This window comes from Cucumis melo, chromosome 5, assembly GCF_025177605.1.
Source record: "Cucumis melo cultivar AY chromosome 5, USDA_Cmelo_AY_1.0, whole genome shotgun sequence".
In the NCBI taxonomy this organism is placed as follows: Eukaryota; Viridiplantae; Streptophyta; class Magnoliopsida; order Cucurbitales; family Cucurbitaceae; genus Cucumis; species Cucumis melo.
In genome coordinates this window covers 4,341,591-4,413,252 of record NC_066861.1, presented here as the reverse complement: position 1 = coordinate 4,413,252, position 71,662 = coordinate 4,341,591, and the positions used below count along the sequence as shown (strand labels likewise).

At 31.6% G+C, this 71,662-nt stretch overlaps 6 protein-coding genes, 2 long non-coding RNA genes and 1 other non-coding gene across 13 annotated transcripts; 2 read left to right on the top strand and 7 right to left on the bottom strand.

Moving 5' to 3' along the window:
- Window positions 1-505: 505 nt before the first annotated feature.
- Window positions 506-1,327, bottom strand: LOC127149393 (threonine synthase, chloroplastic-like). The gene has a single exon (XM_051084605.1). It carries the CDS (start codon window positions 1,325-1,327, stop codon window positions 506-508), a length of 822 nt encoding a protein of 273 aa, XP_050940562.1.
- A 7,073-nt stretch (window positions 1,328-8,400) lies between these two features.
- LOC103491224 (calmodulin-2/4-like) lies at window positions 8,401-9,627 on the top strand. Its single transcript, XM_051085251.1, has 4 exons — window positions 8,401-8,619; window positions 8,713-8,870; window positions 8,978-9,055; window positions 9,172-9,627. Exons 1-4 carry the CDS (start codon window positions 8,538-8,540, stop codon window positions 9,346-9,348), a joined length of 495 nt encoding a protein of 164 aa, XP_050941208.1. The 5' UTR covers window positions 8,401-8,537; the 3' UTR covers window positions 9,349-9,627.
- Window positions 9,628-10,220: 593 nt separating this feature from the next.
- On the bottom strand, window positions 10,221-14,925 carry LOC103491225 (ATP sulfurylase 1, chloroplastic). Its single transcript, XM_008451088.3, has 5 exons — window positions 14,336-14,925; window positions 11,346-11,751; window positions 10,994-11,254; window positions 10,811-10,897; window positions 10,221-10,657 (listed from the first exon to the last, which is right to left on the bottom strand). Exons 1-5 carry the CDS (start codon window positions 14,839-14,841, stop codon window positions 10,514-10,516), a joined length of 1,404 nt encoding a protein of 467 aa, XP_008449310.1. The 5' UTR covers window positions 14,842-14,925; the 3' UTR covers window positions 10,221-10,513.
- Window positions 14,926-24,386: 9,461 nt separating this feature from the next.
- Window positions 24,387-25,511, bottom strand: LOC127149501 (uncharacterized). The gene is made up of 2 exons (XR_007821181.1): window positions 25,077-25,511; window positions 24,387-24,573 (listed from the first exon to the last, which is right to left on the bottom strand). It is a non-coding gene; the product is annotated as an uncharacterized LOC127149501 (long non-coding RNA).
- Window positions 25,196-25,312, bottom strand: MIR167E (microRNA MIR167e). The gene has a single exon (NR_120793.1). It is a non-coding gene; the product is annotated as a microRNA MIR167e (primary transcript).
- Window positions 25,512-45,979: 20,468 nt separating the features above from the next.
- Window positions 45,980-48,657, bottom strand: LOC127149500 (uncharacterized). Its single transcript, XR_007821180.1, has 2 exons — window positions 48,512-48,657; window positions 45,980-47,870 (listed from the first exon to the last, which is right to left on the bottom strand). It is a non-coding gene; the product is annotated as an uncharacterized LOC127149500 (long non-coding RNA).
- Window positions 46,210-48,917, top strand: LOC103491226 (perakine reductase-like). The gene is made up of 7 exons (XM_008451089.3): window positions 46,210-46,358; window positions 46,472-46,642; window positions 46,773-46,976; window positions 47,163-47,335; window positions 47,501-47,597; window positions 47,689-47,842; window positions 48,376-48,917. Exons 1-7 carry the CDS (start codon window positions 46,293-46,295, stop codon window positions 48,552-48,554), a joined length of 1,044 nt encoding a protein of 347 aa, XP_008449311.2. The 5' UTR covers window positions 46,210-46,292; the 3' UTR covers window positions 48,555-48,917.
- A 2,325-nt stretch (window positions 48,918-51,242) lies between these two features.
- Window positions 51,243-52,495, bottom strand: LOC103491227 (acireductone dioxygenase 4). Of its 3 annotated transcripts, none has more exons than XM_008451090.3 (5): window positions 52,331-52,495; window positions 52,159-52,246; window positions 51,982-52,076; window positions 51,652-51,891; window positions 51,243-51,576 (listed from the first exon to the last, which is right to left on the bottom strand). In XM_008451090.3, exons 1-5 carry the CDS (start codon window positions 52,340-52,342, stop codon window positions 51,448-51,450), a joined length of 564 nt encoding a protein of 187 aa, XP_008449312.1. In that variant the 5' UTR covers window positions 52,343-52,495; the 3' UTR covers window positions 51,243-51,447. The 3 variants fall into 3 exon arrangements, with proteins under 3 accessions (XP_008449312.1, XP_050941207.1, XP_050941206.1); XM_051085250.1 differs by having other exon boundaries at window positions 51,985-52,076; XM_051085249.1 differs by having other exon boundaries at window positions 51,243-51,891.
- Window positions 52,496-53,770: 1,275 nt separating this feature from the next.
- Window positions 53,771-58,726, bottom strand: LOC103491229 (protein TIFY 4B). Of its 3 annotated transcripts, XM_008451091.3 has the most exons (9): window positions 58,365-58,726; window positions 57,995-58,119; window positions 57,614-57,768; window positions 56,653-56,743; window positions 56,382-56,547; window positions 55,649-55,711; window positions 55,099-55,162; window positions 54,748-54,962; window positions 53,771-54,269 (listed from the first exon to the last, which is right to left on the bottom strand). In XM_008451091.3, exons 1-9 carry the CDS (start codon window positions 58,480-58,482, stop codon window positions 54,253-54,255), a joined length of 1,014 nt encoding a protein of 337 aa, XP_008449313.1. In that variant the 5' UTR covers window positions 58,483-58,726; the 3' UTR covers window positions 53,771-54,252. The 3 variants fall into 3 exon arrangements, with proteins under 3 accessions (XP_008449313.1, XP_008449314.1, XP_050941205.1); XM_008451092.3 differs by lacking the exon at window positions 55,099-55,162 and having other exon boundaries at window positions 54,748-54,933; XM_051085248.1 differs by lacking the exon at window positions 53,771-54,269 and having other exon boundaries at window positions 54,782-54,933.
- Between the last annotated feature and the right edge of the window lie 12,936 nt (window positions 58,727-71,662).

Below are 71,662 nucleotides of genomic sequence, written 5' to 3'. Positions count from 1 at the left end.
ATCAGTTTCAAAACCAAAATCGCATTCCCCAAATATTTGAAACAAACAAAAAATAAAGATGAAGACAAGATTTGAGCATAAACATAGAAAAGAAGGGAAGTTTAAAGCATTGTATACTTATCATTTTCTCTTGTATAGTTTATATATTCAAAGTCGTTCTATTGTTGCTCACATGAGCTAGCTCTTAAATTCAAATTCAACTAGGCTCTTTATCAGTGGTTGAGAGAGGGGTAGGAGAAGAATCTTTTACCTTTCTGTTTGTCTTAACCTTCACATAAATCCTTTTTTTTTAACAAGGTTGAAAATTCTTGGTCCACTTCACCATGTATATTGTATACATTGGAATAAACTGTAGACAACTATTCGTATAGGGTTGTATCCTTTTAACTCCATGAGTAGCATGTTCCTTTATGAATAGACACCATTTCAAATTTTAACCAACTTGAGGAATAGACTATCCAAATGGTCATGAATCTATAAATATGTTTTTTCTTCGAATTGGTTTTTAACCTTTCTCATAAACATTTTTCTTCCATAAAACTTTCTTCCTATTATAAATTTGTTGAAGTTTTCTTTGTTCCACAAACTTGGGTTCGTTAGATTTTGTGAACACTGTACAAGGTGTTCCTCTCACAAGAAAGTGTTTGCCAAAACAGTCATACCTTAACCGATTCACTTGGCTAACCAAAACAGTCATACCCAAATCCTTGAAACTCCCAGTATGGCTAATCCCACAATGTTTAACCCATAAATCATTCATACCCAGAAACTGTTTGCCAAAACGCTCAGCCCAAAACAAGTTTGAGTTACCTTTGAAAGCGCCTACAATATCGTCAGGATCGATCTCCGGCAACACCCATTCCTTCTTACTCCAAACGCCGGAACCATAAGGCCACGTAGTTTTCCCCACGCGCGAATCGAAGAGGTTTCGCCAATAGGCGCCGTCATATTTCTTCAATGCCTCCATGTCGTGTTGAATGTCGAGTAACCCACCAGATCGACTTCGGTAAACGATCTCGTCGAGAGAGTAGCACTCAGTGGAGTCGAGGCTAGCGTTAAAAGGGACGTACTTGGCCGAGAATTTGCTCCGATCTTCTCCGGAGGCTGCACAGTGGCGACGGGCTTCATCTTTGATGTTCTCGTCGGCAGAACGACGGTTCTTGAGAGTGGACAATGGGGGAGAGCCGTCAGTTGGTGGAGAGGGGGAGGAATCAGAGGTAGCTTTAGGGATTCTGAGAATGGGGTTGCGGAATTTTGGGGTGGATTGAAGCTTGGGGTTGCGAGAAGGGAAAGAAATGGTGGGGTTGAAGAGGGAGGAGGTAGCCATTGTTGGGAGTGAAGGTTTTTGGGTGAAGATGGAGGAGGCAGCGGCGGCGGTGATTTGGGGTTTGAAACCCTAAATATATCTTTTATATATGAAACTCCAAAAAAACTTAAAATTATTATGTTTGATATCTATAATGTCGGTTAGAAAAAAAATAGATCTTTAATGTCGGTTTAAAACCGACATTAATCCTTCATCTTTGATGTCGGTTTAAAACCGACATTAAACATCCGCATTTTAAAAAGCGACATTAAAGATCCGTTTTCATTTTTTACAACCGACATTAAAGGTCATATTTCTTCTAGTGATTGCATGATCAGGAGTATTGGTATTACTTTTGTTAGTATCTAGAATGGATTCGTCGTCCTCCATTTCTATGTCATCATCCCCTCGAATTCGACTCTCCATGAAAGCTTTCTCTTGGGTTGATAGCTTCAGTTTAGGTTTAACAATAGTCTGCAATGTTACAATTAAAGAATTTTTAATATAAACAATCGTTTATAAAATAATATGATACTACATATGGTATTGAATATAAACGATATTGCATTAAGCTAAACGATCGTATATGTTAAAATGTAAACAATTGTGTAATTGTATTAAACGATCGCTGACAAGTTTTACTTACATTTTTGTTGTCGAATATGTTCTTCTGCAACATTTTGTAAGATGGAGCTTGTGTACAATTTCATCTCAATATCCTAGGGATCAATCCCTTACTGTTTTTTGTGGCCAAGTGCTCACTTGCAGTTGAGAGTACTTCATAAGCCCATACCTAAAACATTTAAACAAATATGCCAAACTTTGATGTTTAATTTGTATTTAATTAAAGTAAATAAACAAATAAAAATTATCTGAAAAGTAAGCACGTAGCCTTTGATGTTGTAGTATGCCATTGCTTTGGAACTTTTTATCTTCTTTAACTCGTATGCTTCTTTTTTCCTTGTAAATTTGTCTTTAAATCGTTGAGCAGATGAGTGTAGAAGAAAGTTAACCAATCAAAGCTCTTAAATAATTCTTCATCATCAACTCTTCCAAAAATATCCATGTCAAACTGTGTTTTCTTATCCTTTCCGACCATCACAGTTTCTATAAAGATGGCCAAGGCGACCTTCACAGCATCGTGATCATTTGTAAACTCAAAATTCTTGAAAATTTCTTCAACTTCCAAGCATGTTATTATTTTCTTGTTTTCAGATCCGAATAGAAGGCTTTATAAGCGCTTGTTATCACAATCTTTCTTCAATGTTATATTTGTTGGCCACAATTCAGTTATGATGTTGAATTCCTTTTGGGTGAAACGAACGTTTTTCCCCAAAACTGAAAAATAGATTCCATCTGCGTTGGCTTCTTCAGGTATCTGCCTCAGCAAGAAATGATGATCAACTGGCCGTTGAAGACCATGTTGACATTCAGCAATGAACCAAAAATTGTTTTGTCGAAAATCTGCAGCTGTTCCTTGGTCAATTTATCCTTAATAAGACTGTCAATCTTATGCCCTTGGCATGAGACAGTGGCAGGGAAATATTTTCGCTAGGTATAACCATCCTGAAAATAATGATCATAATATACTTTCGTTATGTACACAATCATTTATAAAACACTAAACCATAAACTCTAAAATTAAACTATCGTTTACTTGATGTAACAGATCGTTTAATCCAAACAGAAAGACATTCATAATATAGTTAATCGACAAGTAATGATAAATTGGAACATTTAACAATCTGTAGAATAGAAGTTTAAACGAACCCGAAAACCTAAACGCTTGAGAATAAGAATTTAAGAACATAAAGATAGTTTTCAAGACAGAAGTGGAAACGTTTGAAATACAAAGAAGATGAAGCATAACGTTATAGTAGGATAAGTTTAGCAAAATACCTTTTGACGTTGAAGAGAAAAATGGATTGAGAGAAAAATGGAATAGGAAATCCTGATTGATCAGTGCATTTGTGTATTGCGAAGTGACAGAAAACGAAGAAGGAGGTACATATATATTAGTTGTTTTTACCAAAGGGGTAATATTGTAAATTTCACGTGCTTTTTTTAAAATGTTAAATCGCATTCCTTACTATTTAATATATATATATATATATATATATATATATATATATATAAACGATCATGTAATTAAGTAAAAAAATGTAAGTGATCGCATTGTTAAACAATGGAAAAAAGATATAATGTTAAACGGTGATGTTGTACAACTAAACGATCGTGTAGGCTATCGTTTATAAGATGTTGTTAAACGATGATGTTGTACAATTTACGTGATCGTGGAGTATATTATTTAAGCGACTATGTATTTATACGATTAAACGATGGTGTTGTTGAATATAAACGATCGTGGTAATAAATGTAATTGATCCCTTTATACGTTTTACAAGATAGTATAGGATATAAAGAGTGAAATGGAATACAAATTTCTCAAGTATAAAATAAAGGAATTTTCAAAAGTTAAATTTAAAGATTTGAAACTTTACAAACACTATAAATCATCTCTAAAATATTGAGAAATTTGTAGGTCGAAGGATGGAGCAGTATCAATGTATTCTTGAGTTGACATTCTTCTTTCGTTTCTCTTGCTGCTTTCTTCTTGTGTTGAGACTTTTGTCTCTTTTTGCTGACTAACATTATTTTTCTTTTGCATTTCTTTAATTTCTCTCTTGTTTCCTTTTGTTTTAACTTCTTGTGGTTCTTGACTGCTTTAGTGTCAATTTCTTCTTCAGTTTCAGTTTTGTTATTATCAAACTCATCTTCTTCAATCAACTTTTGTTTTCCTTTTGTTGTATCTTTTGTATTTTCTTCCCCTTATTTTTCTATTTTTCTCTTCAATGATTACAATATTTCCCAATTGAATTTGGCTTCATTTTGTTTTGTCTTTCTGGCTCCTATTTTCAACTTCTTTATCTTTAAATTCAATTATCTAAATGTAAAAAGATAATGTGCTGTCAAAATGATTGTACAAGAAAATATAGACAGCCGTGCAATATAAAGATTATTTAAATATGTATATACGATCACGAAACCAGTTGAGTAGCAAAGAATTAAAAAATATATAAATTAAAGAATTACAAACTAAACGAACAGTCATGTGAAATACATAAACGATCGTTTAATATAATTAAACGATCGTTTAGTTATTTTAAACGGTCGTTTAGTTATTTTAAACGGTCGTTTAGTTATTTTAAACGGTCGTTTAGTTATGTTAAACGGTCGTTTAGTTATGTTAAACGGTCGTTTAGTTATGTTAAACGGTCGTTTAGTTATGTTAAACGGTCGTTTAGTTATGTTAAACGATCGTTTAGTTATGTTAAACGATCGTTTAGTTATGTTAAACGATCGTTTAGTTATGTTAAACGATCATTTAGTTATGTTAAACGATCATTTTGTTATATGTAAACGATCGTGAAACCAGTTGTATATTAAACAAATTAAAACATGTGTCAGTACTTATGTTTTTGGTGTTCCTAAATGAATAAACCGGTTGTTATTTTCGCCTTCTTCATCTATCTACAAGCATATAAAGTAAGAATGTTCAGAGACATCATGAAGAAAACATATCCAGATAGATAAATTATATTTGTCTATACGAGTTATATTTATTGTTTGGAAAAGAGTTAAACCTACGACAATATTTGTGTTTTGGGTGTTTCTAAATCTGTAGTTGCTATTGTTTCCAAACTACTTTATGTTTCCAAAACAGCAGTTTCCTGTAAAGAAAAAGAAACAACATAATCGTGTTTTATTTTATTTGGAAATTGAGGAACATTAAACAAAACAAAGGAGTACATAATGAATATGACACTAACCGTAGGGCAATATGTTGTTGCATACTTCACCATTGTATTAACTTGTTCATCATCATCAAGAAGATCAAAGCTACAAGTAGGTGGTCTATCTTTCTCCACAACTTTCGTATATACAATTTCTTTCTCATTCTGTTGTTGTTAAAGTTTGGCTGATGGTGGTAGAACATTCAAGCTTGTCATAACTATTATCAACATGCTTTTTATTTCTTCTATTCCTTGTCTTAATAATATTTGTTATGTTTCTATTTTTTCTTGATTTTTTTTCTGATTTCACTTATTTCATTTAAGATTTTATTTGTTTCATTGTTTTTTTCCCATTTCTTTCTCTTTTTTTCATGTTGCTTTTTCTTTTCTTTTCTGCTTCTCAATATTTTTGAAATATCTCAAAATTGTTTGAGACTCTTCTTCTGATGAGTCTAGAGGTTTCATGGAGAACTACAAATAAAATGATATTAGATTATTAGTTAAAAAGTAGTAACAAAGGTATTGATAAACAGTGATAGATTTATATCATCATCTATTCAAGATAGACATGGATAGAAAATCTTTCATTGTCTATCTAGATAGACATATATAAAGCATGCTCAAGTTTACTTACATTCTCAGATTAAAAAATGTCGATGTTTAGAGTCCTCCAGTCACTTGTTTCCAAACATTCCCATATTACAATTGGTGGTCCTTCCGTTGCAAGCTTTCTTCCAAACCCAACATCTAAATTGGAAAGTCATGGTATTTTCTCAAAAGTTCAATAGACTAAAGCTAGGGGAAATCCTTGGAGGTATACAGCATCCTTGTCACTGTAGGATGCTTTTTTCAAGAACTGATATGTTAAGATGTATGATAACCTCCTTTATGGATAGCCTTTGAAGATTTCTTCATTATCCAATATGTCTAAATGTAGGAGATTTATGTGGTTGTGTTGCTGTTTGGAAATTAAAAATGCTTCTAAGATATAGAGGTTACTAGTTTTTCTTTCAATGAGTCTTCCTCGTTGCAGAACGCTTTAAAAGTTCTTTCTATATCTCTTCTTGTTATAAAGTCATCATGACGGAAAAATGCATTTCTCATACCATTTTCTTTTCTTTCTCCTAGATTAACTCAGGGAATTTGTGACATTTTAGTCCAGTCACAAAACAAAAGTCTTTCAGCCCAAATTCTGCTATATGTCCATTGAAATGGAAAGCAAGGACATTAGTTTTTTTTTTTTTTTTTTGTATGACATTGTTTTCTTAATAGAAAATTCAGGAATTGTGTTGGTCTTTTGGCCATTTTAATGTTAAGGAACTGACCAAAATGACTATTTGTCAAAACTCGAGAGAGAATTCTTTTGTCTATTTTTAACTTGATCTGATTCAATGTTTCTAAGTTGTAGTATATAGTAATTCTAAGGTTTTTTGTTCATCTTTCATAATAATGTCATTTGGATAGTGTTTCACCTGTTGAATGACATAATAAATAGTATGTTTCAAACAAGGGTAAGTTTAAACAAACTTACAAATGCAGAGCGCTATAAAGAAAAAGATACACAAATATACAACACTATACAGACAGATATTCACATTTTATTTTGTTACATTTATTCCTTTTCTTTCTTTATTTTTCTTTCTTCTGTCTTTGCTTTACACCTTATTGATTTGCTACACGATGCTTGTTGATTCTTGCTCACCATCTATTTGTAAAAAAGAAGACTAATATAAATTATATCCAATGAAATATATATAATCAGTATAGAAACAGACATGTTTGTATGTGGGATAGATCGTGATAGATATAGATTGATCGAAATGAATATAGATTAAAGCCTCTTTGTATGCGATATAGATCATGCTAGATATATGTGGATGATGGAGATAGATTGAAATGAATATAGACTCGGACCTTTTTGATTCTTGCTCACCATCTATTTGTAAAAAAGAAGACTAATATAAATTATATTCAATGAAATATATACAATCGGTATAGAAAGAGACATGTTTGTATGTATGATAGGTCGCGACAGATATAGATTGATCGAAATGAATATAGATTAAGATTTCTTTGTATGTAATATAGATTGTGCTAGATATATGTGGATGATGGAGATAGATCGAAATGAATATAAATTCAAACCTTTTTGTATGCAAGTCAGATCGTCGATCGCGATAGTTTTATTGAAGTAGTTACCAGGACATAAACGATTGACGAGGAAGACGATGAAAGAAAGAACCTGAGCAAGTTCCTTCACCTTTTTATAGCCCCTTCGTTTTTATGACATTTTTGTAATTACGATTTATTGGAATTTTTGTAATTGTTTGTTTATACTTATATAAACGATCGTTGAAATTTCTATACACGATCGTGTATACTTAAACTTTTTCGTCATCTTTTACCATTTATTACCTTATCATTTATATATATTTGATTATCGTTTATATTTTCAAACATTATCAAACGCACATATGAGATAATCGTTAAAGATAATTTACGCGATCATTAAAGATAATCGTTAAAGTATTTTGTTATCGTTTAGCATTTATTGTTGATCGTTTATGTATTTGGTAGTTTACAAGATCGTGTATCAATTGTATAATATTCTACATGATGCTATCTAATAATCATTTATTAACATTAGTCGCACGCGCGCGGACGATTAATCGCGCTTTTCTTGGGGTATTTTTGGTATTTCGCATTGTGGGCTTATAGGCTTTTTCCGTTTCTGAAATTGTTCTATAGAGTGTAAATAACTTTTCGCTTTGTTATATTATTAAAAAGACTCTTTTTTTTTTTCCTCTTTTACATATATTATTAAATAAGTAAATAAATAAATATTTATATTTATATTTAATTATATATATTTATTTATAATTAATTATATTTTTTATAGGGGCGGGGTGGGACCAGGGTCGGGGTCAAAAATACGGGGAAAAAAATTTCCCCACTCCCTCCCCCATTTTCTGTGTATTTAGCATAGGCCCAGGGGGCGAGCCCCCTCAACTTTATTGTATTTATATAATATATATAAAGAAAACTATCTAATTATTAATATTTATTATTAGCTTAGTGATTACTTCTATTGTCAACCCCCTAATTTAAATCGATATATTTCCTAGATCCGCCACTGTTTATTGGGAACTCATCTAAGTTAAATTTCTCCATGTTAATAGCTTTTATTGACAGTCATTTGGTCACGAAGTTTTTTTTTTTTTTTTTTTTTTGACTTTTAAGACATTTACAACATTATAATATGTCGGTCTTTCAAAAACTATAATTTAATAGTTTGTGGTTGTAGTTTTCTAAAAAGAAAAATAAAATAAAAAGATTTTTTGGTTATATATATCAATAGATTCTCACAAAATCCTCTCCTCTCTCTCTTGCTCTCTTGCTCTTCCTGTTTGTTCTTTGAAGTTGTTCTGTTAGTTTCCATGGAAATGGGGGAAGCTCCGACTAAAGAACAAATGGATCAACTTATAGAAGCTTTTTTTTTATTTGACAAAAACAAAGATGGTAGGTCATTTTCTTTCTTTTTCTATAACATGGTGATTCAATTCTGTTTAATGACTTCAATTGATGCCTTTACTCTGTGAATTGGACAAGCAGGTCGCATCACCATTGATGAACTAAGAGCAGAGATCAGAAATTTGGGTCAAAATCCAACAGAGGAAGAACTCAAGGAAATGATACGAGAAGTTGATGCTGATGGAAACGGAACAATTGAGTTTTGGGAATTCCAAAACTTGATGTCCAAAATCATGAAGGTTTCTCATTTCGTTTCATCCCCCCGTTGGTTTTGAGTTTTTTTTTTTTTTTTTCTTTTCTTCTTCTAAAATCTGAGAGACCATTTTTGTTTCTGTTCTGTTTTTAGGAAGAAACAGAGGAGAAACTCAAAGAAGCCTTCAGAGTGTTTGATAAAAACCAAGATGGATATATATCAGCAAATGAGGTAAAAGCCAAAATCTTTTGAAAATTTGAAGGAAACCCATTAAAGAATGTTAATTTTTAAGGAGACCCATTAAAGAATGCTACGTATTTCATGATTTATTCCTTATTATTTTGCAGTTGAGCCATGTCCATTGGATGCTTAATTTGGGGGAGGAGAAGTTAACAGATGAGGAAGTTCTTCAGATGATCAGAGAAGCTGATCTAAATGGTGATGGCCAGGTTGACTATAATGAGTTCGTTAAGATGATGACTCAAGATGAGTCCCAAATCCTACTAAAAAGAGGCCTTTTTTAATGATCATATCATATGATATACAACCAAAAAGACAAAACTAGGTTGTGAATGACCAAGAAAGATAACCTTTCTTTGATTTGTTCATATCTCTATTATTTTATTGTATTGTCAGTATTTGACCTAATATCAAGGTGGAAGTCTAGAAGAAAATATGGTTTAAGATAGATAGAAATGAAATTGTATGCAATATTATTTCAATATGATTTGGAAGCAAAAGAAAGCAAAATAGCATGTTATGATAGCTAAAAGATTATGACAATTTCGAGGTATTTTTAGAAATTTCTGTCATGTGATTATGACATGTGTACTTTTTCAACTTGAACCAGAAAACTTGACCAAACCTGTTATCTTCATTTCATTTTCTTGGTAGTTGGTAGTCACCAGTTTTCTTTGTAAATACAAAAATAAAAGTTTGTTTTTAGTGCATCTTCTTCATTTTCAAAATATGATGTTAATTTCTGAAGAATAGCAGCATCCCAATTGAGCCTTGTTATGACACAGCAATGTGGAAGTTCGACGGTTCTTCCTTCAATGTGAACACGAAAATAAACTACATACACTAAACTAACTATAAATATTAAAAAATAATTAGTTTTCTTTATATATATTATATAAAGACAATAAAGCTGAGGAGGGCTCAAACACCCCGAGCTTATGCTAAATCCGCCGTGGAAGATACCTGTATTTTTGAGTTTAATGGAATAATACAGAATAGCTACAGCAAATGGAAGTCCTCATCTGTTTCAAAAGAATACGTTGAGGAAGTCGAATGGGATAAAAAGATAAAAAGGATGCCATGGAAAAGTTGGCCTTGTGAACCTGTTAATCCTGTTCACAAAGAGATTCCATTCCACCAGAAAGAAAATTTCAACTTTACCAAGCTAATGATTCACTTCATTAAACAAACTTATATAATGACAGAGATATAACCATACATATATTACATAAAAATGAAAATCCACTAACCAACTTCAAAGAAATGCATCAAACTTCTTATATGTTACAACTTCCCCATATGCACATATGTTATAGGGGTAGGCCACTGCCTCAAATGACTTTATTCAGCTCGAGACACCTGACGGAATGCCAAATTTATATTACAAACAAGAGATAAAGTGTTTTATTGCAATCCATTTGATGTACTATAATGTATATAAGATTTAATTTAAGCTGCTACAGCTTCTGGCTTTGGGATCCTCCCATTGTCTGCTGGAACTAAACTTTTGTAGTATTCTACCAATACGTTCCAGCCACCAGGACACATAAATCCATCTGGTGGATTCTCCTTATTCCTTGCGAGATTTCGCATCTAACAAATAACAAGAAAAGACACCATCTCAGAATCTCTATGCCCTCTTTTTTGTCTTATAGTTTTAGAGACAAAAAACAGTTATTTGTGTTGGAAAAGCTATGAAGCTGACATCGATTCTCTTGAATTGGGGAGAATGGTATGAGAAAGTACCTTGGTGCCTGATATGAAAAGGAAATCCTGAGGTCTTGAGGGATCAAAAAAGGCCATTTTTCCTTGAGTTTTGTCGTATGCAGCAACCTACATTAAAGTTGAAAGTTGGGATTAATAGGAAAGGCAATGAAGTAATATTTAAGTGATTGTGGCAAAAAAGTTAGAAGTTCATATCATCAAAACCTTGAAAGGAAGGATGTTTAATCGCTCTAAACCGGGTGCCATGCTCAATACTTTCTTCCCATGGTCAGCATCATACAAATCCCTTTTCTCAATTGGATGGCCCATGCCTGCCGGATCACGACCGACAATGTAAAAGTTAGCCCCTGCATTGATTCTTGCCTTTGCGTGCCACTGGACCTCAGTTGGACCCGCATAATGCATTGGTGACGGGAAAATGGAGACAACGGTTGTCTCGGGATCAAGAACACCATCCTCAAGCACCTAATGAAGTGAGTTACAAAAGTTGACTTAGTGGCATTATGGTGAGGAAAATGGAAATATGATATGAAAAGGGAGGTGCCTGGCTAGGAACCTTTTGATGTTGTTTGATCCTCCAGTGAAGAGGAACATCATCAGCCTTGGTGTATCCACCCAATGGATTAAGCAAGAGGATGGGGTTGTTGTAGCCCATATTAAGAAGACGACGACGAGTATCGGTCATCAGAAGAGCGTGACCGTTGTGTACAGGGTTGCGAAGCTGGAAAGCAAACACTGCATCAGCATTGCGGCTGGTGAACTCGTTGCGAAGTTGTGCAGGTGATAATCGAAAACGATCAAGGCCATCGTGGTATTTGATTGGTTCTATGACCTCAAGATCACCTCCTATTAGCCAATTTCCAGCATTCTTAATAGCTTCATCAACATAAGGGAGACCTGAAGCTGTTGTTCCCCATGTTCTTGCAATCCTTTCTTCCTTGGGGTGCTTGTAAATCTCAATACTAATTAATCCAACAAAAACCATCAGACAAACTACTTCACTCCCATTATAGATTTCTATTACAACGTCAATTAAACCATCAAATCATTATATTGGTACGAATTAACTATAAGAACTAAGGTTTAAAGTGAATTTGATTCTTGGTTGGTTCCAAAACTAACAAACCAATATATAAGTCGGTTGGAGGACAAGTATTCGAGTTGACAACAAATGAATTCAATATGTAAAGTTCAACCCAATCCAACCCAAAAAATTCATGTTGGATTGGCGGGTTGTTTTTTATTTTTTTCATCTCTCCATAATTTAGACAAATTTTCATTTTTTTTTTAATATAAGGTGAACAAATTGTCATTTACAAAGTGACACACACACACACACACATATATATATATATATATATTATATTCAAATTACAAGTCTACAATATTCGAGCCAACACAAAATTTAAGTTAACCTAAGCCATGGTCAGGTTACCGCTTTTTTTTTTTTTTGAACATTCCTTGTTTTGTTAGTTTGAAGACCAACCAAAAACTGAATCAAATCAATCAATTTGATAAAGAATTGCTCAAACCAATGTTCAACAGACAAAAAAGACAAAAACAAAACAAACCGAGTAAGCATAAGTCAACTAATTATGACATCATTGTAATTCCAAGTTGGGTTTAGGGTTCCCAACACCAATATTGTATCATTTTTCATTGTTTATTTGAACAAAGTCCACCAATAGATTATATGAACTCAAGGAAAAAAAAGACTATAGTATACATATAATTTCAATTTTACATACTTTTATATTCATACTTAATTTCTCATTTGCTTATACGATAATTATCATATTTTTACATCTCTAAATTATAGATTTTATACTGTTAGCCAAAAAAAAAAAAAAAAAATAGATTAGGAGGAAAAAGCTTTAATGATGCTTGTTTGAGAAACATTAATTATAAAAAACCTTCAGATTTATATTGAAATGGATGTAATAAAAAGAAATATATATATATAAGGAGAAAACAACTTTTTGTTTCCAAAGTTTTTAATTATGTTTCCATATCTTTCACAGATACCAAGATGTATATAAATTTTAAAATGTTGTATTTTAATCTTAAAGTATTGAATTTAGTTTATGTTCGATCATACACTATTCTTTGCTTTTGTTCTTTGAATAAAATCATTTAATAAATCCATTGAGTGAAATAATTAGGATACGAATATTTAAATTAACTTTATTAATGAAGAAAAATTAATTAATCCTATTTTATTAAATAATTAAAATCAATATCAGTGAATGAAAACTCAAAACGCAAGAATAAAAGTGAAATATCGAAATGGACATTATCATAAACTAGAGAGTTTGATTTTTATAAAGAATTACAATACTTTTTCATTTTAAAAAGGTTCGAAAAATAAAAATGTAATATTTTAAAATTTAAAACTAAAATTATACACAAAATTATGTATTTTCGAAGCAATAGACATTAGCACCTCTATTTATATGGCTACGTGTCCATTTATTGGACTTTTATTTAATTAGGAGAATCACGTCTCTTTATTAGAAATTTACGATCTCTAAATTTAACAAAATATACTAGAACCAAACTCAAATTTAAATATAATATAGAGTAGGAAACAATCAATTTGGTCCCTAACATAACCATTATGCTCTAATTTTCATTTACTCCCTAATCTTCAAAACGTTAAACTTGTACTTCTAATACTTGAGCCCATTTTTATTTGGTTTATAGATATTATGGTTTCCTCGTTACTTCCGAATTTTGAGTTGTTTTAATATAGTTTTTGTTGATTCAAGAATTATACTCCTAACCTTAAGTCTTCACTAGATACTCACCTTAGATTTTATTGGTATTAAGGTAAGTTTATCCATTTTTTTTAAAAAAAAACTAAACTAACTAAAATAAATTCATTTTTACTTATTTTTCATACTAATTAAAATTTTTTGCATCATAATTACCCAAAATTGATTGAAAATTAACCTTAAACACCAAAATGAACCCTAATAAAAACTTAAATAGTCAAAGTAAGCTTGGTAATTTGGATGCAAAAGTGAAATCCAAAATTTGAAACTAAACAAGGAAAAAGAGTAATTTTTCTATTAAATTTAGGTTTTTCTTTCCTTAATTAATATGGTCAACCAAAATATAGTTGAAAATGACATAAGAATCTAGAGGCGAGCATGATAAACTGAATGATAGATTGAAAAATTGAATCGACAAATTCGACCGATGTCGAGATCAATTTGACACTTTACTAAACCAACTACGATCAGTTCGAATCCAACCGAACGATGATCACCCCTCAAAAGATCTATAGTTCCAAATGTTTAATTCTTTTTTAAAAAGTTTAAGATACTAAAAATTAAATTGAAATTATACTTGCACAGAAAAGTAAAGAATATAGAAATATCGTTGTAAAGAGTAAAACTAGAGAAAGAAAATATATTATCAAAATATAACTAATTTTGATATATTTTGTAAATATATCTTTTTTACGATATACTTGAAAATGCCTAAAATTATATATTTGAAAGAAAAATAAGAAAACGGAGTTGAAGAAAATAATAATCTTACTCATTGAGAATTGCAACTGGGCGATCATCGGAGCCGAAGAGCGCAACCTTAGAGGAGTCGCCGATTCGGTTCTTGAGGTCATCGTCGATGGCCAAAACGATCGGCACCGACATGTTAACAACCGATCCATCTTGAAGACGGAGCGAATTGAAATGAAGCGTTTGGAGGAACTCGGATTCTCTCATGAATCCGGTGAGAGGGCTAGCCCAGCCCTCGCTCAGAACGTGAACCCATTGCACATCGATTCGCGAAAGCTTGATTCGGGGCAGACTCAGAGCCTCCCGATTCTTGGAACCCCTCATGGATTCCTCCACAATAAGTTCCACAAGCTTTCCCCCGTCCGGGTCGATCAACCCGCCCGAGACCCGGATCCGACGGCGGGTGTTGCTTTTTACTCTGAGAGACATTGGGAGCTTAATCGGCGGTGTGACGGCTTTGGAGAAAGTAATTGGAGATTTGGAAAAGGGATTTGAAGGTTTGATGAAGGCGGCGGCCATGGACGCCATTGGAGGTGAAGACACGAGGTCAGGGCCGGCGTCAGGTTCGGTTCCCGGTGGTCTATGTTTCTTCAGAAATGGGGGTTTTAATAACTAATTGTACGGATAATTTGGTTTATTAGGTCCCAAAACCAAAATGAATATTTCTTCAAAATTATTATTTGGAATTATTAATCAAATAAAATATGAAATTGGTTCTTATATTTATACTTCCATCTATATATTTTACACCATCTAATTTATAAATTTTTCAAACCCATTGAGTTTATTTTATTTGATAACAAAAATTTGTGATATTTTTAAATTTTTGTGCGATTAAAAGTAAAAGATCTTTAATTCTAAAGATACTATAACATAATTTCCACTATCAAACATAATTTTGAATATTAAAAATCATTTCACAAAAGTAATAGTGGAAATATAATTATTTTTAATTTAACAGTTTTTTTTCTTTATGTTTGTAATTAAAATGTAGTTATCCTCTACTCTACACAATCTTTAAAATCAATTTATAATGTTTTAAAATTTGTGTAAATATAATTTAAAGTGGATTTTCAGAATGTTTGTGAAAAAAGAAAAGAAAATGAATAGGGGGAATGAAGTTGAAAATATTAATTAATTAAGTTTAGTGGGTGTTTGGATTAAGGCTAATGGATGTGGACAATGTTACCATCCATTTTACATTGCTTTTCTAATCAGTGCTAATCTCAACTTTTGGGCAGCTATAATAATAAGACCTAAATGTTAATTAATTACAATAATAATAACTCTTTTTTTACCTTTTCATAATTTCTCTCTTCTTTTTTTTTCTTTATTAAGTTTACACATTGTAATTTTAATTTTCACTTAATAATCACTTTTCATATTTCATATTTAGTGTTATTATCTATTAATTAATTTAAAGGAATTGAACAATTTATAATTAATTAACTTTCATTTTTAAAATTATGCTTCATAATTGTTTAAAATTAGTTAATAAATGTTGTCGCCAAATAATAAAATGGTTCCAAGAAATTAAAGTTTTTTTTTATTGAAAAGTTTCATAAATATCTTAAGTTTAAAATTATTCAAAAATATTTTTATTAATCCAATTTTACACTAAATATTTTAGCACCCAAAATAAAAGGTAAAATTTCAAGTTAAAATCATAGTTTTAAATTTCGACCTCGTATCAATATTTTCACGTCCATGTGTTCCATATCAATAGAAGGGTTGAACCGATATTTCCATTACATCTTAAAAATTTCCACAAATTACAAAAAATAGACATCAAAATGCTATTAATAGAAATAACAGACATGTTTACTTATTTAAAAATAATAAAATATTTATTAAATCATCTAGACTTATTATTTGGATTTTTTATAATTTTTCCGATGAAATTTATGTAAAATTAAGACTTTAATATACTCATCAACACCAATACTTTAAACCTTAGTTAAAATATAAAATTTCAAAAAATTTCACAAAATTCCAAATAAAAATGTATTCTTAAAACATAGTAAAACAATAACTATTCAAACAAAAAAAAATCTCACACCGATAAATCCATTAGACAATTACTATGTATTAATAGTGAAATACATTTTTTATTTGACAATTAATTGTATATTAATTAAAACAATAACTATAGAAATTGGTTGGATTAATAATCTATTAGTGCGTGTTAATAGTCAAATAAAATTAAGATTGTGATTTTAACTTAAAATTTACGTTTTTATTTTGGTTGGTGAAAAAGTTGGTGGAAAATTTGAATTAACGAATATTTTTAAATTTTTTTTTTAAGCTCAAGAATATTTATGAAACTTTTTCAATAGTTCAGCTGTATTTTTTAAACAAAAAATTTAACGATTTCTATTTAGAACTCATGATAAGGGTATTTTTCCTTTTTAAACTCTTTTTAAAAGTTTAAGGATATGTTTGAAACTTTCCAAACTTTTGGGTAATTTTTATACAACCTACGAAGTTTATGAGTATTTTTGATAATTTAACATATTTTAAATGACAAAACATTTGAAAAAATTTATAAAAATAATAAAGTATTACCATCATTAATATATAATAGATCTAGACTATGATTTAATTTGATTAGAGTAAAACAATTTATTAAGTAAGAAGCATTAGAAATAAAATTTATTGGATAATTGAGCTTTAAAGTGTTGAACTTTTTATACATAGTAATAACAATAAAAATAATTTTATTTATTTATTAAATTAAATTAGAAAAACTTTAAAGTGTTTTGATAGTAGAGGCCACATGTGATTAGCATCTACAATAGTACAATGCAATCAAATAATAATAATTATTATTATTAATAAAGATGATTATATAAATGAAAAGGTATATGAAAGAGAGACAAAGTTATGGTATGTTGAATTTGAATTGGAATTAGGGTAAGGGGGGGAACTGGACAAATTACTATTTGTTATTTCTTTATTAACAATAATCCACACCTAAAAACTAATGTCTTCCTCTATTTCTTTTTTTCTTTTTTTTTTCTTTTTTTTTTTTTAATTTTTAATTTTATGTATAGTCTCATACACCCACCAAGGCACCAACAATTCTTTTTATTAATATATATAAACAACAACAAATAAATTCATAGCTCATTTTTTAGTAAAAGCTATATATTTCAGATTAATAATTGTTTTCCCTCCTTCTTCTGTTTAACTCTCAACAATTAGTCTTCAATTATTCTCTTAATAATTGTATTTCATATAATTAAATTTAAACTTCATTTAGGAATGTATTATTGTCAAAGTGTTTAATTTTAAAAATAAATCATTTTGAAAAAATAATAAATGAATGATGATGGTTTTGAAGTGTATTTTCTTTTAAAAATAATTTTATAGGAAGAAATTAAATAGAAATGTGTTTTCTTAAAACTATTTTTTCAAGTTCATCCTATCTAGCACTTAAACTATATGACATATGTTAAGAGTTGGGTCGTGTTTCATATAATTAATCATTTATATAAAAGAAATTAATGAATTTTTAAAGTAAGATAACAAGTGCAGCCGACAGCTAGAAACCTATATTTTAAAACTACAAAAGAAAGTTGTTACCTTTTTTATAATTTGAACTTATATTGTCTAATTAATTATGTTTTGGTATCATAGTAGAGGACAACCACTATATAATCTTTTGGGATTTGATTAAAGACTAAAGTGTGTGTATATATATATATATATATCCTTTGTATAATACTAAAGAAATCAATTTGTATTTTCTTTTTTTAAAATATATCAATTTTAGATATTTTACATTGGTCTCTATATTTTCAATTAGTTTTTATAATTTTCATAAGTCTTAGATTTAGCCTCTTTGGAGTTATTATTTTTTTTTTGAAATTGATTAAATAATAATAATAATAATTTTTATGTAAGGAAATAGTTTTTGCAAAATTACTTATAGTAAAAATGTTTTATAAATAGCAAAATGTTCTTTCTTTTTTAAAAAATTAAGAATAAACTAGCATTTGGTTAAATTTTAGATTTATTAAAAATATAAAACTTAAAATTAGACTAGGATTGAAATGAAACATAATGATATTTTAACATAAAAAGAAAATATCTCATAAAATGAACTTTATTTAGTGACACTTATAGCACTAGGTTTTGTTATTGTTAATTGTTATATGGTCGTCATCGCATGTATAATTTCATTAAAAATTTAATCGTAATTTAATTTAAGGAGTTGTTTAATTAATTACACTTTTAAGCTATGTGCTGATGTTTATGTAGCCGATCCTCTATTAGGTATATATTTTTTTAAAATAGTGTTATTAATTACACAACATAATTGTTTGACAATGAATTTAAATAATGTTGACCGAAAATTAGGGTGAGATTATTTAGTACAACAATTATGAGATGAAGAACGAATCTTCTATATTTAGGATGGATGGGGTCGTGCTAATTACCAATGAATTAAGTATAATTTTGGCAACTTGTAAAGGTATTAGAGGTTAACAGACATGTGATTCGATTCCTTCTCTACTTCTTTCTTTCGTACTAAAACAATATCATCCTGTTTTATTCATAATTATATTTTAACCAAATTTGATTGAAATGATTAAGACATTATATCATTCACCAAAATGTTAAAGATTTGAATTTTCACACGAGAACAAAATAAAATCATGATTGTATGTTAATATTTCGATTGTCTTTGGTCTAAAAACTTAATTATCCCAAAAGTGACGGGAAAATGACCAAGCATTGTATCATTTACACTTTTTGAAGTCACCCTAAATAACGCTTCCATTGATTACATATCAATCTTATGATTTTTTTCTTGTGTATGAAAATTAATTAAGTTTATAAATAACAATTTTCAAGCAAAGAAAATAATGATAATATTAATTAGTTTACAAAATATGCTTTTGTTTATGAGTTTATTATTATTATTATTGTTATTATTTTTCATATAATTCCCACCAGTATTTTTCTTATTCATTATCTACCACTTTTTTCGGAAAAAAAAAAACAAAAACAAAAACAAGTTCTAAAGACTAAAAAGGAACAATGGTAAAACATGTTTTTAGGTTTTAAATTTGACTAAAAAAATTCAAAAATTACTTTTAAGAAAAGATGAAAATAATTAAATGAAATTGGAAAATTACCACAAACATAAATTTCAAAATACAAAAAAAAAAAAAGAAAAAAAAAAAACAAAACAAAAGTTATTGAAATCCTTATTAAATGGAACATAAATAAATTGTTTTTGTATATATATGTATGAAAAATTTGATAATTTGTTGAAGCATTAGAAAAACTCAGACAATATTAAAAAAGATTGCATTATTTATTTATTTCAAATTTGATTTTACTTGTTCTTTTTTTTTTTTTCTAAAAGGCAAAAATGAAAAGAGATGAAGAAAGAGGTGAAGATGGCCCCTTGGCCCTAATGGATGTCAAAGGGGTAACGAAAGTATATATTTGGTGAAGAACCACACCACTTGATATTAAGTCTGTCTCTTTCATTAACTTCTGTCTCTTCAAAAAAAGATTATAAAGCCCATCATATACATATAAGCATTATCTAACCTATTGATTATGGGTTTTCTTGTTATAATCACTCAGCTTTTAAAAGATTTTCTAAACTTATTTTAAACTACTTTTATCAATAACATTAGGAAAGCGTTTTTCTCTTCTAACTAGTTCAATCCAAACAGGCTAAAAAAAAGAAAAAATTATTTATGAGATAGTTGTTTTAACGTTACAATTAGGATTTAAATTTATTATATGAATTTGACATAGTGTTATTACTCAAATAAATAGTGAACTTTGACATGAAAATCTAAGTAAATCAAAAACAAGAAAATTTTCAAGTATGTGAACCCCTAACTTATGAATCTGCCAAAAACGAGCATAAGTCAATCGTTAAAAGATATTATGATTTATGGATTTGTGGTTTGAATCTTTTTACTCTTTGTCCTACCAAAGAAAAAAAGAAGAAAGAAAAATTGTGACTCATATGTATAAATAGACAATCTAAAAACAAAATTGTATATTCATATTATTCATATAAAATTGTAAAATTGTATTTAATATTTTGATCATTACAAATTTTAAAAATTGTATTTAGTAGCAGAATTGTAAAATTGTATTTAGTATTTTGATCATTACAAAGTTAAAAAATTGTATTTAGCAGCGGATTTAGAAATTAAACTTCAATTTAAACAATTATTTGTAGATTTTTTTAAAAATTAGTCTTTAAACATTAATAAATAATAGTTTAGACCGTATACAATTTGTAAGGATTTACTTTTTACTGTAAGTGACAAATCTTGTCGAAATTAAGTGTATGCAATATTGCATCAGGACTTATAGATAAATTTGATCCCTAATTAATTTATCAATTTAGATTTTAAGAAAAATTTCATTTGATCTTCCTTAAATTCCTAATATATTTTTCACATGGTTGATGAACAAGCTAGGTAGTCGTCCTCTTGATTGTTTTAAGTCAGAGGTTTGATGGTTGTTCTATTTGGTTGGCATTATCATCTCTACAAATACAATCATTGACTGATTGGGCTATTGTTGGATACTGTTATCCCTTTTTGTTATTTTGCTTAATCAAGTTCTATATTGTTCCTTTGATAGAAGGACTTATCTTAGGATATCTGCTATTAACAATTTTTTTCTCTCACGATTGATTGTTGTGGTTGGGAGTTTATCATCTTCAAAGAAAAAAATCTACATCTTAATCAAAGGGGGAGATTGTTAGTTTCTTTTGGCTAAATATATTTATTTAAGATCCTTAGATTTGGCTCTTGCGTTTGTACTATGGTTGTTCCAGAATTTGTTTTAGAGTGACCTTGCATCCGTTATGCTTGTCATGGATCCTACTGAATATTTCCTTCCATGTTTATATTATTTTAAGTGTTTATTCACCAAAAATGAGAAAAGATTCAATCTAGTGAGAGGAGTCTCACAAACTTAGAGAAATGTAAATTATTCACCACTGATAGGTAGTACATGCTTATAAGAGGGAGTCTAAATTCTAAAAGGAGAGAGTTTCTTCTTCAAAAAATACAAATTTATCGTTAAAAATCTCTCCTAAGATTAGTCTAATCCTCTAACAAAAAAATTTTCATCAACAATTGTAAAAGAAGTTTCAATTTCATTTTTTTTCTTGAGAAATTAAAAAAAAAAAAAGTTATGAAGCTTAACTTTTGTAATGATTCATTAATTCAAAAGTTTAAGCTAATAGATACGATGAAGATAAATTTAATATAATATCTAATCCTATTACCTTTTTCAAGATAATGTGTCTAAAAAATGTACTTTGATCGTGAAGATGCTATGTGATAGAAAATTATAAACATTGAAAGGGAGGTATAAGATCATATATAATATAATATATTATATGTAATATCACATGAAAGTAGCAAATATGGATGAGCATAAATTCCATCTACTATAAATTCATTTTGTCAAACTTCAAAATTTGAGATTCGATTGATCGTATGCCATACAACAGACAAATAAGAAAAGAAAAAGGAAATAATAATATGTAGCATGTTGAAAACATTACGAAATATTGAGTTTTGCAAGAAATAATGAAAGGATAGGACAAGTCTTATTCTACCCTTGAGTGATAGTTATCATACCCTCCAAATACATTAATTTGTTTCTTTTCTTATACCTTTGTCAACAAATTAAATGGCTTCACCATTTGAGTGTTCCACATCAAACTGTTCCATCATGGATACTTTTACGGATAGTTTCTAAAATTATGAAGGAATGTTGATAAGAAAAACGTAGAGTTATTGATAATTCATATACTAAAAATTAAATAGTTCGAAAAGATATGAACTAAAATGATATTTTGACCTTAATTCTATCCTTTGTTTGATTAGGATCTTAATTTTTATTTAAAAACAACTTTTGATTCTGAAAAGAATATAGTATTTTATTTTTTCATCTGTGTTCTTTGTTAATTTTTTTTAGTAATTGAGAAATGTTCTCTTTCAAAAAAAAAAAAAAAATATATATATATATATATATATATATAATATATATATATATATATATATATATTATCCAGGTGTAGTATGAAAGATAAAAGTTGAAACATGTCAATGAAAAGGGTTAAAAATGGAGATTGAAGGTCCCCAAAGTTAAAAAAAGAGAGGGCTTCTTTAGGTACAAAGAGAAACCGAGTATTGTGCGAGTTGAGAAAGAGACTAAATATATAGATTTATATATATATATATATAAATAAAAGGGTTGGTTCATTTTCCAAGAACCTCTGATGGTAACTTGAAGGGAAGTGATAGCATTACATATCACTGCCCATTATTAATAACTCTCATCTTTAATTTGTCTTACTCTCACTCTATGTTTCTATGTGTCATACCCTTTAATTAATTAATTTGTTATAACTTATTGATTACAACCAAATCAATTTTTTATTCATAATTGCGAGTCTCTGAATTTTCAACTAATTTAAGATAAACGATTTATTCCTACGACATTTAAATAATAAAAAAAATCGAATAAAATTAATTTCTAGAAAAATAATCCTCATAAATTAAACTTTTGAAGTGTGAATAGACAAAAACCTATTCTTTCATGCTTCAACCAAAATATAAATTATACGAATGGAGATCGTTAATCATGAGATGTGATTATTCTTATAAAACTAAGTTCCTTGGTCATGTTGCTTGATAATTTGTATATTATTCATTATCCCTACGTTCTATTTGAACTTTGTCCATGCTTTAGTTTCTATGTCCTTCTAGGATATTTTGTACATAGTTTTGGTTGTTTGACAAACAACCCATTTTAGGGTTTAGATAATTCTTAAAACTCTTTTATCTGACTATATAATATTTGAGTCCATCAAGAAAATTTATAAGATGTTAAATTCATAAACTTGTATCACTACATGGATTGAACTCTTCTCCTATAACATTTATCTAACTTACACGTCCTTTATTTACCCATAGACCAATACATGATGATTCTTAATTTATTAGACCATTAAAATTTTTAGACATTTTCAAAATTAGAGAATTTGCCCAAAAAAAAAAAAAAAAGAAAGAAAGTTTAAGATTATGCTTATAATCTAAGTTTTTCAACTTTTAAACTTGTATTTAATAGAATTAACTTATTGCTTCATATTGAAACTTTTAATTTAAAAAAAGAAAGAAAGAAAGAAAGAAAGAAAGAAAAGCAAGACAAAACTCATAGCTCAAGATTATAGATGAAGAGATTAAGATTTGAGTGAACTAAAAGGAAAGATACATAAAATGGAAAGTTAGGTGAATTACTGAAAATATATACAACATGAAAGTATTTTAATGAAAGACATAATAGCCATAAAAACTTCAAAAACTAAGGACTAAATAAACTTATTAATATACATGAAAGTTGAACTAATTAAGCCCTTGAATATTATAATTTGAAAGAAAAAGTCTTGTAGGGTTATTCATAAGAAAGATCTGATAGTAAGTAGCAATCTTGATGGAATTGAGACTTGTACTCTCTCTCATGAAAAAAACAAAAATCTACAATAAATGACTAATAGTAATTATTATTAACTCACCGTAAGCAACCAAAGGAAAAGCCACTGATCTTCATCTAGGGTTATATGCCTAATCCAGGACAACTTTTCCATTGAGATTAATTAAAACATATTCGGGAGTACTTTTAAAATCGTTTTATTAGAACTTATATGTTGCTAAAATTATATTATATTTGAGTGTTCAAATGTCCCATAAAATTTATTTGAACAATTTCAAAATCACATAATCTTAAACAAATAAAATGAACCATAGGATGAATGGGTTTTGTAGGTACTCCAAAGTTCGATCTATTTTATATTCTATCTTTTCAAATTATAGACAGAAATTTTTTTGGCCTTGTGACTTTTTGTTCTACCATTGGACACACATACCAAAGATCTGCACTTGTAAAATCAACCTCTCCAAATTTTATTTTTAGAAAAAAAGGTGTAACATTTAAAGCAGAAGAAACAAAGTAAGCATAATTGAAATTGAATGAGAAGCAAAAGAGAAAGGGGTCTGAAAATGGTGAAAAAATTGTTGTGAAAAATCGTTATCATATTCACTTCTCTGAATCATTTCCCCTTAGATAAGACACACTGCTAATCCGCAATAACACCAAACAGTCAACAAGTACGAAGAAACACACATCACATCTCTTACAATATGTCCATCTATTCTCTCTCTCCCGGTTCATCCTCGATTGCACCTATCTATTTGCAACCTACTCGACAAGTTATCCAACCACGCTATGGTTAGAAAAGGTCGAAAAAAGATGAGTACAATCTAAGATGCGAAATCTCTCTTGAAAATATAAAAGCAAAACTGTGAGACCACAGAATTTAGAGAAGAGATATGTTTGTTTGTTTCCTAAAGCCTACTTCATATAAAACCTAGTTTTTTTAATAAAAAAAATTAAATATTCAAGACATGCATACACATTATCAATGCAAACAAAAGGGGAAGATTATATTAACAAAACCCCATCAAAGAAACCATCTTTAAGGAGTTCTTCAAATTATTAAAAAAAAAAAAAAAAAATTGTTCAGAGAGAGAAAAATCTCAACTTTTACAAACCCTAGAAAATTTTAGAGATTTTTGTGAATGTACTGAAAGAATAAAATCACACAAAAAAAGAAAAGCAGAAAAAGAAAACAACCCACAAGAAAATCTAAGAAATTAAACCCAGATGAGGAGGAATAAAGAAAAGGAAGAGAAATTCCGTACCTTTTATTAAGGATTGTGGATGCGAAACGGCTGATTGGGTCTGGAAATCAAGAAACTAATTAGGGTTTGTGTTTTCTTATTGGGATTTTGAAATTAGGGCTAAATTGTTCGTGCATAGCCAATAACAGGTAAAACTGCCATATGATCTGATCATTAACCTCAATATTTACAAAATTAAAAATTAAAAATTAGGAGAGGTTAAGGTTAGATCATGCTGGCAGCTTGAACTGATATAAGCACACGACAAAAGAATTAGGGCAAAAGGAAAGCCAAAGTTTGCATTTTGTTTTGGTTGATGAAGAAGAAGGATATAGAAGGAATGAAGATGAAGGGATGAGGGAATATATATATATATGTATATATAGATAGATAGATAGATAGATAGATAGATACCAAAAATAAAAAGAAAGAAAATATTGGATAATTTTGTATTCTTTTAGGGTTTTTATTAATTAATGTTGAGAGTTAAATATTTGTATAAAAAAGAATAATAGAAACAAAAGGAAAAACAAAAATAAAATAAAATAAAATAAAATAAATAAAATAAAAATGGAAATAGAAAAAAGAGAGAGTGAAATTAAGTGGTCCAAAAAAGGTAAATGGGAAATTGAATAATGTCACGCCAGGACTATATAACCCCTAATGAAGTTTTTGGATATATAGGTTAACAAAAGCCCTCCCTCTCTAATTCCTATATACAAAATAACCCAAAAGTTAATTACCCTTAACTTTTGGGGTTTTATATAATTATTAAAACATTCCCCCATTTTAACAACATGCCCCTTTTCTTTTTCTTTTTCCTTTTCCTCTTTTCTTTTTTTTTTTTTCAATAAACAATTCAATAATCTATACTTTAAGGTTAGTTAGGAATTGTGTTGTAGCTTTAAATATAATTACTAGTAATTGTACATGTTATTAGCGTAAATATTTACAAATAAAATAAAACTTCATTGTTTACTATGATGGATACTAACAATGTACATTAATAATAAACATCTATCAATATCTATTAGCATATGATATTTTGTTATATTTATAAATATTTTGGTTCCTTTTGCTATATTTGAAAACAACCTAATAACACTAAAACTGTGTTGCTATCTAATTCCTCCTAATTTGGGTCGATCTATGGTTTTATGTTTCTATGTGACTATTTTGTAGGTTACGAGCTAAGCAAGGGGTAGAATTTTGAGGTTGATGTTAAATTAGAGCTTAATTGCTAAAAAATGAAGTCATAAGGCATATCAACGGGATCAAATCGTGGAAATAAGAGCTCAATTAGCTTCTTCCTTGCAGCATTGTTCCACGACCTTATGCACGGCTCTATAAGATAGAATTGTCAATATTTGCGAAAAGCTCACGGTGCCTCGATGCTCCGAACCAAATGTGCGCAGGGGTTTCCATCAGCACATTGGCATTGTCCTTAGCATCATGGCACCATTACAAATTTTGTAAATAGTTTTCGGCCGCTAGGTTTAATCTATCTCCAATTCTGGCCACTTTTGGAGGGTGAGTTCTTTTGGGTTGTTTTTGTTCCCTTTCTCTTTCTCGTCGAGCCATTGCTCGACGTATCGAGAATGAGCTAAGGTACTCTATTTCTAACTTGTGATACTAGGGTTTTCATTCTATTTCATTGCATTTTATGAAGATTTAAACTAAATAATTGTCTTAATTCATATGGTTGGATGCTTGAAAACATGTGATATTTGCTTTTTATTTTTCATGAGCAAATAATTGGAAAATATGTATGATGTTTATGAAGGGAACTATAAGTTAGATTAACAAGCAATTAGGTTGCATTATTCTAATTGGTTTAGAATTGAACCACTTGAATAATTAGCTAGTCGTATGGAATTTAATTATAATCTTTCCTTCTAATGTTCCCTAGATCTTAATGTAATTGATTTAATTAGAACTTGCATACTTTTCATCTTTTCAAATTAGACTAGTTTGATATTTAAAATGATTTAGTTAGCTTTTCTGATTGAAATGGTTAGGTGTAGGCAATAAATTCTATTCGGGGATGAGAATCTCATGAGCAAATGCTTTGAATAGATTAGTGAACTCGATTAACCCAAATTAGGGATCTTTTAAATATTAAATTGACTCCAATTTATTTTTCTTGTAACAACTTTACTTTGTTCGCAATCAAAACCAATTGCAAACCCCCATATCAATTGCCCTTCGGTTGAAAATTGTTTATGAGAAAAATTATCCATACTCCCTGTGTTCAACCCGAACTTATTGCTAAGACTTCTTAGTTTTCGACTTTCATTGGATTTTTTTAATGAAATTGGTGCGATTTAGTTATATTATTTTAATTATTTTGTACCTATATTTTATTTATAATTTATTTAAATATAATTATTTAAAAATTCATAGGATGTAAACTACGACTATTGTTCTTTTAATTTAACTTAATTGATAAAAGTTTAAGAAAAACAATGATTATAAAAAAGTTGAATCAATCAAAATTTGGTAAAAAGTATTGCTAGGAAGGTGACATAATTTTCGGAAAACTAAACCCTAAAAGCTACCTATGTTAGAATACATTAATAAATAATTTTTTTTTATCAAACAACAAGATTCTCCTATAATTGTTTTTTACTCGTTCTAAGCAGAATTTTAGAAATGTTTGAGTAAAAATTACCTAAAACTATAATAACTACCTTTTCTCCGCAATAAATATTATCTTACTCTCTAATTAGTTATACTCATCATTATTTTAAAATTTCTATTCGCTACGGTATCTATTAATTGTTACTATTTTTACATCATTTTTTTATTCTTTGTTACAAGTGTTTACTATTTTTTCCTTGCCTTGAACTAAAATAGTTTACACTTCAAACATACTATTATAATAACTTGAGGATGACTATAATAACCAACTTTCTTGCCTCCAATGTTCTCTTAATGATAATATTGATGGTTTGATCTCCTTCCGCCTAGCAATGCTAAACGAACAAATAAAAAAAGTATTAAATAAAGAGTTAATCGTAAAGAATAGTATTTTTTTTATTGATAATGATTAAATGTATATCAACATTTTAAAAGAATTGTTATAAATATAACAAAATCCATATTTTTTATTCTTGATAAACTTCGTTTATCACTAATCGACTCTAAGAGTTAGATCTATTTGTTATATTAATAATTTTTTATATTGTACCATATTTACGAATATTCTTTTAAGAAGAATGTTCATATTAATATATACGTATTTTTCATATGACAATTATTATAATGGTCATTATTACTTTGGTAAACCCAAGAAAATTTAGAGGAAATCTTTGCGATGAATCTAGGAATAAAGATTATATTATAATTTTAGAAATGAAAAAAAAAATTATATATAATATTGTAATTTAAGGAAATGGGGAATTAAAAAGGGTTTTTGTTTATATATACAGTTTTGCTATTTTGTTTTGCCATTGCCAATGGCCTTTCTGACTGCTGCCAGCTGCATTAATACAACTTATTGGGGACTCTGATATGGACAATATCAGAAAATGACTTTAAGTTTTGGTTTCTAATTGTTCTAATTTCTATTTAATTATTATTAAAAAAATTTAACTTTTAATTTCTTTAATTACTTCTTCTAATCATTTTTATTCAATCGAATTCCCTACCTACTTACATTACCCTTCATTAGTGCTAATCATTCTCCTTAGTTTAGTTTAGTCTACCCATACATTCTTTAAAAATAAAAAAAATTAACTAATTAATTGTCAAGTAGCAATCGATGCTAGTGTGATCTTGACCATTGAGTTATGTTAAGACTTATGAAAGAATAGACGTTGTTTGATTCGTGGAGTGAATTTACCTATACGTGATATCACATATATGCTATCGTCCTTGTTAATTAGATGGTTGTCTCTCTAACATAGGGTTTTCACAAACGTCCAAATTAAGATTCCTTTTTTCTAAAGAATATATATATATATATATATATATATATTACATTATCATATATAAGTGTGTGGATATGGAACCTAGCACTTTAGGAGAGATAGCTATGCTCAAGTTGACAGTGTAACTAAAGTGTCAAAAGATGGATAACATTATCAAATTCGTCAACCTAAACAATAGGTTTTATGATCAATTATATATAGGTTCCTTTACTAAATAATTGCAAAATCGTATTCAAATCTTCACCTTCATATTAACACATATACAATAATGATACAATGCTACATCAAACCAAACAACAAATGAGGTGGCCATGATTAGACATTAATTAATCCCTTTTTTTCCTTATTTTAATTAACTTACAGAAGCTAAAGTTTAAAACATCACAAATATATTAAAATGGAACCAAAGAATTTAAATTATAACTAGTCCATAGACTTTCAATTTTATAACTCAATTTGGTTAAAGTGTTCTAAAGGAAAAAATCATCATGTCAAATATTGTTGAACTAAACTTTACTTTATAATTAAGATATTATATATAAGCTTTTGATGAAGTGTTAGCTAAGTAGTAGTTATGTATGATTATTTAGAGCATAAAATTCTTTTTCATATAGATAACAAAGTAAAAGAAAAGAATTCCAAATAGCCTTTACATAAATGCTGATAGTTATTAATGATAGCTATGAATAAGGGGATACTGATTTGAGTAGGGGTTGGTTCCAACACCCCATTTTAGAAGAGGGAAACCATTAAGGAAGTTTTTCCTACAAAAAGCAAAACAAATTTGGTTGGGACCAAAAATTCCACAGGTGGTCCTATATTATTTACCCATGTTATATATCTTTATTCATTATTAAACCCTATAATATATATATACATACATATATATATATATATATATATATATATATATATATATATATACATACATACATATTATATTTTTATAAGGGTGTGAAGGGTATCTCTTCCATTAGTGCCATTCTTTTTTAACCAATAAGGGTAATTAGGAAACACTTTTAAACAAGTCCTTTCTTTTTCTTTTTCTTTTTCTTTTTTTTTTCTTGTAGGGATATAGAAAAAATATAGAAAAAAAAATAGCATCTTTTAAGTTAAAAATGGCTTCTTTTTTTTGCTTCTTTTTTTGGCCTAAGAACCCCAAAAGGTGTATTTTTACTATTTAAAACTTTTGGGTCCATTAAAACAAAGAATAACTGTTTTGGGGACTCCAAGTGGGGCTTCACAGTGGTCCATATAAATATTATTATTATTATTATTATTATTATTATTCATTCTGCTGCCATATTGCCTTTTCTTTTCTTCTTTTTTTTTTTTTTTCTCTTTTCTTTTGAGTGAAAACTCCACTTTATGAAGTGTGATTTAGCAATGAAGTTGGAGTTTTTGGGAAAGGAAAAGTAGTGGTGGAAATTTTGTTGAGTGAGTTAAAGAGAGTGTGAAAATGGGAATCCTGAAGTTGATTGGAGACTGCTGTGATATCAATGCTCTCATCATCTTTTTTCACACCCCAAAACTTCATCCTTACCTTTCTTTTTTTTTCTTTCTCTCTCTAAATAGGTTTGTGTCATTGTTAAATTAGTTTATTCCAATAAGGTAATATGATAATTAGGTATTAAAATATCGATTTCTATGTCGAGGTTTTAATTTTACGGCCGGGTACATTAATGGTTGTGTACAGATTAACTATTATTGATATCGATTGATATTTTTGTAAATTAAAAAAAGAATTAAAGTTATAATTTTGTTTAAATATTTTTAAATTATGAAATACCTAGTCTACTCAACAAACCACGACATAACAAATTAATTATGTGATAAGAGAAGAAACTTTCTTTTTCAGCATTGTGAAAATGACTAAATCAGGCATCTCTCAGCTAGAGCACCAATGACTTTGGCTAATCAATCAAAAAATGAGACGTTAATAAGATCCACGACAATATTGTTAACACATATTAATAGTCATGATCACCTTAAGCACCTTTATCTCATTACATTTGGGAATGAATTTAAAACCTAGGCAAAGCCATCAACACCCCTTCCAACCCACCATTCATTCTAGCAAGGCTCCAAAGCAACATTAGTATTCAAATTCCACTTGTTCGACAAAGGAGAATGCCAACTAGCATAGGAAGACGGTAGGGATGATCACCACCTTCTACTCAATTCCTCCTAAAAAGCACACTCAAGCTTCACTCAATCATCCATGATTAATATATGTGATCTTGGTTACTCTACCTCGTTATTTCATCGCATGAATTACCCATGTTAGTAAAAAGAAACCAAAACCATATTTTCATATGTTACTCAACGTTTCCAAATATTAATGTAGGTAAGATTTTCAAGAGGATTCAACACGTATGCAACATATTAAAATGGATTCTGGTCTTGTCGAAATCAAACTTAATGGTAAACAATAAATCTTAGTCGTCTTTGAAGGGTCCTTAGTTGACAATCCTCTACTCTCAAATCTTGAGCCAAATTTGAATAATTGTCTTGATCCCCAAAGGATCCTTCTCCAAGCATATAAGATAGGACACATTACTCCCCAAATCCTAATTGATTTAGAAGGCTATAAGGATAATAATTCAGGATTCACCAACTTTTATTAGCCAACAACAGTCTCGTTAAAAATATGGAGAGCCAGCATATAGCACTTTCTAAAGTATACACGCACAAAGGACTACGCCAATGAATGTATGTTGTTAACTATTTTGAAAAGAAACCCATGATAAAGGGTATTGTAAATGCATGAATGAAGTTGGCTAATCTTAGCTTGTCGCATTAACATTTCAACAATTGAAAACAACTCATAGTGTAAGTGGGGATAACTTTGGTCCCCTCCTTAATTAACACTTCTTTGCCTCCTACACAGAAGAACTTTTCCTTTCCACCTCTACCGATCGAATCTTCCACTCTCTCTTAAAGGGACCGAAAAACATAGCACACTTACTTTTCAACATCTGCCAAGGAAAAGGTCCAAAAATTGTCCCAGTGAGGAGGTAGTGAATGCCAAAGTCCTACTGATATTTTATTATAGTAAGTTCAAGATATCTTATTAAGATTAGTTTAATTATTATTAACCCAAGACTAACATTTAAATTATAGAAACAAGGATATATGTAAAGTATGTACATGAAAGTGTATCTTTCTTTTTGTTGGTGTCTCAATGATCATTTAAGAACTCCAAAGTTATGCATGTTCTATTTGACACGATCCATATGTTGAGTATTTTTTCGGAAAAGATTACAAAAAAACATGTAAGTGAACAAAGATGAAGCAAGTTAAAAAAATATTTGTGTTGAACTATAGAAATAGTTAAGGTTGTACTTGGCCTGAAACATTATCTTTAAACTGAATATTAAGAAATGTTCATTGATATTTAATATTGATATCAAACATTTTAGGACTAAATCCACCATGTGAATACAAACTTTTATATCCTTGGTATGATTGAGAACATTTTCTTTGGCAGTAAACTAAAATCAATATGTGTTTACCATTATGACTCAAATGGCATAAGACACACTTTTGATTGAGAAAAAAAAGACCAAAAGTTTAATTCTATAATTGATGTACCCAACAAAATTACAACAAACTTAAACTAAAATGATATAGTTCAATCATGATGTATTAAAATTCTTAAAATATCACATTATAAATAATGTTATAGAAAAATTTTGAGTTAGCAAATATTTATTATTATTTTATTCTAAACATGTATTTTTGGTCTCTTTTATAAATTCATAGGAAATGGGTGAAGAGATAGGCAAAAGTAGGTTTGTCGATATCTTCACACACGCGTACGCCGCCGCCATACGTCGGGCGAGCGTGGCATAAAAATAATAATATATTTTTGCTAAATCGTTTTCTTATTATAAACGTTTTATTTTTGTAATTAAACAATTCAAAACCGAAATAGTTTCAAAATAAATGGTATTTATTGAATCAGTTTTTTCCTTTCAGTATACCCGCAACACAACGATTTTCGTTCTCTCCCAAAAATACTCTTTTAGTATATCGAGCAATAGAGTGTCTATTTGAGTGTTGTGAATCCCGATTAGTTTTAGTCCAAAACTAATTGAAGAACAAGGCTATTTTATCCTAGGGACGACAGAGCGATCAAGTCTGTTTTCATAAAAAGAGCAGAGTCGTGAAATATCTTAAAGAAAGCAAAATTTGTGACTAAGTCATATTCTAACCTGTTTATGTTCTGCAGTACACGTTTTGACCATGCGATTTGATCAGGCGTTTTGACTAAGCGACGGGCGAGGTGATCATTAGACTTTTGAACCAGTAGGCGACTAGACCAAGCGTTTTGAGACTTGACCAGGCGAGATACAACACTACAAGAAATCGAGATTCTCCCGACGCATAAACCAACATCGGAGAAAACAATGTCGGGAGACAGGTTTTCCCTCGACGCATTATTCTTTATGTCGATGAAGTTCATACATTCCGATGTTGTGAATTCGGTGTCGGGCTAAGTTAGACCTCTCCCGATGCTAGTAACATGAACGTTGGGGAACAATGACAATTAAATGTATATTTGATTTTTCCTGACACTTTTTTTTAAAGACATCAGGATAAGCTTCCATATTTTCGATGTATATATATGAACTAGACGTCGAGAAAAAATGAAATCAAATATATTATTTAATTATCACACGTTCTCCGACGTCATTCAGCAAATGTTGGGACTTTGACTTCAATTACCGACGTATTTAGCAACAATGTCGGGAGTAGAAAACAGTTAATTAAATAACATGTTTCATTTTTCCCGATGCGTGATGCACAACGTCGAGACATTGGCTAATATATCCTAACGCCATTAGTAATGTGTTGGATTATTGTTCATCAATATCGACGCCATTAGTAATGGCGTCAGAACTATACGTCTTCTCCCAACGTTTTCATGGTGCGTTAGGAGTGCCTTTATAAATAACTCTTTCAGTTCTGTAAATCACAGAATCGAAAGAGAAAGAAAGAAGAAAATGAGAGAGAAGAGAAGAAGAACAAAGTTGCCTGTTGCTTGTCACCGTTCGTCCTCATTGCTATTGTCGCTCCTAATTTCGGTAACTTTAGTTTTTGTTTAGGTTTAGGTTCTGTTTCAAATTAGTTTTATGATTTAGGGTTTGAATTAGTTTTGGAATAAGTTTTATGATTCAATTTTAATTTTATGTGTTTTATGGATTTAAGAATTGAAAATTTGAGGGGGGTTATGTATTGAAAATTTGAATTTAGGATTGAAGGGTTGTGTTATATTGAAAATTTGAAGGAGAGTTGTTTATTTTTTGGGATTAGAGGAGGGTGGGTTGAATCGAAAACTTGAGGAGAGGTGGTTTGAATTGAAAATTGAAGGGGTTAGTATAGAATTTGAGGAGGGGGTGTAATGATTTCAATATTTGTCTTTTTGTTTTATAATCACTGTAATTTGTGGTTGATATTTGTTTTGGCTATCATGCATGGTTCTATTTAGTTCAAACTTAGTTGTTTTTTCTTAGTAGTTTTGTTTCTTTGGAGTTGTTAGATAGCTTGTAAATATTGAAATAATTTATTTTTTATTTGTTATGACAGTTATGGTAGCCTATTCGGTGCAAACTTAGTTTTGAATTTGTTAGTATTTTTTTGCCATAATTTGGTTTATTTTTAATTTTGTAATTTAACTTCTTTTTAAGTTTTGTAGGTAGTTTAGTTAAAGTAACTAAACCATTTAGTTAGGATAACTAAGGTAGGTGGATAAATACTAAAGATGGTCACATTTTTTAATTTGATTTTGGTTATTAAGGCTCCATGCCATTTTGATATGAATGTTAAAGTTGATATTATTTTCAAATGCAAAAAATTCCACAACACCACATAATGAAAAGTTCACACAAAAAAGAAAAAAAAAAACCTAGAAATTTTTACAACATTCACATCCTCTCTTCTTCATCCAAGTCTCCAACCTTATAGCACATACTTCTAACCTTCATATCTTCTTAAAAAAATCAAAAGATCTACCACATTCATTTTATCTTCTCTAAATCTTCATCTATCTCCCTACAATGCCAATAACCCAACACACACAAAAAACGCTCTAACTTAATTAGAGGTGTATGGTAGGGTTTTGATCCTAATGATCCACACCTCAAACAACAAGTGAGTTTAGTGTGTTAGGATTTCAATCTCTCTCTTTTCTTCTTCTTCTTATTATTTTGTTTAATGTTTCTTCAAATTTCTTTATTTTTTTCTTATTCTTACTATTATCATGATTTTACTTATCTTTCTTTAAGCTACCAGGAAAAATGCACAAGAAAAAAAAATGAAAGAAAAAACGACCAAATGATTAAATATTTGCTTATTATTTTTATTCTTATTTCTTTACTTTTCTTTTTCTTATAATTATTTATTTATTATCTTGTGATAATTTTATTTATTTATTTCTTCATACCTTGTTGTTATCTTTTATTTATTTATTATCATGTCTTTCTTTTGTTAATTTATTCTTAAGCTTTATTCTTTATATAATGTATCTTTACTTTTTATATATATATAATTAACTTTTCTATTTATTTAAATTTTTTTCTTTTTATATGATTGATTATTTCTTCTTTAATATTTTTCTCATCTTTACTATTGCTTCTTTAATATGTTCTTGCCTTTTATATATTATTTAATATTTTATTTTCTTACCTTCTTTTATGGTCAATTTAATATGTTATTGCTAATAATTTTTTTAAAATTTGTTAATATTTTAAATTATTTTTCTTTAAAAACATCCGATGATGGAATCTAAGAAATTTGGGAGTCCGATTTCTTAGAATTCTTGAGGTGAGGAAATCGATTCTTTGGAAGTCCGAGATCGATCTTCAATATGTTTTTATTAAAATCTCAATATGTTATATTGTGTTTGCATAATTTATTATGATGCTTCTTTCCTCTTGTTTCTACTTATCTAATTTTCATATTAAATCTCATTTTATTTCCTATTTAAAATTTTCAACTCTTTCGAATTTAAATTTTCAAGTTTTAAAATCCTTCTAATTTAAAATTCTCCAAGTTTTAAAATCTTTCTTAAAACACTTTTTTTTAAATCATTTTGAATTTTTTTTAAAGTTCTAATTTTTCATGTTTTTCAGACGTTTAAAATTTAATCTATGATTTCATAAGGTTTCTTAATCAATCTTTTCTAATAACTTATACCATTTTTTCTTAAACAAAATCCTACGACGGAATCTAGAAAATTTGGGAGTTCAATTTTCTAGAATTCTTGAGGTGATAGATCACCTCTTTAAGAGTCCAAGATTTGATCCCAAGAAAAAATGATTTTAATTAATGTTTTAAAAAAAATCTCTTTATTAGAAGGTTATTCCTATGACGGATTTTGAAAAATTGTACTAATTCCTTAATTTCTTGAAGTGAGAAGATTTTCTTCAACATAACCTAATTGATAGAATGTTTTCCACTTATTTTATGAGATCTTTGCTTCAAATATTAGAGTAATAAGGGATAAAATAAGACATTAGTTTTTAAAGAAATTAAAGAATATCTTCAATTCAAGATTTGGAATTTGGCAACCTTTTTTTGAACGGGTGTTATAGGGTGCTAAAACCTTAGCTTCCTCATACACAGATGACTCCCGAACTTAATTCTAGTTTTCGCAGACCATTTTTTAATGATTTTATTTAAAAGGTTTTTACTATATTTTGATGTCCAATCACACCGTAAAAAAAATTGTGGCAACTCCTATTTTATTTTAAAAATTAACCCATTTTGAGGACGTCGGCCACTCCGCATCGTCTCGGGCATGAGGCGACAAGTAGGTACAAAAGATTGGAGTTGTTTGTGGTTAGTTTGTAGTTACTATCCTATAGTTATGGTAGCCTATATAGTTTAAACTATGCTTTAGTGAAAGTTTGGGAGATTGAGCATAGCTTATTTAGAAGAGTAAGTTTAGGTGTTGAGAAGAGGAATATACGACTAATCAAACCTATTTATGTTTTAGGTCTTTAACGATGGATAAGGGTTGAACGAACCTTAGAAATAAGTTCTCGATTGAGTATAGAGAAGGAGTGACCGAATTTTTAGAGATTGCCAAATTTCAAGTCGATGATTATGGAAGAATAAGGTGTCCATGCAAGAGATGTATATACTCAAATTGGAACTCATTAGAGAGTGTAGAGCGACATCTATTAACTATTGGAATATCCCCCTCCTACACAGAATGGGTGTATCCTTTTTGATAATTATAGAAAGCTTTGATGAAGGAACTAGTAGTAAGCATTTCTAACGTTCAACTCTTTAAGTATTTATTAAGTAGTTGTTAAGTATTTTTTATACATTGTTGTTACACAAACTCATAATCATTGTCATCAAGAAACATTTAAGGTTGATACGTTAGCAAGCTCAAAGTGCTTCTAATTTGTACAAAAGACATCAACGAGCATTTCCTGAATGGTTCAGAAATCAGTATATAGCATGCACATATTTGATAATGATCTACGCACCAACATATTTGAGAGTTGTGTATATAATCATTGTCATATAGATTTCAGGTTATAGAAATGCGTGAGAGAGAAAACCTGTCTCGTGATTTCTTCTCACTTTCGATGGAGCTATCACTTGACATTCAGTATTTCACTGGATGCATTCTCAGTGGGGTGAGATTTTACACGACAGAATGTGATTCTCGAAGCAATACACAAAATAGTGAAGTCATGATAATTAGTGAAAGTAGTGGTTGTGGAAGTGGCGACAACAATTTCTATGGTGTTTAGATTATGTGTTGGACATTCATATCCAATGGAAAGATGTGTTTGGCTATTTAAGTATAGGTGGTTTAACACCGACAACAAAAAAAGCCAAACAACACACGGGGAATTAGGGTACAAATCAATTAATACGTTATATTTTTGGTTCGCCGAGGAACTGGTCATTCTCGCGACGTAGGCACATCAAGTATTTTACCTAGAGAACCTAAAAAATGATACCAATTGAAAAGTTGTTCAAGTGGCCCAGAATAAGTGTATATGGGATGTGGCTGAAGTGGAGGATGTTAATAATGAGTAATTGAATGTATTGAAAATCGTTGTCATCGGACATCGTGCAGATGAACACATTGAGAATGACACTCTGTGCAAGCCTGACGTTGATCCTACAGTGGTTGAAAGACCAGTTGTGCTTCATGTTGTTGACAACTTAATAGACGATGATGATGAACAATTGTCACATCCAAGCAGATCAAGTGACAATGAATCACGTATGCACATATTTCAATAGTTTATATATTCAATTTGATTAGGAGCTCGTATTTGTTAAATTCATGTTTGTTTTTATGTCCACAGGTACTATGTCATCATTCCTGAGCGGTTTCGAGGAGACAGATGCTCTATTTCTCGAGTTTGGTGACAAATTTAACAATACAGGAGGGTCATCTTCAGTGGACGACAATTCGGGTGAGTCTCATTACTTTAACGATAATGGCAAACACATAGATTATTTTAACTTCTTTCTTATATGATTTTGTTTTCTTTAGCAGATGAGACTCAACCCTCTCTGACTCCTAGAAGACGTCAACAATCTCGACTCTTGAAATTGGAGAGGTACGTCTTTAAGAATGGTAAGATTCTGATTGTCATAGCCCTAGGAGCGGAGAAGCCAATATCTCCACACGCTATTCGATTTAGTCAGGTCATTGGTGTGTGTGAGAGATACATTTCCAATCCACTACCTTAAGTGGACTGATGTTGGACGAGAATATATTGAGGTTGTCAAGGGTGCTCTTTAGGTACATGCAATAAACAATTCATTTTCATTTCAAACATATTTAAGTATAAATCAAGATAATGTGTGGTGTTTTGTAATGTGTAACACTTTTTTATGCTTGATTTCAACGATCAAGCATTGAATAGATTTGTTAAGCATCAAATCCTCACTTCTTTCAAGGAGTTCAGGGGCGAATTTCATAGACATTTCAAAAAGTACAGCGATCTTGAATAGGAACGTGTCAACCCATCGCACAAATTGGTGGGACGTTTTGAATATTGGCACTTTTTATGCAATCACTACATGTGTCGTGCATTTCAAGTGAGACATATATATTGTAATGGTACATAATTTCATTTAACTTTTTGTATGTAAAACTTTAACAATTGTTTCCATGCAAGAGCAATCATGGACGAACAAGGCTGCTAGACAATAGCAGCCTTATAATCAAAGTAGCAGGTCCAAGTCGTTTCTACAACAACGACATGAGCTTACTGAGAAATGAGGTTAGCCAATCGACTATCTGGAGTTATTTAAGAAAACACACACTTAGAGTGGCCAATTCGTTTTGCAGGCCGCTGAGGAAGCGCACGTAAGTTTAAGTGGTACTTTTGTCTTATTTTTTACTTTTATTTATGTCTTTATAATTTAATTACAAAATTTGTCGCATAATCAAATGCTAAAACTTTAATCTCAGTCCACCCCAGAGGGTTCTAAACCAGTTTTTGGGGACGAGATATGCAAGAAAGTTTTAAGTAGACGACCAGGCTACTCAAAAGGCCTTGGTTGGGGACCCAAGCCCAAGACCCGCAAGAGTTGTGCTAGCAGTTCTTCGACCACATTTTCTCAAGCTAGGGAGGTCGAAGAAGCTAAAGTCTTGATTGAGCAGCAAAAAGTCGAGCTTGAAGAAGCTAAACACGTGATTAAAGAGCAGAGAAGGACATTGGAGCTGCACACACAACAAATGGAAGAAATGAATAAGATGATAGAAGAAATGAGTCGGGCATAGAGGGGAAAATGAGCCATTGCGATACGTATTTTTCAATTATTAAGTTTTTTACTTTGCATTATTCAATGATATGTATATCTAAACCTACTTTTGTATCATTGAAGGTATGGACTTGTTGTAATATGGCGTACGCGACCATTAGGAGACAAATGTATTTTTTCATTTCTATGTAATTTTTTTGAAACATTCTTACACAGTGTAACATTTAATTATAATATATTTATTTTGGATTTGGTATTTTATATAATTGTTTACTAATTTATTGTTTATTTTGTACAATTTGATTCAATTTAAATCGAATTAGAACCGAAAAGAATACTATACAATTAAATAAAAAAATTCAATAAAAAAATATATATCTAAATTATCTCCCAATGCACACAAGGCGTCGGAAGTGATGCCCTTTCCCCAACCTTGATCGAAAGCGTCGCGAGAAAGGTTTTCGATGTTACATTAGGAAAAATCTTTTCCCGATGCCTACAATGGAAGTCGATAGTGCACTAATCCAACGTATAGACGTCACTTCGGGGATCATGTTTTTCTGACATTGTATCATCGTCAACCACAACGACATCGAGGAGAAGTGTATTCTTGACGTCGTGTTAGTTGCACATCGAGAATAGTTCTCCCGATGCATTTCTCCCAACGTTCTTTCCGACGTCCCGACATTCTTCCTGACGACGCATTTCTTCCGACATTCTTTCCATGTTGGTTGCACGTCCGGAATAGTTCTCAGTTTGTACGTTGAAGGAGCCTTTCCTGACGTCGTTTCCAATCTTTGTCGACGCATGATGGCATCAGGAGTCCCCCAACTTGCTATAGTGCAAGGCAAATCAGCATGTGATTTTAGGCATTAAGGCATCTCAACATACTCCTCCTACTAGTACAGCAACAACAATAATAATAAAAAAGTATATCTCTTGACGACTAAATTCATTGAAAAATGTCCAATAAAGTGTCAAAAATGAACTCCTGGCAAACAACACGTTATTGGAAAATGGTCAGAAACTATCGGGAGAACAAACTCTGACGCTCAAGAGGAAGCAGTTGGGAGTAGAAACATCTGACAACATATGATAGTATCTTCTAACAGCTTATAAACGTCGTCAAGACTTCTTGACAACTCTCGCTAACATCCTCTTGATTGTCAGGAGTTTGGTTCATTACAATTTCGCTGCAAGTTGTCCCAACGATTTCAGTTGACGGGAGATAGATCTGGACAAGTTTTGATGACATAGGACATTCGTCGAAAATGCCTCTACGACACATATTTAATAACGTATCTCCCAACAACTTCATCAGAAGAAGTTTCTTCAAAATTATTTTTTTATTTTATTCTTTTTTAATAATCACATAAATAAGCTAAAATTCAAAATAATGTTAATCAAACCAAAAGATATATAATAAATATAATAACCAAAATTGTAACACAACATCAATGTACAAAATTATAATATATTTTGTAACATGAATTAATAAAAAAGTTTACATTATAGTCTACAAAGTGCTTTTGAATAAATATAATAAACATATACGAGAAGATGCCATCTCAAAAAAAAAATCTCCAAACATTATTAAACAATAATTTACTACAATTCATCAAATAAAGCACATTATTACAAATTTCAAAACATCTAACATTCGAACTAAAAAAACAAAAACCTCATTCAACTTTCCAAAACAAGGTAAACAAAGATACAACAATTTAAGTAAAGCACACCACTAAACAATAAATTAAGCAAATACCCGTCCCTCAACACAACAAGTTAAGCAAAATTTTCAATAAACACTTAAAGGTCAAAAATCGAGTAGAAAAGTATTATATCCAAACCTATTAATTATTCACAACCCACCCCTTAACACAACAAGATATGCATAATCATTCACCATAAACAATGAGTTAAACAAACACCCACCCCTCAACACAACAAATTAAGCAAAACTCACCCCTAAACAATAAGAGCAAAACCATTTACCCCTAACTAACAAGTTAAGCAAACACCCAATCCCTCAGAACAAAAAGATAAGAAAATCTCACCCCTTAGAATAATAAGTTAAGCAAAAACTTTAACATAACACTTAGCCTAAAAAAACAAGCAAAAAAGTACTATGTTCAAACTAGAACTTCACAGGCCACCCCTCAACCCAACAAGTTAAGCAAAAATTCACCCTTCAACCTAACAAGTTAAGTAAACACCTACCATTCAACACAACAATTTAAGCAAACACCTATCTTTCAACAAAACAAGTTAAGGAAAAACATGTAACACTAATCACATTACCACTCCTTAAGAATGATACTTTTTATCTTATCTCGAAAGATGATTTATCTTTCTTGCATACAGTACATGTCTGATAGTCTTTCACACTCCATTTGAATAAGTCACCATATGCAAATAAGTCATTAATGTTCCACAATAAGATCGCATATAGTTGAAAGAGCTCATTGGTAACAGAATCATAAGTTTGATCAACACCAATAGCCCATAACTCTTCCAATTCTTCAAACAACGGTTGTAGGTAAACATCAATTTCCTTTCTAGAAGTTCCGGAACCAAGTATGAGCAAAGACTTCAAGAAGTTGGACTCCTTCATGTATTTTCCAAGGTGGCAAATTATAAGGGATTATCACCATAAGCCACATACTATAGGAAGTACTCATATTCTCAAAAGAATTAAATCCATCTGAAGCTAGTTCTAAACAAATATTTCGTGAACCTAAAGCAAAATGAGAAAATTTGCAATCAAAATGGTTCCACCCCTCTGCATCAACTAGATGTCGTAACAGAACATCTGTTTCAACTCATTTATCGGGAAATGGTGTAATATCTTACATAGAATTTCTTTACCTTTGTCATCGTTAACATTGTATCGAGACTCACCACAAATTGAGTATTGTTGCAAATCTCCAATTTCTTTTCAATACAATATACAATCGTATTCGTGCACATGAATAGACTCATAGCCTATGCCCAAGCCACATTTGCCTAAGCCAATTGGAAATGCTACTTTTAATAATTTTAGCAACATGTCAAACGATTGGTTACTCCAACCCACGACTCCCGACGTCTCATTTAAAGGTGTCAAGAGATACCTCGTTATTTGATTTTAGATATATAACTCCTAACGTCAGTATACAGCATCAAGAGTAGGCAACAACTCTCAACGCTGTTAGTATCCATCAAGAGAGACAGTATCTCTCGACTCCTAATCTTTCAATGACCCTCTTACTCTTCGAGAGATCTTTTTTTTCTCGTAGTGTTAATATTTTCATCGATATTTTTACATATTCAAGGGATCAACATTAACAATGAGTAAACTAGAATTTTCGTCACATCGTTAAATACTCAAATTCACAAGAAACAAAATTGAAAATATGAAAATATTATGACCTATCGATGTTACCTATATTGTTGTAAACAAGACACACAACAAATCCAAGTAATAATGCAGATAATTGGATACACAATAATATTGATACCCCAGAACGGGGAAGAAATACAACTACGTCTGGGGATATGTGCTCAAGAAAAGATAACTTCACAAAAACCAATGACAAGACAATTACAATGTATTACTTATTTGTAAAGCTTACTCTATTATAGTGACCTATGAGCAATACTATCACTTAGCTGACTTCCTAGCTAGGATTGAGACTCTCTCTTAGCAATTTAGGCTCCTTTAAGTAGTAGAATTAGTTAAGAATGTATTGAAAGCGTTAAAAGAAAATAGATATCGAGTTACGTGAAAATTCAAGTACTGGAAGCAAAACCATGACCTGACTTTCTGAATATTATCTTATATTAACAAAAGATAGAAGGAAAAAAAATATATAGATAACAAGCTTATAATTAAAAAGAAAGAAAGAAAGAAAATTAGGGTAAATCTTTCCTTCGGCCTAAACCCACTAGTTCTAGCGTTCCCCCTTAAGTTAGAACATAAATATCAATAAGATCCAACTTACTAACACATGAACCAAAGCTCTGTCTAAGAAGCTACTTGGTGAGAACATCAACAACCTATTGACTCGAGGGGATGTAGGAATGCATATGCTACCATTGTCTAGTCTGTTTTTAATAAAGTGTCGATCAATCTCCACATGTTTAATACTATCATGTTAAACTGGTTTGGATGGTATGGAAGATTCGCAAACTTTAAACCCTGATTTATGGTGGAGTTGATCAATCTCAATACCATGGATGTGCAGCTACTTTAAAGGATCAACATGCAGTGGCACGTAAAAAAAGGACAACGGCGGTGCGTGGATGTGCGGCTGACCAAAAAGGTGTTGTGGCTAGGTTGGACGGTGTTACAATCTGTTTAGACTTGACACATGGGAGTGGGCCGACTGAACGGAGGAAAGGTTGGATGATGGCGCATGGGCAGATACGTTAGGCAGCGATGGTATGTAGGCAGATAGGTTGGGTGCGTGAAGCTAGTTTCCTCCACTTGGTGGCATGGCTGGCTCCAAGGATGAGATAGAACTACTAATCGGCGGCGTCTGAAGCCGTTTGAGTAATTTTTCCATGGCGACGACAACCGCAAGACGATCCCGGTGATGACGGCAGCTATCTCGTGGTCAATTTGGGTTTCATTTTTACCCCACTCTAATACCATATTGAAAGCGGTAAAAGAAAACAGAGACTGAGTTTACGTAAAAACCAGAGTATTAGGAGAAAATACCACGATCTAACCTTCTCATTATTATTTCATATTAACAAAAGATATAATAGGAAAAATAAATAGACAAGCCAACAGGAACTTAGCTCAACTAACACCTATATGTACTTGTGGACAAGAGATTTCGGGTTCAAATCCCCTCCCTTGCATTTATTACAATTACTTTGCAATAAATAAATAACAAAAAACTATGGTAAATCTTTCCAACCCACCCTACTTTCTAAAATGGGTTACAATATAAAACGTCTCAACTGATTTGAAAGATGCAAACTATTCTCTTATAATTAAAATGTGTATAAATTTATTTTTTGTAATATTTTTCATAAACTTCCGTCAATCTCGACTTGCTATTCATATTTCCATCAACATTTTAGTTAATTTGAGACATAAACTTTCCATCAACATTTCGACATTTAGACTTTGATTGTATAAATATGAAAGTCTCGATGTTTTCTCATAAAAAAGATGAGATGAAAGTTTATAAAAAAGAAAATGAATACAAATTAAAATACAAAAATAAATATGTAGGTTTCAATCAAGAAGATTCTTACAGAAATAAACAGTCCAATGAAAACAATTGATGTATATATTAGAAAACACTATGATACAAAATTTGATATAAAGGTTTCTTATTATGATTATTATTTTGGATAATGTTGTGGGTGGACTTTAAAATTAGGGGTGAAATATTCGAGGAAAGCAAAAGAAGAATAAAGGACAAGCCAAAGAGAGAAGCGGCACTAGTCGACCTTTGCTACACTCAAGCCGAGTCTAGGCTAGAGATCCAACATAAACTCAACCTTGAGAGAGAGATCCAACATAAATTCAGCCTTGAGAGATCCAACATAAGCTCAACCTTAAAGGAACAAGACCCTAATGTATCTGGCAAGAACTGTTGGACCGATTGACCTCAATCCAAGGATGACTCCAACCAACATCAACAACTCTCTTTCAACCAACATCAACAACTCTCTTTCTCCTTCGAACCTTTGACTTGCATCAAAGTGTGGCTTACACCATGTCTAAGTTTCTCTTTCAAAATACAAAGCTACCATTACTACGCCTATCAAAAGTGGCTAAAGTGCTAAGAACTTAGTTATATCAATGAAATCTTACAAATGTTAGATAACATTTATAAGCTTAGGTTATATTTCACGCCATTTCTTCATGATTGGTGAATGTCTATTTAAGAAATTGTTCAAGCAAATGGTTTAAAATGAGAAATAAAATCTGAAAGTCAATAGTGCAATTAAAACATTAGAAATCAGCTACCAATCGAAGACTGATATATTGATCATTTTATATTTTCTTTAGATAAATGTGCAACAAAAATGATGATGTCTTCGTTTATTATATAAAGTTATAAATTATTACAAAGGCAGAAACAATAAATTTACTTTTACTTCCTATAAAAATATTTGAGTCCCACTTAAACAGATTCTCCCAAGTAAAAAAGTACGATGGTCACTATATAAATTGCAAATTATTTATTTGACTATTAGGTAACAATGACACATTTCCACCAACTAACGACAGGCACATATATTAATCTAAGACTTTATAAATTATGACCATTAGGTGGAAGAATAGACTTTACAACTTAAAGATAACATGGGTCTAATATCTTTATCAAGTTTAGCCTTTACATTCACGCCCCACAACCTACTTTCATGGAATATTCCTAGAAAACTCAGCACTAAGAATAAACAAAGGTTGAAAAAGGGCTATCATTGAGAACTTTGGGTGAAAATATATACAATAAAAATAAAAAACAAAACTTTCAAAACTCACCTCTCTGTGTCCACAGGAAATTGCAGTATCTGCTAAGTATAAGCTCTCTCTGGTTACTTTAAAATGGAAGGAAAGCCCCAAAAACTGATCCAAATCCCCAGAGTAAAACTCGGTAGCCAAGGATTAGAGGTAAGCTTGATCACTTTCTAAGGAAAAACTTGGGAGGATGAAGGAGGGGGGGGGGGGGGGGGGGGGGGGGGGGAATTAATGGCTTCATGGTGAGAAAAACTTAAAATTTGCAGGTATCAAGGTTGGGGTTTGGGTGTGCAGGACTTTCAGGAATTCTCAACAGTCCCCTTTCTCATGAAGAGGGATGTAAAATAATCAAACAAGCTTTCATCAGAGGCATAACCTTTTTTGATTCTTCTGATCTTTATGGAGCCGATCATGACAATGAAATCATGATTGGAAAGGTCAGTGTCCTATTTTGAATTATTAATTAACATAGACTATGAAAGGTTATGGATTTAAGTTTATTAACAACATACTCTTAAGTTTGATACCTTACTAATTGACTAAAGTTATTGTTGTTCGAACTTGCAGGCCTTGAAACAGCTTCCTCGAGAGAAGATTCAGTTAGCTACAAAGTTTGGGATTATACGATTAGGAGGATTTGAATTTGCAGTTAATGGGACACCTGAATATGTAAGGAAATGCTGTGAGGCAAGTCTCGAGCGCCTTCAAGTTGATTATATTGACCTCTACTATCAGCATCGTATTGACAAATCTGTGCCAATCGAAGAAACTGTAAGTCATCTTTCAGAAAGAAAGTCAAAAGGTATCATAAAGTCACAAAAGTCGACATACTATTAGGAAACGAAGTGAATTACTCCCCTATTTCTTTCTTCGTTTTGCTCCTGCCACCCATGTTTCGTTCTTTGTTGATAACTGTATCGAGTTTACATTTTGAACCTTTGGTGGGTTGATGTGAAGATGGGAGAGCTAAAGAAGCTGGTGGAAGAGGGAAAGATAAAGTACATCGGGTTGTCTGAAGCAAGTGCAAACACAATTAGGAGAGCTCATGCAGTTCATCCAATCACAGTCATTCAAATGGAGTATTCGTTGTGGAGTCGTGACATCGAAGACGACATAATTCCACTTTGTAGGTAAGAGGACTAAGAAATCAACCAGATAATAGATCTTTACACATTCAATTTCATGTTTGGTAGGTCCATAATAACAAATCTTGAAAAACTGCGAAGTCTTCAAAACCAAAACTTCTAACTCAACCTACAAAGTGATATCTTGAATGAAGACGTGGTGTTTTGTAGGGAGCTGGGAATTGGGATAGTGGCTTACAGTCCTCTAGGTCGAGGGTTCTTTGGGGGAAAGGCAACTGCAGAGAGCTTGCCAAGTGAGAGCATATTGGTAAGTTTATAAAAGAAGAGTCCTGTTCAACTTCTGGCATGAAGTCTATGTTTTTGTGTTGCATAACAAGCTGATGGGATGTGTTTGACAGTCTTATCACCCAAGGTTCAGCAAGAAGAGTTTAGAAGAAAATGAAGCTATTTACAGAAGGCTTGCAAGTCTAGCTGTGAAGCATGGTTATACCACAGTTCAGTTGGCTTTAGCTTGGCTGCTCCATCAGGGGATTGATATTGTTCCCATCCCAGGTGTGTGTTTATGTCCTTCCTCCTGATCCTGTCCAAAATAACAACAATAAAGATGTGTGCCTTTGTAAGCAAGAAAGTCACTTATTTTGATGAAAGAAAAGATGGTATAATGATCATGGTAGCAGAAAAAGTACTATACATAGAAGGCTATGATCCATCAGCTACCAACATAAATATCCAAATATGGTTGGGACAGAGAATCTAGTGATGCATTTATATGGGGTATATTTGATGGGAGACAGCATTCAAATACAGAAACTTTCATCTTAAAATCTTGAATGGTAATATATCAGACTAGAGCAAGACTATAATTAACATAATCCATTTGAGATTTTGAGTAAGGTTGTTAACAGACTCAGACTGATACAATGTGATTTCTCCTCCATAATCTGTATTGAGGCTCATGAATCAAATTGACCTCCAAATATGTGAGGATATTGAATTTACTCCAACCAATAGAGGCCTCTGGGTGTTTTCGTTCTGTTAATGAAGCATTCTAACTCTTTGCTTTCCATTTCTTGAAAATTCGACAGGTACAACCAAACTTAGGAACCTCAATAGCAACATTGAGTCATTGGATGTGAAGCTAACAGAGGAAGATTTCAAAGAAATTGGTGATGCTGTGCCAGTCGATGAAGTTAGAGGCGAGAGAGAATATGATGTTTTTACCAAATATATGTGGAAGTTTGCAGACACCCCATTAAGGACTTGAAAGCCAGTGTTCGACTTCTCACCATCTTGATCCATGAAATGCCGGAAAGGTCCATTTTTGTTTGAAAAGATGATGGTGAAAGCTGCTACTGATGTCAGTTGAGAATCCACGAGAGCATTAGTTATTTGTCATATTTTCTTCCAAAGCTATAGTAGTCACTTCAAAGTTTTTCGAAACCATATTAAATAGAAGCTTTTTTTTTTTTTTGGAGAGTGCTCTCACAACTTTAGAGATGAATTACCTTGTTTTGGCCATGCCCTAAGGCTAATACCAACCAATTGCATCATGAGTGGTCCGTTGTCCATTGAGAAATGATTATGATTGGAGATTAATATAGACCACTAGCGTCCCAATTGTCCCTCATTCAAAGGGGAAAATGTAACTATAGTTCTACAGATGGACATAATGCACCCAAAGTTCTACAAGTAAATGACTATTTAAAGACCGGTTTAATTATCTCTATTTGAAGAAAACATTAATTGTCCTAAATATAGCCGAAGATGGGAAAAGTATTTTATTATTAATCAAATAAAATATTAACCACACAAATATTTAAGACTTAACCGTCGTAAGTTAATCTTATAGGTTGGAATGGAATGGTAGGGATTTGGACATAAATTTTGCAATAAGGACATGAGAAAAGACTTGCAAACCTTTAAAATAAGGTCCTGCGCTTGTCAATTGTTCGCATTTTGTATTTACCCACAACCACAAAATATATAATGAAAGATTCCTTGTAACTAAAGAAAAAATCAGCCCTGAGAATAAACAAAGAAATTGTTGGTCAAAGCCAATCAATGGAGAAAAGCAAAAGAATCATCATTCAGTCTAAACTTTAAGAACAGAGAACCCAACAGCCTCGGAATTCCTCCTTTTCTTTGGAGGCAGTTGCAACATCTGCAATCTGCGAAACATCTGCAATACCGAGTTTTATGATCATAGTAATATGGAGGAAAAGCCTCAAAAGCTGATTCAAATTCTGAGAGTCAAGCTAGGTAACCTAGGACTGGAGGTAAACTTAATCCTCTGAGAAACAGGAACTAGAAAAAACAAACATTAGAACTTTGGAGAATCCCACATTTTCTATTTGATTGGGATTTACCAAGCAAAGTTCGATCTTGATTGGATGTGAATATTATTCTTTGTGAGATTGTTCTGTCTGATGGGCTGTATTGGTGCAAAACAAGTCATTCCTTTAAGCTTTTCGACTTAAACCCCTCCTGGTAACCATTCCATCTTTTGTTTTTGTTTTTAAAAATTAAGCTTATTTCATTTCCATGTCTTACAATGAATGGCATCTTTCTTAATACAGTGGTTGAAGTCTTAACCAAATTTCAAAAACAAAACCAACTTTTTGATTGCTACTTTTTTTAGTTTCAAAATAGTTACCATATGGGGCCAAAGTTGTCCGAACTTAAATTACACAGATATTAACTTTGTAATTACATTCGGCCCTCATTTCAATGGTTCACTTATCCACTTTGATTGGAACATCAAAGTAGGCCTCCGGAGGTGAGTCACATATTCATTTTCTCACTGGAAACTATCATCCCCCCCCCCCCCCCCCCCCAAAAAAAAATGAAAAGGGAGGCAAATCCCTAGGTATCAGCGTTCAACAAATAGGCCCCACTGCCATAAAATTTTGCAGCAGCAGTACAAGGCTGCTGGCTGACAGAATTATACCTGAAAATGGAATCAAACTCAGCTAACATTCAAGGGGATAATACTTTATACGAGTGAAGTTTGTAATGCATGCACATTGGATTCGGAATCAGTACAAAGTAATTTTTGGCAATACAAGTGCATCAAGAAGATGACTTCTTTGTTTGTATCCGTGAGTGTTTAAGTCTGTTTAAACCCTATAATAACTTGGTGTCCAAGAAACTCACAGGAAATTAATTCCTAGATAAGTGGTCATCATGGGTTGGTTTAAACCCATGACCTTTTAGTTAGTTATTGAGACTATGTCTCCTTTTATACCACTAAGACAGCACATATGGTTGACCCAAGAAGTTAATTAATAGCACAGTAAGATAATTTATCAGAAGCCAGGTGGGAATGTATAGAAAGGGCATATAATTACCATCAATGTTACAAATTCAGAAGATGCTTACCAGAGAGTTGGCTTGTAGGTATAAATTTACTTATCCTTCTCCAGTGACAAACGAGCCTCTGATCTCCTTGAGGCACGAAACTTTCTTGTCAGCATGAAAACCAAAAAGTTAATAATTATTAAACCACCAACTCACCCAAAAGCTTAAGCTGATGGTTGAAGACAAATTTAATTACATATCACTAGGGGCTTGAACACATGACGATTGTTGAAGGCAAATTTAATTATATATAACTAACAATAATCTCTGGAAAAAAAAAACAACATAGCTGGCCCTCAACACTTTAGATAAGAATATAATTGACATGTTACAGAGAAAAACAGTAATCTTTAAGGAAATGGTTAAATTATTTATCTGACACGTGAACTCAATAATTCCTGAAGCATTATGGAACAGGCTATCGTCAAACAAAGGTACTATGGGCTGGTAGTATTAATGAACACAAATATGAGGTTCTGTAGAACAATAAAAATAAATGTAATTTAAGCATAACAAAAGAGAAAAAGAAAACCATTCAAATTCTGCAAAGAGAAAGAATTCGATCTTAAAAACATAAAATCGAATGGGGCCAGAATTTACCTAAGTGGTTTCAAATTACAATTTATTTGAGAATAGCAATTCATAAATATAAAGTTTCAGACATTTACTTAAACAGGGTTTCAACAGCAGTTGCCATATTTATACAGTATTTAATCTAAGCCATACCCAGCAATACATGACCTGAGCTAAACCCCATAGCTTTGTATTAAATGGCATAGTACAGAAGAATACACAAATCTTTAATGAGCCTTGAGTGCCACTCCAGCTTTCTCAGTGAAGGACTTGAGGTACTCTTTCCTTGCCGGGTGCTGCTCCTGTGGTCGGTTAAAAGGGGTCCAAACTGGCTCTCCCTTGAATAGCCTCATTAACTGTAGATAATCCAATGGATTGATAATTAATATCTTGAAATGAGAATCTTTGAAGTTAATGGTATTTAATCCTACCTTGGTATAATTATTGGTGTCCAGAGTAAAACGATGGTAGATACCAGCCGGCAAGATGATAAGATCGCCTGGCTTAATCCAGATTCGAATCCAACGGTCGTTCTTGTCCCGTACATCAAAGTAGCCACTGCCATCCAAACAGTAACGAATTTCCTCATCGGCATGAATGTGTTCTGTGTAGAAATCCTTCAATTTCCCTTCGTAATTGGCAAGTTTCTCTGGAGATATATCAAGTAAATCCTACCAAATCAAAACAAAATTTATCAAAAGAAGAAATTAACCAAAACATGTAAATACAAAACCGCGATGGAGTACTGAATATTCACAGACCACGTAGTTATATCCTCTATCGTCTCTGATTTTCTTCAATTCCTCATCGTTTTCATATATCTCAGGGTTCAATTTCCAATACAAAACGCCTAATTCTGCAGATAATTCATTGGATTCAATTCAATTATAGGGCTGAAAATCTCTTCAGAAGTTATGGATAAGAGGATGGAAGTGCACCTGCCAATTGGTTCATGGAGACGAATTCCTTAGGGTTTGAGTGATGAGGAAGCCTCTGGTCTTCATTGCTATCGTTCATAAACCAAGCCTGCACAAACATTAGTTTCGTCCATCAATCTTTTGACTAAATGTCGATATCTATAAGAAGCAATTCGGTTCGGTGGACTCTCACCTCGATGGCCATTGTTGAACCTGCTCTGAGTTGAATGGTCGAGAATGTGCTCCGATGAAAAATGGAGCTCCAAATTTAAAGGCAGTGGACGGCGGAAGAAACAGGAACTCTCTCATCGGTTGAGTGTTGAAACTCGAAGATTCCAATGAAGATCTTTTTTTATTATTATTATTTTTTTACTTAAAATTTGTTTAATTTAATGTCAATGGAGCTGCCACGTGTACGGATATTATTTTCAATCTTGTGGTAGCGTGGATGAGTGATGACATGGAAATTTTAAAATTTTTACGACCATTTACAAAATTATGGATTTAGATTTCATGACTAATGATGTCAATTTTTTATTCGATTTTTATATCATTTCTATTCTTTAAAATTTTAAAATTGGTCATTTTAATTTAATGGAAACTGAAATGAATGGTCAAAGATTAATCAAAGTTAAAAGCTACTATTACCAAATAAATTTTTTATTAAAATCAAAATGAGTTGAAGTTGAGTCCAAAAATCGAAAATAAATATTTTGAAAGTATTGAGATCTAAAAAGATCAAAATAAAACATATGAGAGTTGTTTTTTAGATTTTAGATAAATTTAGCTGGTGATATAAACTAACACAAGTAATGAAAAGAGGAATGTCAACTAACACGCATAATGAAGTAATAATTTTCTTCAATTGTTTGTACTCAAACAGTAGGTGAATTGTTTTTACCCATCGAGTTTAATTACAGTTGTCAAATATCTCCTTAAACATCTTTCAAACTTAAATGTCATCGAATCAAAGATAGATATTATTCCAGGTGAGCTAGTCAAAATCAACCACATATTTTGATGTTAAAGGAAGTTTTTGAAACACACATTGTTGTTTAATTTTAACACAAAATAATATCGTCTATCGAATACAAATTGCGCTTGGTGATATTTTAAAATAATTTTCTTAAATTTAAACCATTAATTATTATCAAAATTAGTTAAATTATAATTTTCATTCAAAGATATACAATAGGTTAATGATTTCAAAAAATTAACGTAAAAATGTTAATAAACAATCATTTCTATTACAGAAAAACTAGAACTAAATATAGGATTTACAAAGGAAGATTTACAAAAATAGAACTTCGTATGACAACTTGGTTGTGTGACAACTAATTAGTGACTACTTTATTATATAATTTCAATTAACTATTTTCAATATTCCTATTAACACTCCTTATTTTTATATGAACATTTAACATGCAGCTTGGACCAATTCTTTGTTCGATTGATTACAAGACTTTTAATTATAAAACGACGTCCTAAATCCTACCTTTAATTTACACATCAATTTAAGTTTTTTCATCTCTTTCCATCTCAAAAAGTTCCCTCTACTTTCAAATTGTTAAATCTAAGTTGTTGCCCTATCAAAGATACAAAATCAAGTAGTTGAAGCGATGCTCGAAAACGGTATCAAAACCTACAGGGAGAGTTCGAAGCTTGTGAAAACTGAATACAGGCATTGTGTTTTGTGGGGTTGGATGCTAAGCACTTGCAAATATGAATCTGGTATACACAGAGAGAGGGTCTTGGGGCAGAAAAGATAGCATACATTTTTTTATACAAGATGCATGAGAACATCATCATCTCAACCCAATAAGCCTTGACAGCAGAAACATGAACAAGTTCCTAATCATCCTAGCATCGGTTGCAACACCCTGTTCGAGTTACAAAATTGATCAGCTTGAGTGAGATACTCATACCGTTTGGATATAGACACCTCTCCCACGCAAGATCTCCAAAATATGACTGGTGCATGAACGTCTACATAACCCTCCTTAACGCAGCCAAACTGTGCAGCGGATAACAATTATCGAATTTGCATCTCCTCTCTCTCAAGTTGTCAATCACAAGGATGATTTTTGAAGTAGCATGCCATCAACGTAGATCAACTCAGCACTCCTGGATATCTGCAGAAACTCCCAAACTCAGATATCAAACAGCTTTGTACTACATATATAACAAACGGGTTTGATTTTTAGAACTCAGGGACACAATTATAACCAATAGAACACAAATCCTGTTTAAGAAAAGTCGTCAAACTATAAGGTTTCTTTTAACATTTTCTATATCCAGATTCTATAATACGTCAGCTTCTTTTTAAAAAAAATTACATCAGCTAAGTGAGACACCTAAAACTGATATCATGGCTCCCATCAATGTATTGATTCAGAAATTGATAGAGTAAAGGGTGACGGGAGGTCAAAACAAAGAAATCTGCGTACATCTATAAAAGTTTTCAAATGACTACAGAAAATGATGATAAATCTATAGGCCATCTCAGTTAAGAAAGTGATATTTAATTGCCAGTTTTAATGAGAAATGAAAACACATATAAAGGTAAGAAAAAAAGTCAACTGCTAAAATAAAAGCTCTGTAGGTATCTACCTTTGACATTAAGGTCGACAGAAAAACAAGCAAGTTTTGGCTGATTGTCAGCTGGTCCTCCAACGAAGGCTTTTGCTACTCCAGTTGGGGATAAAGAGCTCGTCACAATCTGACCTAAATTCTTATTGGATATGTGCGTCCTCATTTGATGGTTCATATATCCCTCCAGGCTAGGAGACGACAATCCTGTATTTTTCTTGTTCTTTAACCTTCCCCTTATAGAAATATAACCACAAAGATGGGAGGGAAATGAATGAAATGAGATCGGAGACCACAAAGGTTATGTACCGTGCAAGGCAAGATGTCATCATTATAGAATTATATCAGAAAAACAAACTTAGTCAAAGGTACCTGTCTTTTCGCTTTTCAAGATATCTCTGTAATGAAACTTTCCGACTTGCCAGACCCTCAACATCTAATATGAAAATCCACAATTTTGGTGAAAAGCTATTGATTAGATCAGCTGTTACTATGGGTAGCCGTTAATTATTTGCATGGGCAAAGGGAAAAGAAACGTCATGGAGACGGTCGACTAAATGGCAACTCGTGGATGGGAGATAACAATTTAGAATGGGAAACAGTAGCAGCAAAGACGGGAACTTTTACAGCAGGGAGTCGTGAGCTCTAACTTACCATTGACAAGACATATTACATTATAAATTCATTAAAATGAAACCCACAAAATCAGATACCAGCGTTTGAAATTGAATTATCATGGAAAAAGGACAGTTGAATTGTGAACATAAAGGTTGTATAGTTGAACTTTTACCAAATTATATCACCAACAAATGTCTGGTCAACGTACAGAATTCTTTACAATTCTTTCAAACAAACATGAGAAATACAGAGTTTTTATTTTCACAATGCAATTAACAAAATTGCAAGCAAACCGAATGTTTACCAGAATCCCGCATACTGGTTCCCTTTGCATGCTGCTGCTGCTGAGGATGCTCACCCAACTTCTCTGTCAAGTCAGAATACAATCATCACTTAAATAGCTACCACCAATTTTGGCTTGCCAAAGTGTGTGCTACTTTTTGGGAACTTTGGGAAGAAAGGAATAACAAACTGCTTAGAGGGTGGAAAATGGACATAAGAGACTTTTGGTCCCTTGTTAGATTTCATGTTCTACTTCGTTCTCAAAGCCCTTGTAACTATTCTATAGCTTCTTTTTTTTTTTAGTTGGAGCCCCTTCTTTTAATTGGATTCCATTTTCGTGGCCTTCGGTTATTAGTATGCTGTAAATAATCTAACATTACTCTAATGATTATTACCCTCGGGATGGTAATTGGTATCTTTCTCCACTGGGATATGTATAGATTGGCAATAGTGAACAACATTACTGAACTTCATTTTTAAAGGAGATATGAGTATAAAATCACTAAACTCTAAGACGCAGTTTAACGTGGAAAAAAAGAGTAGCTTAATGAAGAAAGTGAAAACAGCCACAATCAAGGGATCCAAGACCTATCTATCTATCACAAACAAATGTAGATTTCAGAACCTATGGCTGCTAGATTACCCACCAGAAGTATGGTCCAATAAAAGGTGCCCAGAGGAGTTGAGGCTACGAATAAATTTTCAAAACACAAAAAATCATTTTGCCACAAAATTGCAAGAGCCCATGTACTAACCTGTGTTCACATTCCGATAGATGGTAGCACTAGGAGGAAAAAAGTCATCTCTGTCACTGGAAGTCTGCAAAAGACATGGTGGAGACTGACATGCAGCAGTTCCACTCAAGGGATGATTCTGAGGGAAATGAATAGGACTAGCTGCAAGATGCATGATTGCCCACGCCTGCGAATCCAGAGATGAGTACATAATGTTGAAAGGGAGAGGAAAAAAGAACATGTCCATGATAAATATTCTTCAGAAATCCAAAAAAAGAGATAATGTATATACCTTATCTGGTGGAACTCCATCATACACGTTCACCTTGCCACAATAGAAAATTGTCATTTGGCCATCCACTCCATTTGTATCGTATTGATCTCTGTCAACCATTAAAACATTAGTTCCCATCTCTTTTCAGTTAGTATGAATTTGATTAAAGAAAGAAAAATTGGAAATCATTTAAAAAGATTAGAAATTCTCTAAAAGGTGCATGTATAGCCTACAAAGCATAATTCCAGAAATTTTTTATATAGATGTCAAAATCGGAGTTATTGAGATTTGAGTGACTGATAAAGTATCAGCCAATTTTTAAAATATAAACAAAAGAAAAATTCCCAGAAACTTATTGTCATTTTCCATGTTATATAGTCAGGAATCAACAAATAAGGCATCAAGTTTCAGCTCAAGTACTGCTATAGCAAAAATACATCCAGGTATGCCAATGGGATTAACCATGTAGGACTGTGACTTTAAGAAAGGAAGCAAGAAGTGCCCACAACCTTATGCACATGTTTGCATTCTAAAATATCAAAACAAATCTATAGGTTCACAAAATAACAACAAACTTCACATGATAGATAGTTCAAGTAACTTCTTTCCTGCAAGACTCTAAACTTGACCAGCAGATAACAGATCACTTCTTCATAGCTTCACTTTCTTTTCTTATGCTCACATTTGAAACCCCAAAATTTGGTTCATGCCTAGTAATCAGGGAATAAATGCCAAAACAAGGATCCATGTTCACAACTTTTCAAAAGCACAAACTCTCAGTAACTCATCTAGTTAAGAGCTTAAATCATCAGTGGTCTGTCTTAAAGAACAGCAACACTGCACAAATTTGGAAGGTTAGAAGATGAAACACAACATGGCATACATCAATCCAGGCATAGGAATTGCTAAACATATACGATCCACAAATCAAAATCAAATGGAAGAAGTAGCAGAAAGTCTAAGATATTCAAGGATAAACCTGGGACTAGTGACATTGTTCTCTGGTTCAACCGGAGGATCCTCAGGAGTAGATTTCGCAGTCTCCACATTGCTATAAGCAGATTCATCAACTGACATTGTAACCTGAGCATCATCACTCGGTTCTTTGGGTGAATCACCTTGATTGGAATTTATCTACACATACATCATTACTAATGAATTCGACAAGCATTCACAATATTTCTCAAAAAGAAGGGTTAAAAAAGTTGATCAAGGAAAACCCTTCATTCAGTAAGTGAAAAAAACATGACTTTGAGTGGACATTTTCCAGGGAGATCTTTTTTATTTTTCTTTATCAGCAACCTAACAAAGGGTTGAGTGAGAAAAGTCCCAAAAGCAAAATTATTAAACCAAAACTCACCCGAGGCGAAACGACGACCTTCCTGAGAGCACCGGCGCCGGAATCATCACAAGGCTCAAGCAATGCTTTAAGAGAAATAACCTGCTGGATCGCCTGAGATTTGTTCCATGAGGGCCGCCGCATTCCTGACCCGACACGTGTGAGGACACAAGCAAAAAATTAAAAATAAAACAAAAATTAAAAATCGCAATCATTCTTTCCAAACCCGCTAAACAAGAAAGGCAAAAAAAAAAAAAAAGTAAAGGAAGAAGAAGAAGAGAAGAAAGAGAATGGAAGCTTCCGTGATTTGGGGGCGCCGGAAAAAATGGAGGGAAGAAAGGGACAAAAATGGAAATTACAGAAACAAAGAAGAGGGTGTAAAAAAAAAAACCTTTTTCTTTTAGGTATTTGCGACAATCCTCTCGAGTGAGCTGCGAAATGTCATCCTCCGTCAACTGGTTGAGGGGTTTGTCGAGTATAGACCGGAACGTCGCCGCACCGGCACTCATTGCCGCAGATTCCGAGAAAACGGACGAACCAGCTGGCACTCCGCCCTAAAACCTTCAATCAAGGCCGGAAAGAGACGGAATACAGGGCGGCGACGGTCATCGGAGAGCGGCCGGCGGAATTTCGGAGGCGGAAGAAGAGGAATTGAAGAAGGGGGTGGTTGTGAACTTGATTAAAGAGGGCGTCTCTCCAATACGGTAGGGAGAAATGGTTTTTTCTTTTCTTTTTCTTTTTCTTTTTTCTTTTCTTTTTCGTTTTTTCTTTTATTATTATTAATTTTTTATTATTATTAATTTTAAGTAACTGCGCTTCTCCCTAGACTGCCACGTAAGTAGGTTACGTGTATTATTGACCTCATTTAATATATTGTTATTGTCATTATTACCCCCCCCCCCCCCCCCCTAATCTTATTAATTTCACTAATTTGTCATTATAGAGTCTCCTAAGTCCCAACTTACTCTTATCCAAACAAAATAATAATATTAATAACTTACTAATTATCTTTTATTGTTTTGCCTCTACAATTTTAGAGAGAATTTAAATAGCCTATGATACCATAATACTTTTAAATATCATACACTTTTAATCCTTAATTTAATTTTCATGTGAACTTAGATTTCAAAAAAATGACATTTTTGTTCTTTTGAAAACTTTGATTTTATTTTTAAGGTCTATAAAATATTGATTTGGTCTCAATATTGACTCTTCATTGTCATGAGAGAACGGAGGAAATTTAAAATATGTGTGTTCCAAAAGTCTTCGTGAGAACAAATTCAAGACTCGTGTAACATCAAACATGTATTATTTAAATAAAATATATTTGTAGTTCATAAACTTTTAAATTTGTTAAAATTGGATTCTCAAACTTACAATAATGGTAAAAGATTGACTCAAAGATGATAAAAATTATATCCCTAGACTTATATAATCATTAATGCATTTAGCATGTTTGTTTGAGAGTTCAAATCTAATTTTTGGATAAATTTGAGATTCAATTTTTAATTTTGAAAGATTAAAGATATAATAATTGCAATTAATATAATATTTTATGGGTCATTTTGTAATTTATCATTTCTAGATGCTATCATTTTGTACGTTTAGTCGTAACAAAGAGTTTTAGACTAGTTGTTACATTATCATTCAATGGTCACACATCCATTACAATCTTTTTGTGTAGTTACGAAGAAGTACTATGATTGTGACAAAAGGTTATGGTTGAGTTAAACACCTAAAAGTCTTTTTGAAACATCAAAGTTGTTTTTTTTTTATATATAGAAAATGATTGAATATCAATAATAATTTGAGTAAATTACAAAAATTACCCCTTGAAGTATAATGATAGTTTCAATTACATACTCAAAAACTTTTAATCGTAAATCCTAAAGCTTCTAAAAGTGTTATAATCGGACACTCAAACTTTACGATTGTTACAATAATTTCTACCATAACGTAAGTTTGAGGGGTTCTAATTTTAATTACAATGGAAAGTTTATGGGTCTAATCGTAAATTAAAACTATCATTATACTTTAGGAGCGACTTTTGATTTATCCCAAGACTATATATCGATATGTTTTCAAAATTTATAGTGAAAATATTAAAAGATAATAAAATAATTTTAGACCAAATCAGGTCTAAATTTGAGATTTATTGAAAATACATTACTTAAATTTTAAATTTCAAAATGTTCAAAGCTTGAATAGATAAGGATCGAAATGATATATTAACTTTAAGACTTTAAAATGGTAAGAGTATTTTTAAGATAGATAAGATATTTTGAAAAACAATCACTCCAATAGAGGGGATTAATTAATTTATGATTTATTACAAATACATTGGCTAAAGTTTAAAATCTAATGTTGATAAAGTCTTGTAGTATTCATAAAAGATTGTTAGAAATGTTTTAACTTTCTTTTAATAAAGACTTCATTAAATCTCAATAACAGGAGAATTAAAGGATAGAGATTATATTGTTGATAGTTGTAATCTTGATCCAAACAAAAGATTTCAAATGGGAAGGAACGAACTAAGAAAAAAGATTCAAATAACTAGTAACATGACGAACTACAAAATAAATAGATTTGATTACACATACAGAGAAATAAAAAGAGAAAGAGACAACATGTCAAGCATGTCGAAACGACATTGACTTTTTTCAACTACATCATGCATCTTCGACTCAATCAAGTTCGAGAAACAATAATTTATGAGATTAACTACATCATAGAAAGAGGGATTGGGGTCTAAAATAAGAATAGAATAGAAGAGAGATGTATATAAGAGTGTCAAGTCAAGTGTTGGGTGTGGTCAGGGACTTTGGTTAGGAAAGATGGGTAATGAGTGGTGGGAAGAGAGGAGATATATTACCAAATTGGGTGTTATAAATTAAGAAGAAAAAGAATGGTGTGTGTGTGTATTAGTAACGTAGAAGTGAAGGGGTGTGAGGTAAGGGAAAAGAAGTAGAGAATTGTTTTGAGAGGGGCATTAAAGTGGACAGAGGGCTACTCCATTTTCTGACATAACAGCTAAGGCCGCCTTAATGAATTTTTTATTTTAATTAAACAATTCTAAATTTTTACTATCTTCTTTTTTTTTTAATTTATTTTTTTAAGTTAAAATAATATTTTGGTTCCTTCCAAAAAATTTATGCATTTTAGTTTATTTTAGTATTTGTGTTTTTAGCAAATCTTAAATTTAGTCGGTTGAAGATAATTTTATTGCAATTAATTCAACTATTATAATAACTTTTCACGCGAAGAAAAGTGGATGTGGAAATTTTTGTAAAAGTTTATAGTGAAAATGCTAATAAAAATAAAGAGTAATTAAAAAATTTACAATAAACTAGTTGTAAGAATTAAACTTAAAATTTATTAAAGTTCGTAGACTAAAATTAAACATGCGTAGAGTTTAGGAATTAAAATGATATTTTAACCTATTTTTTTATTTTCATATCCATATTCTAAAATGTTATATGGTTGATATTTTAACTCTTGAAATTTAACACCATATAGTGTTCTTGTGTGTGCATGTGTTACACCAATTTCCTAAGAAACCAAGATAAAAAACAAAAATATCACAACTTTGAAAACATAAAATATCACAATTTTCAAAATTAAAAAAAAATTCCAAAAACATATTGGAGGATCCGTACCTAAGTTATGAGGTCAAAATTTAACTAAGTATTTTGAAAAAGGCGTTTTGAGCAGATTACGTGATAAGAAGTTGGTATTTGAGTAGCTCGCGAGGAAAGGTTATGCAATAGGGGATTTTCGGTGTTTAAGTACAGTTAGGTGACTAAAGTTCTTCGTAAGATATTATTAGGCGAGGAAACCTAAGAAACTACGTGGGGAAAGAGTAAGGAAACTTTTGGAAAATTTCCTAAGTTTACTTAATAGGCCATGTGTAGAATACTAAGCTAAGCATGATTAAGTTAAATATGAAGTTCACACGTGTACCACTAAGAGTAGGAGCTGGGGGATTATTAGGAGTTTAAGCATGACTAATCCATTTTAGGATTAGAATAAATAGGGGGTGAATTCAAATTATTAAGTGTTGTTACTTTGAAAAGATTGAAGAGAAAACTAAGTATTGAAGTGTTGTTGAAAGACTACGCGAGAAGAAGGATAGGAGCAATTAAGTTTAAGACAACCAAGTTATCGGGAGTGTTTTTCTTAAAATAGTTTGTAATGTTTAAAAGTTTTCTTTTTAAGCCTCTACTGATTTGAACTAATGTTTGACTTATGAATGTTTTCAAATGTGTTTCAAATCAAAAGTTTATGCTATGATCAAAGTATGTTTTATGGGATTCCAATGATTGTGAAATAGTATTCAAACCATTAGTCTTCATCTTATCAATGAGCTAACTATTATGTGCACATAAAGATTAAAGGCAGTCATGTATAGAAGGCATGCATGATAAAATGAGGCAGGACAATGTATAAAAGATATGTATTCCGCTTCGGCCTGAGCAACAGGGATGAATTATGATATTCTCGAATGTTGTTGATAAAAAGGCTATCTCAGTAATCTAAATGCGAGATGATGAGTCTTTGCGTAGAGAATGATTCAAGTTCTTGGTGGAAGGAATGTGGTTATGACTAATGCATGTTTATGTGAAATGTATGTTTATGCAATATGATATGCTTATGTGAAAAAAAGTGTTAATTATGATGTGAACAAATGATGTTTATAAAAGGTATTTCACAAAAGGTTTTCTTAAAACATCACTAAGTCTTTTGACTTATGTTTTAAAGTTTTACCTTCCAAGTAGTAAGCATTAAGGCCAAAGTAAAGAAAGGGTGAGAAGTTTGCTAGGCAGAAAGAGGCTACCAAGGTGTTCAATTTAGAACTTAAGAGTTGTATTTATGTTTTTTTTTTTTTTTTTGCAAAGTTTTGTAAACGCATAACTTAAGTAATAAAAGTTTAAGTTTTGGTTACTCCTATTATGTTAAGTTTGTATATTGCCTAAAGTTTATTTATAAGTTGTAATTACTAGTAGAAAAAGGGCCTACGATGACAGTTAAATGTTGTCATAAAAGGATTTCGTGACAGTTATTTACAGTCATTGATGCAGCAGTCATGGAAAGTATTTTATGACAGTTCTACAAAACTTTCACGAAATGTGTTTTTTATGACAGAGAATAAATGTCACGAATTATTTATTTTATGACAAATTATAAATGTCATTATTTAGATTTTATAACAAATAAAAACTGTCGTTATTTATATTTTATGACAGAGAATAAGTGTCGTTATTAATCTTGTTTGACAGATATTAAATGTCATTATTTATCATTTATAACTTTTATTAACTGTCATCATTTCACCTACCATTCTTGCCCTATTTTTAATTGAATCACTGTTTTTCTTGTTGCACTGCCATTACACACACCAATACAATCACAAAGTACTATACAACACACCCATATGGAAAGAAATGGTGAACGCTTTAATATATATACTTTATTGTATGTACAATTATTCGTAAAGTGTTTGTACAATGAAGCAATGAACAAACTATTTAAATAAGTACATTTGAACCAAAATTTGGCTACTAAACCTACAAAAAGACCTATAAATCAATCAATTGTCGAAAATATGGCTTCACTGTTCTAATGGATTCTTGCAAAACCTAGTAAGAAAAGAAAATGATGATTGTAGCTCAGAATAAGACTGTTATAAGACCAATTAAATATCTTAAAATATTTGGTCCAAAAATTCTGCAAGAGAATCATAAAGACCAAAATGAGAAGAACGAAGTAGTAGATAACCATTCATTTCCTAGTACCCACAAAACTAAAAAACGCTTCAATCTGCAATGCCCAAAAACACAGATCAAACAGATCTCAAACTAAATAAAATCCCCAAAAAAGGAACCACAAAACAAAAAAATCGCATTTCATCTATCAACGGATTTAGATTCAACAAACTCAAAAACCATGCAAATGAAACAAGAAAATGGTCATAACAAAATATGGGTTGACCCCAAAATCACTGAAAAAAACAAAAATCCAACGAAACAACCAAAACCCATGAAAGCATTCTCCAAATGGTGCTAAAAAATGAACAATCAGAATGGAAACCGATACTCACAAAAACACAAATCGAACTGCCTGTGAAGAAATTCGCTTGAAGAAGAGAAACCAATGAAAATACACAAAAAGTTGTTGAAAAATGAAAAAGAAATTGTGAGTGTCTTTGACAACAGTTTTCTAAAAATTTTCATGTTTTAAAAAAACATGTAAGTACCTTACACTACAAGAAAATAAAGCATTCCCGACGCCAAAAAGGACGTCGGCATAAAGAACGTCGGGAATAAGGGCTTTTCCGACACCATCAACACCGCGTCGGGAAAACACTCTCTCCCGACGCATCAAAAGGGCGTCGGCAAATATTCGTCGGAAAAATGGTAAATTAATTTTAAAAAACGAACTATTCCGACGCCGTGCATAGTGCATCGGGAGCGACATCGGAAATATGGTTTTTCCCGACGCAACCCTAAGCATCGAGAAAACCGTTTAATGTGCATCGAGAATTCCCCTTTTCCCGATGCTTTTTTGGGGATTTCCCGACGCCGCGACACTGTGTCGGGAAATCCCCTTTTTAATCGTTTCAGTTCTGTATTTTACAGAACTGAAACCGAGAGGGGAAAAGAGAAGAGAAGCCGAGAGGGGAAAAGAGAGATCTGTCGCCGTTTCCGTCGCCGTTTCCGTCGCCCTTCCGCCGCTGTTCCGCCACCGTCTGCCACTTTAGGTAAGTGGAAAATTAAAATTTATTTAGTTTAAATTTATGTTTTAGACTTTTTTTTAGGAAAATTATTTTAGGATTTTCTTTTGGAATAAATTTTTTGTTTGTTAAATGTATTTTTGTGTAGAATGTGTGTAATTTGTGGTTGAATTGAAATTTGAATGATTTAGGGTTTATGGTTATTTAGAAAATTGAATTGAGGGGGGAGTTTATAGTTAAATGAAAATTGAATGGAGGCTGAATTGGGGGAGGGGGCTTATTGTTAAATTGAAAATTGAATTGGGAGGGAGAGGGGGTTTATATTTGAATTGAAAATTGAAATTGGAGGGGAGGGGAGGGGGGTTAATAGTTAAATTGAATTGGGGGGGGGGGGGGGAAGGGGGGATTTATAGTTTATGTTTTGAATTGAAAATGTAATATGTGTGCTAAGATTTGTTTTGGCTATCCTGCAGTTATGGTGGCCTGTTTATGTTGAATATTTTTATTGTTGATTTGAGATGACTATCCTGTAGTTATGGTAGCTTTTTTGTTTTGAATTTGTTTATGTTTGGGATGACCATCCTGCAGTTATGGTAACCTTTTTTGTTTTGAATTTGCTAATTTTAAGGGATGGTAGTAGGATAGCTTGAAGTATTTTGTTGTTAATAATTAGGTTGTGTTGGCTATCCTGCAGTTATGGTAGCCTCTGTAGTTTGGAGGGGTTTGTAAGATGCGAAGATTTTGAATGAGACGTGCGCAGTCTCGACTCTTGGAGTTAGAGTGCCACGTTGCAATAAATGGGCGCATTTCGATGATTAGAGTCCCTGGAGCGGAGAAGCCTATTTCTCCACACGTCGTTCGCTTCAGCCAGGCGATAGGCGTGTGCGTGCGAAAGACATTTCCCGTCTGCTGTCTTAAGTGAGCGGACGTTGGGAGAGAATACATTGAGGTCGTCAAGGGCGACCTCGAAGTAATTAAATACACTACACATTTATATATGATTTCATTTGAAACATATCTAACTTTAACCAATCTAATGTGTTATGTTTGTAATGTGTAGCGATTGTTTGTGCTTGATTTCAATGATCAAGCAATGAATAGGTTTGTTGAGCATCAGATGCTCACGACCTTTAAAGAGTTCCGGGCCGACTGTCATAGGCATTTCAAAAAGTACAGCGACCCGGAGGAGGCTCGTGCCAACCCACTAAACGCATTGGTTGGACGTGATGAGGATTGACACTTCCTCTGCGACCATTATATCAGCCGTGCATTCCAGGTATTTGTCATGATTAATTATGATAACAAGTTTTAATATGTATAAGAAATAAACAATATAATTGTTTTAATGCATGAGCAATCACGGATGAACAAGGCTGCTAGACAGAAGCAACCTTACAATCATAGTAGCGGGTCCTAGTCATTTCTACAACGACAGTTTGAGCTCGTTAAAAGAAAAGAAGAGTCGATCGATCGTGTGGAATTGTTCTGAGAAACACACGTTCGAGCTGAGACATTCGTGTCGCAGGCCGCCGAGGATGCGCATGTAAGTTATGCCCTTATTAATTATCCACTTTCATTATATATTTTTGCGTGTTACCTAACCTAGTTTTTAAATTTGTTGCAGAATCAAATGCTAGAACTCTAATCCCAGCCTACCCCAGAGGGTAGTCGGACTCTCTGAGGATGAGATATGAGATTAGGTGTTGGGTAGACGACCAGACTACTCAAAAGGCCTTGGTTGGGGACCCAAGCCGAAGGCCCGCAGAACAGCGAGTGCAAGCAGTTCGTCGACATCTTGTTCGCAGTCCACAGAAAAAGAGATTGAATTACAAGCTAAACTTTATGAAGCTTTGGAACGTATTGAAGTACAAGATAGAAATCACCAAGCATTAGCTTCACAAGTGGAAAGTATGAAAAAGATGATAGAAGAACTAACTCGTGCACAACAGGGACCACCACATGATCCCTAGCTCTGTGGTACGTATATATCTCTATTATTCTTAAGTTTTTGCAATATATGATTATGTACTAAACTTAGTTATTTTTATACCATTTTTAGGATCGAAGGTGTAGAATGACGCGCATACGCACCTCGTTGGGAGACTTTTTCTTAATGTTTATGTTTTTTCTATTTTGAGAACTATACTTTGTTGTAGTGAACTTATTCGTATTATTAATTTTAATTCTATTTTTTAAATTTGTGTTTGTATATTTCTTAATTTATTTTAATTTATATTTAATTTGTTTTAATTTAATCCAAAACGTCGGAAATTTTTTTTGAGCAATCCGAACATCATTGTGAATGTTTGAGCAAAATATTATAAGGAAAAAAGTAGAAATAAAATATTTTAAAAAATATATATAAAAAGGAATTCCCGACGTAAACAAACGTCGGGAAAAAAACGTCGGAAAAGAGGTTTTCCTGATGCCAAAATACGCGTCGGCATCAAGAGAGGCTTTTCCGACGTCGTACCAACACGGCTTCGGGAAATCCTCTCCCGACGCCTTTCTCTCGACGTTCTTCCCGACGCCGTTTGATACGTCAGGATATCCTTTTCCGACGTACTTTTCATTTTCGTCGATGTTTTTTGGCGTCGGGAGTACCCTCGTCTCTTGTAGTGTTAAAGTGCTATGTAAGAAACCATAGCATAATATAGAACCAAGTATCCAAATAATTTTCCATTCATTCCAAAATTTATTACTTGAGAAACAATCCTAAATACATCCTAAGACTAAATATTCTTTTCAATAAGAGAGAAAGATTGAAATTCCTGCACTACTAGAAATAAAACCTAACACTAAACATGTATGATCGTAACAACTAAACTCTAGAAAATTCTTAAAGGCCCTACATATCATCAAAGTTTAAAATCTAACCATTTATTTTCATTCTCTTTTTCTCAAAGCTTCCTCCATAGCCATGAAATCTCCCTTGGCCTTGATTTCCTAATTCAAACAAACAAAAATCAATTAAAAATCAACCAAAGGCTTCATTGAGACATTTCATCAAACACATTGTAAGCTACCAAAATGCTTCATCACACAGCCAACAATATATTTCACAAAACCATCAATATACCTTTAAAGAATCACAAAATAGTTAAAATGCGTTTTTGAGTTACGGTACCTTAGAGAATGAACAAAGGCATTGTTGAGTTAGGAAGAGAAAGGGAGAGGCAAAGAAGACAAGAAATCGGTGCTCTTTATATGTCTCTAAGAACCCTACTTCCTCTTGAATTTATCAAGGTAATTTATGGGACATTGCACAGGGGAAGAGATAAATGGAGGGAGAAAAAACGAAAAAAGAAAGATCAAGAACTCACTGGCGACGCTATGGGTCTTCTCGCCATAGGTCTCCGTCACCGAGAAGAAATGACGTGGAGATAAGAAGAATGGGGTTAAGGTTGAGGTTTTCATCGTGTGTCGTTCGTCATTCGTGAGGGAAGGAATTTTGAAGAAGGAAAGGGGAGTGTGCGTGAAGAAGGAAAGGGAGTGATTTTGAAGAAAGAAAGTGAGGGATTTTGCCTTTTCTTTCTTTATTTTTTTATTTTAATAAAAAAATATTTAATTAATTTTTTTAATGCCCTTACATATTATCATAGCAAATAACTGTAATGTATTTGGGCATTCCAAAATCACCGTCTTTTCCCGCCAAAAACATGCTTTTTGACATTTGATGACAGTTATTTGTTCCATCCTTTCAATTTGGGATGAAACCAACTGTCATAATAGGGGTTTTTCTTGTAGTGTAAGTTAAGTCAAAGAAGCTACTAGGCGATTAAGCAAAGCTTAAGAACTTTAAGCTAATTGTTTTAGTGTTTAACGTGTTAGAAATAATCAAAGTCATACAATGTATCACATAGCAAGCAAGGATGCGTGTGGGACGAGGCGTGACACACATCAAAATAATAAATAATTAGATAAAAAATGAATTTAACTATTAACACACACTCATGTTGTTAATAGTCTTATAAATTCAATTAGTACTTCCATTATTGTTTTTATTTTTGTTAAAATGTATATATTTTAACTAAAGTGTGTAATTTTATTTATTTAAATAAATTTAGATAAACACATGCCAAATCGTAAATAAAAGGGGAGTAGCATTAAAGAAGAGATGGGAGAAAAAAAAATAGGAAAAATAGATAAGTAGAAGGTATTAGCTATTTTTGTAATCGACCATAAGAGTTTTTTTTTTCTTTACTTCTTTAAAAACTTTAGATTGTTTTTTGGATTTTGAAAGTTTGTAAATGATTTTTATGTTGGGTTTTATGTCCTAAAACTCGTAGATAGTAAATATAATCAATTGACCGTCATTAATAAAGTATTTTATTATTTAATTTCAATAAGTGTTATTGATTATTTTATTAGTTTTGTCTTAATAACCCAAATCCAATAAACTAACATCCTAAGCTGTTTGATGAGTCTTGAACAGTATGTAGAGACATACAGGGATTAATGTTCAAGATCAGCTTAAAGAGTCTATAGTATAGGGTTAAGGTTGGGTACCTTATCCTGTTAACACTATGGATACGGCTCACTTTGTATTTGATACAGACACATTGATCAAATGCGTTCATGTATATGACATACGAGTGAGGGTATCCTATGCAATGAGTTTGCATAAGACTGGACCACGAAATAGTAATCACTAGATGTAACTCCGTTAACTAGTTGGATTGCTATTTCATTAGGATGACCTAGGTAACTTAGTCTTAATCCTGAGTGTATTATGAACTCCTGTTTACGAGGGATTGTCCTTTGATTTATACGAGTGAGAGTGGCCAGATTGCCGACTCAATATTCTTATCATTTTGGGGACAAGACCGAGTGGAGAGCTGGGAACATAATCACACAAGATGGAATTCACTCCTTCCCACCTTTAGGGTAAGTAGATAAGTGTTCCCTTAAATGGTGTCTCCGAGACTTGAACAAAGGGCCCTACCCTCTCAATGGCACGAGAGGGGTTTCTATTTAGTGGTTAGACTATAAACAGGTTGTTCATTAGAGGAGCACTGGTATTTAAGGACTAGAGGTAACCCAGGGATAAAACGGTAATTTGACCCAGCTGGAGTTACGAACACTTGTGAAGGACTAACTTACTGGTATTGGTCTATATCCGTGGATACAGAAATATATCTACAGTGAGAAGAGTTCAGCTGTGAGTCTTTAGTGGAGTGTACACACAGTTAACGAATATTGATTAATGTGGTTAATGAGTTTAGCCAATTAATCTCATATCGTTGTAGCTTCTGATCTGTAGGTCCATTAGGTCCCCTTCCTAGCTCATAAAGAGTAATGAGATTTATTTATATTGGTTGTAATTTGAAATGTTCAAATTTACTTTGGGAATTAATATAATGTATATTGATACATTATAATATAAAGTTTATATTTTAATTAGACTTTATTATATAAATTTAATTTTGGATATAATTCAAAATTAAATTACGAGAGAATAAAATATTTGAATAAGTTCAAATATTAGTTTAATGTGAATTAGATTCATATTAAAACTATAAATTAAAATTTAATGTGTATATGATACATATTAAAACTATAAGTTATGAGAGAAATTTATATTTGAATATGATTCAAATTATGGATTAAATTAAATATAAGATATTTAATTTAGAAATTAATTAATTGGAGAATTAATTAATAGTTTTGTTTAATTTGATTTAATTAAATTTGATTTAATTAAATTAATTAAATTAAAACTATAGGTTATGTGAGAGATATTCATTTAAATATGATTTAAATGAAATATTAATTAAATATGATTTAATTATTTAATTAATTAATATAATTAATTAATTAATTAATTAATCTATATTAATTTAATATTAATTTAATAAATTAATAAGGAACGTGGGTGGTTTTCCCACGTTCCCAATTATTCTCTCTAACTTCCCTCTTCTTCAGTCTGAAGAAGAGGGAATTTTTTGCGTAACAAAAATTTTTTTGAACGAGAGAGAGAGTTCTGCGAAGAAGTCTATTCATTCTCTCTAAAAAAAAATTCTCTCCATTCCCTTATTCCAATTTTGGTTCCCACAAACCATCTCAATCAGAGAATAGGAAGGTTTTCAAGTGGTGGTGCCCCAAAATTTGGTGATTGGCAGATTCAGAGTCGTCAACGAGCGTAAGTTTTCTTCTCTGTAATTTTTTAAAGCATGTTTAACCAATATTTTTTTGTCAATGTATTGGTATTTTTAAGGTTCTAATTAAAATTGAGTTTCTGTATATTTTCTGCTGTAAAGGGTTTTCATCCCTTCATTTTACACCAAACATTCACAAAGTGTAATTTTGAGGTCGTTTTTTTTAAGTTATAAAGTTTTCCTTTTTTACTTTTTGAAAGTTTAAGAATGTTTTTTACACGAAGTAGTATTTTGAATAATTTAATCATTAAATTAAAATATTTCTGATTTAGAATTTTTAAATAATTTTTATAGTGAAGAAAACAGATTGAGAACCAATTTTCTTGTAATTAGTTTGATTCTTTTAAAATAATTAATTGAAAAATAACTAAATGGAAAAAAAATGACGTAAGTATTAGTGAAACTTTAAAAATTATGGTAACTAAATGAAAATTAAACTCAAGACATATTAGATTTAAGTTTAAAAGTTTGGATAATTGAATAATTAATTTAAATAGAAGCATCATTCCCATAAACATTTTTTTTTAATTCAAAGATTATCTAGAGAGATTGAAAGTCCATATTTTTTATGTTCAATTTTTTTAATTCAAAGATTATCTGGCAAGACGAGTTCCAATTTTGTAAACCTCAATATACATGTCGACGGACAACACCGATCAAATATGTGATTGAGGATTTTGGAGGCAGGAAATACTCCCCGCCGGTCTGTGGAACCCAACAATCGAAAACCCAAATGAATTTGGAGGCAAAACCTTTCGACCAAGCTTTCAACAAATTCGTGAAGGGTTTCAGAGAGTGAGA

Bases quoted from the DNA above. Each gene is read 5' to 3' on its own strand.
- LOC127149393 (XM_051084605.1), bottom strand. From the start codon at position 1,327: ATGGCTACCTCCTCCCTCTTCAACCCCACCATTTCTTTCCCTTCTCGC.
- LOC103491225 (XM_008451088.3), bottom strand. From the start codon at position 14,841: ATGGCGTCCATGGCCGCCGCCTTCATCAAACCTTCAAATCCCTTTTCC. The intron at 11,752-14,335 runs GTAAGATTATTA...TGGATTAATTAG, and splicing joins CCAGTTGCAATTCTCAATGA to TATTGAGATTTACAAGCACC. The intron at 10,898-10,993 runs GTTTTGATGATA...ACTTTAATGTAG, and splicing joins TAAACATCCTTCCTTTCAAG to GTTGCTGCATACGACAAAAC.
- LOC103491229 (XM_008451091.3), bottom strand. From the start codon at position 58,482: ATGAGTGCCGGTGCGGCGACGTTCCGGTCTATACTCGACAAACCCCTC. The intron at 55,163-55,648 runs GTAAACATTCGG...TTTTCATATTAG, and splicing joins AACCAGTATGCGGGATTCTG to ATGTTGAGGGTCTGGCAAGT. The intron at 54,963-55,098 runs GTACCTTTGACT...TATTTCTATAAG, and splicing joins CTTGAAAAGCGAAAAGACAG to GGGAAGGTTAAAGAACAAGA.
- LOC103491226 (XM_008451089.3), top strand. From the start codon at position 46,293: ATGGAAGGAAAGCCCCAAAAACTGATCCAAATCCCCAGAGTAAAACTC. The intron at 47,336-47,500 runs GTAAGAGGACTA...GGTGTTTTGTAG, and splicing joins GACATAATTCCACTTTGTAG to GGAGCTGGGAATTGGGATAG. The intron at 47,843-48,375 runs GTGTGTGTTTAT...AAAATTCGACAG, and splicing joins TGATATTGTTCCCATCCCAG to GTACAACCAAACTTAGGAAC.
- LOC103491224 (XM_051085251.1), top strand. From the start codon at position 8,538: ATGGAAATGGGGGAAGCTCCGACTAAAGAACAAATGGATCAACTTATA. The intron at 8,620-8,712 runs GTAGGTCATTTT...TTGGACAAGCAG, and splicing joins ATTTGACAAAAACAAAGATG to GTCGCATCACCATTGATGAA. The intron at 8,871-8,977 runs GTTTCTCATTTC...TTCTGTTTTTAG, and splicing joins TGATGTCCAAAATCATGAAG to GAAGAAACAGAGGAGAAACT.
- LOC103491227 (XM_051085249.1), bottom strand. The intron at 52,077-52,158 runs GTGCACTTCCAT...AATTATCTGCAG, and splicing joins CTCCATGAACCAATTGGCAG to AATTAGGCGTTTTGTATTGG. The intron at 51,892-51,981 runs GTCTGTGAATAT...TTGATTTGGTAG, and splicing joins ATAGAGGATATAACTACGTG to GATTTACTTGATATATCTCC.